At 38.0% G+C, this 72,089-nt stretch overlaps 1 long non-coding RNA gene across 1 annotated transcript; it reads right to left on the reverse strand.

Moving 5' to 3' along the window:
* Positions 1–18,074: 18,074 nt before the first annotated feature.
* LOC102403249 lies at positions 18,075–41,504 on the reverse strand. Its single transcript, XR_327770.4, has 3 exons — positions 41,303–41,504; positions 22,694–22,787; positions 18,075–18,272 (listed from the first exon to the last, which is right to left on the reverse strand). It is a non-coding gene; the product is annotated as an SEM1 26S proteasome subunit (long non-coding RNA).
* Positions 41,505–72,089: the final 30,585 nt, after the last annotated feature.

Consider the following 72,089-nt stretch of genomic DNA (forward strand, 5'->3'; position numbering starts at 1 on the left):
ATATTTATAAATATATGCATATTCTCATATGCATGTTCTCAGTTTATTCTAAGTACTATTATTCCCATTCTACAGATGAGGTGGCTCAGTGGTACGGAATCCATCTGTCAATGCAGGAGACACAGGAGATGCAGGAGACCCATGTTTGATCTCTGGGTCGGGAAGATCCCCTGGAGGAGGAAATGACAACCCAATCCAGTATTCTTGCCTGGAGAATTCCATGGACAGAGGAGCCTGTAAGGTTGCAGCCCATGGAGTTGCAAAGAGTTGGACACAATTGAGCACATATTTATCACAAACAGTATAATATTAGTAATCATTAGTAGTTATCTCTTTCCCATCTAGGACTCTAAGATTTTGAAGCCATATTTTTATATGAAAGACATGATTTTGCATTAACTCTGGTAACTGAGAGTGGAGGGTGTCACACCTCAACTGTGCATCTTCTACGTAACTACAGGAAGTGGCATGATCTCTTACAACCCAACAGTACTGCAGTGTACTGAGCAAAATCTTACGTCAGAACTTTCCTCCAGGCTGCCCTCTCTGCCTGGAATGTTCTAGCTCCTGTCTCACTCCCACAGACTCTGAGATGGAAATGACTCATGCTCAACAATTTACAGCTCTCTACTCCCTCCTGAGCATTCCAGCTCTTTGTGCTTAGGTAGGGCTGTGAACACAGTGGAGAAAAGTACCATATAACCTTCCCCCCTTTTGGTGGAGAATGTGGCAGCTGTGTGTGGAGATGGGATTCCATGTGATGGACCTGACTCACCAAGAAAACAGCTGTGTCACACAACATACTTTATGGAAGCAAGAGATAAACTCTTACGTGTTCAGCTATGATGATCTGGGGGCTACCTGTCACTACAGCTTAAGCCTGGCCCCTCTTGAATAATATATACCACTTACATCCCACCCCCACACCAACCTTACTTCCCCCACCCTTGACTCCTACCTCCCCATCCACCTGTATAAAGGTTCCTTGTCAATTTTCAGATCATGATTTACCTTCCTCAAACTCATCGTTTCTTAAGCAGGTCCCAGCATCACTTACTCAATGGATATGAATTTGAGCAAATTCCGGGAGATAGTGGAGGACAGAGGAACCTGGTGTGCTTCAGTCCGTGGTGTTAAAAAGAGTCAGACACGACTTAGCAACTGAACAACAACAACAATACTATTTTTATTATTGAGCCCGTTTTTCTTTAAAATTATTTCCCTCATAATTTGTAATTACATATTTACACAGTTGTCCACTTGTTTTTTCCTGGTCTCTACCACTAGACTATAAGATATGCAAGGAATCTATAAGAACATATAAGTTTTACTTTCCAATAAAACAGAAAAGTAAACTAGGGCTTAGAACATCACTAGGTCTTAGGACAGTGTTTTATTCTTTTTAAATAAATGAACATCAACCCATCAAAAGAAGTATATACAAAGGAGCAGGAATTTTGTTGTTTCATAATATGGACAACGGTATTATTGGAAGAAAGACAAAACCACTGGATTACGTGCCAGGCCAGGAACCTGTACAGAGTCTTGACTACAAAAAGGTTTTGTATACAGAAGAAACTCAAGGGCATGAAAAATTCACACTTTAAGAGAAAAATCAGCAGAGAGTCACGGGTAACAACTGAAAAACAGAATCACTGTCAGCCTCTCTCCGGTTCTGGTCACCTCATCTAAAAGCAGCAGCCGTCCTTTACAGCAGGAAGAAGCAGAGAAGGGTCGCATAGAAGGCTTGGAATCCTACAGAAGCCTAGGGTCACAGCATCTCGCCCCACTCCCAGCAGATCGCTTTGTTGATTATAACAGGCATTTCTTTGCTATTCATGGGTATGGCAGAAAGAAGAAAGAAAAGGTAAAAAGGGAAGAAAAAAGAAAGAACACAAAGAAAAGGAGAAAGTAAGGAGGGAGGGAGGAAGGGATGGAGAAAGGAAGGGAAAAAAAACAAAAACAGAAAGAAAGGTAGAAAAAAAAAAAGAAAGCATTTCTATCTATAAGAGAGGAGATAATAGAAATTCAGGATCTTTCTTAAAGAAAATTGTCTTCTGGCCTCTGAGGCAGACAACAAAGGCCTAAGAGGAATCATGAATTTACAAGATTACTTCTTGAGTATTTCACTACACATTTTCACCTGAGATTCTTCTCTTCTGGGTCACCCATTTCTGCCATCACTTCTATACATAGAGAAATGGACATGCACTCCAACACTGGGTCAGGAAAACTAGTGACCTATGTGCCTCTAGTTAGCACACTTTTTATGTGGCTGTCCTTATAGCAGTTTTGTAACTGCTTGGTCTAGATAATACTTCATCAGGTAACAAAAAAGGCAGATACTATTACTAAGCCCTATACCAGATATTTACTATTTTGTAGTTATACAGCACCCAGCTCTCTCCATATGTAACATACCTTCCTAATAGCCTCCAGGCCTCCCCTTGGGGATAGTTTGAACGGTATGTAATCTCAGTGGGAGGTCACTAAGTGCCACCTCTCATTGCCAATTCCCACTTCAGAAGTAGGGAGCTTGTTCCTTCCTCCACCAGCTTCCTGGTATACCCAGGGTCCAGGCAATCAAACATCACTCCTGGGGTTGTAAATCCTGAGTGAGCAATACAAAAGAAGAGCGCACAGGCCAAGGTCAAATTCATTGCAGCACTTGGGACCCAAGGACCAGGAAGCTACTGAGGTGAAGTGAAGTGAAGTGAAGTCGCTCAGTCGTGTCTGACTCTTTGCGACCCCATGGACTGTAGCCTATCAGGCTCCTCTATCCATGGAATGTTCCAGGCAGGAATACTGGAGTGGGTTGCTATTTCCTTCTCCAGGGATCTTCCCCACCCAGGGATTGAACCCAGGTCTCCCGCATTGAATTGAAGCCTTGGTTAACTCCTGATGCCAGAGAAGCCCTAACTCTTGTCACTTTCTCAGATTCCTGGTATCCTGCCCAGTAAATTTCCCTTTGGCTTAAGATATTTAGGGTTAATCTCTGTTGCACACAACCAAGAACTCAAATCAGGGCTGTTATATATAGCTATATAGGCTGTAACTTTGTATAAAAGAACCTAGCGAAAGAAACCAGGAGAGCTGAAATCCAGCCTGTGTTCTACTTGCCAAGGGGCTGCATTCTACTGGAGGAAAGGGTAGCGTTTTCCAATTTCCACTGAGGTATTGTAGAGACAGGCAGTGGCCTTGATACACCCAAACTTATTGGCCTGACTGATACATACAAACTTATTTCAGCTATAAAAGAGGCCTGGAGACTAAGTCATTGACGTGTAAACTGTGATTACAATAATGCAATGATATTTCACTGGGCTATTCTGCTGCCCTTTTCTCTGTCTATAACTACCTATTTACTGCTGCAAGGAAAATTTGAAATGAGGAGTGTTCTTGTAATGGTGCATCTTTCTATGACAAGGCCTAACACAGTCATGGGTACCTGTAACTTGCCTATAAATATTAAGGATTAGAATTTTAATTTTAAAAATATGTACATATATCTAACATTCTGTGCTACGATATAGTTTTTAATACTTAACCCTTCATATTCATCACCACTGGCGGGGCGGGGGGAAGACTCAGAGAACTTGAGAACTTTATACATATCTCAATTTCCTACAAGCTAATTTTCCCAATTTTACAGAGATTATGGAGAGGGAAAGATCAAATTACGCTGACAAAAGCTCCATTCTAATCTCTTCGATTTTTCCACCATTGTTCTATGTCTCCCACATGTCTTTTTTCTCCCAATTTAGATCACAAATTTATCTGGAGGGTTTGTGAGCTAGTAGATACACCATGCCTAGCCTGTGAATGGCATTTACTGTTGAAAAGGAAACTAGACCACCACCACTCCTTCCATTAGGAATCTAACAGTCACGTTTCCTTTCCTCTACAAAGTTTCCTTTTACCATGTGAAGTCCGCCAGTCTTCCTTTCATGTTACTTTAAGACGCTGATCAAAATCTTTGTTCCTATTTCCCCTCCCCATAAAAGAAAATTAGATTTGTTTCCAGGCTTTAATCCTGCTAGGATAAAGTGAATCAGCTCTGTTTTCATTACTGTCCAGTCATCTCATCAATCACTGAAGGGAATCACTAAAAGCAATCAGCGAACAAGGTCAACAGCACTCAGCAGAGGGCCAGTGAGATGGTACTTTAACAGATCAAAATGAAAAAAAGGACGGCAGTGCTTCACAGCCCTAAGACGCCCCGTGCCACTCCTTAGGAAGCAGCCTTTAAATGAGAAGGCAGAAGATGAGTGAGAGAAGGGAATAATCTTTATTGCATAACAGTTCTCCTGATATCAAGCTTGTTAATGTAACAAAGAGCTAAATGGTTCATTCAGGCAGTTAGAATTGTCACTTCTTCCTACAATGACTCAGGTTTTGGACTTTGAGACAAAGAACCTAACCATCTGTAGCTCCTGTTCTTCTCTACCCATTTGTGTTGTCCTGTCCAAAGACATCAGTTGGGGTTAGACAATTATAAGCGCTAGAAACCAACTTTAATTAACATAGGTTTGGCTTCCCTGGTGGCTCAGTGGTAACGAGTCCACCTGCAATGCAGGAGCCACAGGAGCCACAGATTCGATCCCTGGGTTGGGAAGATCCCCTGGGGCAGGAAATGGCAACCTACTCCAGTAATCTTGCCCAGAGAATCCCAGGGGCAGAGGAGCCTGGTGGGCTACAGTCCATGAGATTGCAAAGAATCTGACACAACTGAAGTGACTTAGCATGCAAGGGAATTTAGTGAAAGGACATTAAAGTTATGAGAATCAAAGATAAGCCTGAAACGCCAGGCTTCAGAAGGATACAATGTGGATGCTCCTTCAAGGAGAGGATCTCAGAAACAGGAACTATTCTGTGGTCAGGACAGAATGAATTCTGACATCTTTGTATCTCTCTGAGATAGAAGGTCCTAGGATAAAGAGTTTAACTGGCCTAGAACCGGCTGCATGTTTTCACCCATTTGCTTAGAACTGGACAGATGAATTTGATTTTTAGCCCTCTGAAGGTGGAGGAGTTGGGAGGAGAGATGGAGTAAAGAGGTGGTGGTGTTAATTACCTATAAAAAATCTGGATGTTATCAATACAAAGGGCAAGGTATCCTAGGTGGTCAAGATGAAATCAATGTGCAATACAGTGTTAACACAGAAATTATTTTAACCCTCAAGGCCAGGAGTCATCTACTTAACTTACATGAACACTACACACCTCATAGAGCACATGTAGAGTTTTTATATGTACGTTAACAGCCTCATTTCAATAAGTAACATGCTACCTGATGCCTCTTGAGAAATCTGTATGCAGGTCAGGAAGCAACAGTTAGAACTGGACATGGAACAACAGACTGGTTCCAAACAGGGAAAGGAGTACATCAAGGCTATATATTGTCACCCTGCTTATTTAACTTATATGCAGAATACATCATGAGAAACGCTGGGCTGGATGAAGCACAAGCTGGAATCAAGATTGCTGGGAGAAATATCAATAACCTCAGATATGCAGATGATACCACCCAATGCAGAAAGTGAAGAACTAAAGAGCCTCTTGATGAAAGTGAAAGAGGAGAGTGAAAAAGTTGGCTTAAAGCTCAACATTCAGAAAACTGAGATCATGGCATCTGGTCCCATCACTTCATGGCAAATAGATGGGAAAACAGTGGAAACAGTGGCAGACTTTATTTTGGGGGGCTCCAAAATCACTACAGATGGTGACTACAGCCATGAAATTAAAAGATACTCCTTGGAAGGAAAGTTATGACCAACCTACACAGCATATTAAAAAGCAGAGACATTACTTTGTCAACAAAGGTCCATCTAGTCAAGATTATGGTTTTTCCAATAGTCATGTATGGATGTGAGAGTTGGACTATAAAGAAAGCTGAGCACCGAAGAATTGATGCTTTTGAACTGTGGTGTTGAAGACTCTTGAGAGTCTCTTAGACTGAAAGGAGATCCAGTCAGTCCATCCTAAAGGAAATCAGTCCTGAATATTCATTGGAAGGACTGATATTGAAGCTGAAACTCCAATACTTTGGCCACCTGATGTGAAGAACTGACTCATTGGAAAAACCCTGATGCTGGGAAAGATTGAAGGTGGGAAAAGAAGGGGATGACAGAGGATGAGATGGTTGGATGGCATCACCAACTCAATGGACATAAGTTTAAGTAAATTTAGGGGGTTGGTCATGGACAGGGAGGCCTGGTGTGCTGCAATCCATGGGATGTCAAAGCATTGGACACTTCTGAACAACTGAACTGAACCTGATGCATGGTAGCTCTTCAATATTTTTTGAATGGATGAATTTCTTCTGCAATATTATTTGCTCTCATCCTTCCCTGTAAGCCATTAATATTTCCTAATATTTAACAAGGGACTTATCAGGTGATTCAGTGGTAAAGTATCAGCCTGCCAATGCAGGAGATGCTGGAGACATGGGTTTGATCCCTGGGTTGGGAAGATCCCCTGGAGGAGGACATGGCAACCCACTCCAGTATTCTTGCCTAGAAAATCCCATGGACAGAGGAGTCTGGTGGGCTACCGTCCATGGGATTACAAAAGTCAGATACAACTTAGCAACTAAACAACACACACACACACACACAGACACACACACACACACACAGAGGAATTCACTGGCAGTCCAATGGTTAAGACTCTGCACTTCCAGTGCAAGGGGCACGGTTTGCATCCCACATCAGGGAACTAAGATTCCACATGCCCTGTGATATGACCAAGAAAATACATATATTGGGGGAAAAAAAAAGTCTTGATGAAATAAAACCTCTAAAAGAGAAAGTTCAATGCAGTGGAAAGAATATTGGAACAGAATCTTTTCTTGCTTCTGTCCAACGTGACCTTGAGGACAGGTCACAATTGCTTAGGGTTTATATCTTCATCTATTGTAGAGGCAGATGCTCTTTAAGAATCTGTCCAATTCTACAGACCTAAAATCATAGTCACAAATATATAGATAACAGAGACTCAGCAAACTTAGAAAAAATGTTCATAATTTTCACAGTATGAAGTGGCTCTACCCTGAATCCAGACAGAAAGTAAAATCTAACTTACTTGGTAGTATTTAGGAGAAATTGCCAATATTGTAGAAAATCTAGATCACTGTTATCAAACGTTAGAAGAAAGGCAGCAGAATCAATTTTGCCAAGTAAAATCTTACACTGAATCCCAATGGCTAAAGCAAAAAAGGTCAAAAAACTTGTGACTGAAACAAAGAGGGATGTGTGGATCCCCATCCTCACACCACGCAGGCTCCCAGGACCTGTACCCTGTGACAATTCTAAAAACAAGACTACTAATTTCATTCAAGCAGGAAAAATTAGGGGAAAAAATTTCCCAAGGAAAAGTATATATGCCATCTTCTAGTGACTTTAAAAATACTTGGATTATTTATTAGTCTATCAATAATCAAATTTAATTTGAAAAACAATAAAATCAAACAGAAATCAATCCCTCACACTACTGACAACTACTAACTATATATAGACAAAGACTACTGGGTCAAAGAGTGGAAATATAGCTTCCAAAACATTTTACTATTTTAACAAGCTAAATTGCAAAATATGAAGAAACTCTCCAATATATAAATCAATAGCATTTAACATTTTGCTTATAATTGATAAATTTCAGCAAGGCATTCTTCTCCTGTATAATTTTTTCTATAGAATTGCTTCAGAGGAAAGATAAATATGTCTCCAAAGCTAAAATAATTTAGCATCTATCCATTTTTTAATTACCAAAGGGGAAATTACTGACAAATATTAAATGACATAAACAAATAATCATCTTTGTAGTTAGTGATAGTGACCTTAGCAAAGAAAAATTGCTCTTCTCATAAAATCAGTGTTCTGTCCATTCCTCTACTTAGAAATATCATCAAAATCATGAAGATACTTTCAATTACCTTGGACCACAGGTTTCTACACATAAAATGCCAACCATAAAATTCAAACATTCTTAGTAAAATCATCTTTATTTACTTATTAACACTAATGTAGATAAAAGCATATCATTTACCTTAAATAAGAGACTAATCTTGAAAATATAAACACGGTTCAATCTATTGAATCTTACTGGGTTTCAATGATGCCATATTTTAGTCAAAGTAAAATGTGATGAAAATTTTTCTGCAACATATTTTCCTGAAGGTAGCAATTAAATGTCTATTTACTTATTATAAAGATTTGTGCCTGATAACCAGAAGGCTGGCAAAAGTTTCTCTCTTATTGTTAAAAGATACAGTATCTCTACTCTACTTCCTGGTCTATGCTGATTCTGCCAATCCTTCCTCCGATCTCCGAATCAATGGTTTCAAGATGTTTAGTAAGAATGTGTCTTAAGACACATTAGGTATAGTTGAGGGATGTGCAGTTGTTGTCAGTGTCCCACCCTATTCCTTCATCACTTACCATTTCCAGGGACAACAGCCCCATTTCTAACTGTCAGCAGCTATGATTCTGCCTGAAATCTTTCCCTGGCAGCCAGAAATCTACTCAACATGCACATGGGCTACACCATGATTCACTGGGAAATTAACAATTTCCCTCCCTCAGACTAACCCTCAACCAATGATGGACTGGAGCTGGTAGATAAATAGCCTGCCTGCAATCTCTTGGTTCAAGTAACTGAGGTATGTTGTAAACAGCCTCCCAGAATTCCCAGGTAGAATTAAGGTCTATTTGGTCACTGTGCTAATTTGCTTGATATATACTCTTTATTACCTTCCCTCCATTTCTTTCCTTACTCCCCCAGTTTTTCATGACTTCTGAAATAAACTACTCACATTCAAATCCTTATCTCTAGGTCTGCTTCTGAGAGAACCCAAACTAAGACAAGGAAGTATAAGACGAATACAAAAGGGGTTCTACCTTTAAAGAATTCACAACATAGAATAGGAGATCAATAATAAACAAAGGACAAAAACAATAAGAAAAATACACAATATTACATTATAAATAAAGGTGTGCTGGCCCAGTAAGACGGTAGGTGTTGCAAGAGGGCATTAGAGGGCAGACACACTAAAACCATATTCACAGAAAACTACTCAATCTAATCACACTAGGGCCACAGCCTTGTCTAACTCAAGGTAACTAAGCCATGCCTATGGGGCCATTCAAGACAGGCGGGTCATGGTGGAGAGGTCTGACAGAATGTGGTCCACTGGAGAAGGGAATGGCAAACCACTTCAGTATTCTTGCCTTGAAAACCCCATGAACAGTATGAAAAGGCAAAATGATAGGATACTGAAAGAGGAACTCCCCAGGTCAGTAGGTGCCCAATATGCTACTGGAGATAAGTAGAGAAATAACTCCAGAAAGAATGAAGGGATGGAGCCAAAGCAAAAACAATACCCACTTGTGGATATGACTGGTGATAGAAGCAAGGTCTGATGCTGTAAAGAGCAATATTGCATAGGAACCTGGAATGTCAGGTCCATGAATCAAGGCAAATTGGAAGTGGTCAAACAAAAGACGGCAAGAGTGAATGTCAACATTCTAGGAATCAGTGAACTAAAATGGACTGGAATGGGGGAATTTAACTCAGATGACCATTATATCTACTATTGCAGGCAGGAATCCCTTAGAAGAAATAGAGTAGCCATCATGGTCAACAAAGAGTCTGAAATGCAGTACTTGGATGCAATCTCAAAAATGACAGAATGATCTGTTCATTTCCAAGGCAAAACATTCAATATCACAGTAATCCAAGTCTATGCCCCAACCAGTAATGCTGAAGAAGCTGAAGTTGAACGGTTCTATGAAGACTTACAAGACCTTTTAGAACTAACACCCAAAAAAGATGTCCTTTTCATTATAGGGGACTGGAATGCAAAACTAGGAAGTCAAGAAACACCTGGAGTAACAGGCAAATTTGGCCTTGGAGTACAAAATGTAGCAGGGCAAAGGCTAATACAGTTTTGCCAAGAAAATGCACTGGTCATAGCAAACACCCTCTTCCAACAACACAAGAGAAGATTCTACACATGGACATTACCAGATGGTCAACACCAGAATCAGATTGATTATATTCTTTACAGCCAAAGATGGAGAAGCTCTATACAGTCAACAAAAACAAGACCAGGAGCTGACTGTGGCTCAGACCATGAACTCCTTATTGCCAAATTCAGACTGAAATTGAAGAAAGTAGGGAAAACCACTAGACCATTCAGGTATGACCTAAATTAAATCCCTTATGATTATACAGTGGAAGTGAGAAATAGATTTAAGGGACTAGATCTGATAGATAGAGTGCCTGATTATTATGGAATGAGGTTCGTGACACTGTACAGGAGACAGGGATCAAGACCATCCCCATGGAAAAGAAATGCAAAAAAGCAAAATGGCTGTCTGCGGAGGCCTTACAAATAGCTGTGAAAAAAGAGAAGCGAAAAGCAAAGGAGAAAAGGAAAGATATAAGCATCTGAATGCAGAGTTCCAAAGAACAGCAAGAAGAGATAAGAAAGCCTTCCTCAGTGATTAATGCAAAGAAACAGAGGAAAACAACAGAATGGGAAAGACTAGAGATCTCTTCAAGAAAATTAGAGATACCAAGAGAACATTTCATGCAAAGATGGGCTCGATAAAGGACAGAAATGGTATGGACCTAAAAGAAGCAGAAGATATTAAGAAGAGGTGGAAAGAATACACAGAAGAACTGTACAAAAAAGATCTTTGTGACCAAGATAATCACGATGGTGTGATCACTCACCTAGAGCCAGACATCCTGGAATGTGAAGTCAAGTGGGCCTTAGGAAGCATCACTACGAACAAAGCTAGTGGAGGTAATGGAATTCCAGTTGAGCTATTTCAAATCCTGAAAGATGATGCTGTGAAAGTGCTGCACTCAATATGCCAGCAAATTTGGAAAACTCAGCAGTGGCCACAGGACTGGAAAAGGTCAGTTTTCATTCCAATCCTAAAGAAAGGCAATGCCAAAGAATGCTCAAACTACCCCACAACTGCACTCATCTCACATGCTAGTAAAGGAATGCTCAAAATTCTCCAAGCCAGGCTTCAGCAATACGTGAACTGTGAACTTCCAGATGTTCAAGCTGGTTTTAGAAAAGGCAGAGGAACCAGAGATCAAATTGCCAACATCTGCTGGATCATCGAAAAAGCAAGGGAGTTCCAGAAAAACATCTATTTCTGCTTTTTTGACTATGCCAAAGCCTTTGACTTTGTGGATCACCATAAACTGTGGAAAATTCTGAAAGAGATGGGAATACCAGACCACCTGATCTGCCTCTGAGAAACCTGTATGCAGGTCAGGAAGCAACAGTTAGAACTGGACATGGAACAACAGACTGGAAAATAGGAAAAGGAGTACGTCAAGGCTGTATATTGTCACCCTGTTTATTTAACTTCTATGCAGAGTACATCATGAGAAATGCTGGGCTGGAAGAAGTACAAGCTGGAATCAAGATTGCTGGAGAAATATCAATAACCTCAGATATGCAGATGACACCACCCTTATGGCAGAAAGTGAAGAGGAACTAAAAAGCCTCTTGATGAAAGTGAGAGAGGAGAGTGAAAAAGTTGGCTTAAAGCTCAACATTCAGAAAATGAAGATCATGGCATCTGGTCCCGTCACTTCATGGCAAATAAATGGGGAAACAGTGGAAACAGTGTCAAACTTTATTTTTTGGGGCTCCAAAATCACTGCAGATGGTGACTGCAACCATGAAATTAAAAGACGCTTACTCCTTGGAAGAAAAGTTATGACCAACCTAGACAGCATATTAAAAAGCAGAGGCATTACTTTGCCAACTAAGGTCTGTCTAGTCAAGGCTATGGTTTTTCCAGTAGTCATGTAGTGATGTGAGAGTTGGACTGTGAAGGCTGAACGCTGAAGAATTGATGCTTTTGAACTGTGGTGTTGGAGAAGACTCTTGAGAGTCCCTTGGACTACAAGGAGATCCAACCAGTCCATTCTAAAGATCACCCTGGGATTTCTTTGGAAGGAATGATGCTAAAGCTGAAACTCCAGTACTTTGGCCACTTTATGCAAAGAGTTGACTCATTGGAAAAGACTCTGATGCTGGGAGGGATTGGGGGCAGGAGGAGAAGGGGATGACAGAGGATGAGATGGGTGGATGGCATCACTGACTCAGAGTCTGAGTGAACTCCGGGAGTTGGTGATGGACAGGGAGGCCTGGCGTGCTGCGATTCATGGGGTTGCAAAGAGTCGGACATGACTGAGCGACTGAACTGAATTGTGCTTGCCCAGGTGAAGATATCAATTTAGAGTTTTCAATTTCCCATGTACCACTGCAATATTAGCTCATGGTCCTGCCTACAACTATAACTATTATCTCCATTGAGGGGGAAAAATTACAAGACTATCTCTAATAGTCACCTTACTCTAAGATGTCATCCTACCTTATTGCCATCACTGATACTGTTCTAATACTTCCTGAATAATAAACAGTAGTCGAAGGATAACAAGGAGGGAAGAAATATTAACTTCATTTAATTCCATGACATCTGTGGAACAAAGAGTAATAATACAGTGATTCCACCTGACAAGTGGATTCAAACTATAGCTACTATAAAATGAAGCCCACCCAAGGCAACTACATAAGAGAGCAAAGCCAAATCAATATTCTGGTCATTGTTCACCATTACTTATTCTGAAAACATACATTTCTAATCATTTTCATTGCAACATTAATGGAAAAATCATTATTGAAGAGCATTTTTTTTTTTAAAGCACGTAACCTCTTTTGGATCAACTACTTTAGATTGGATTTAGACTGGAGGTCTTTCTAGTCAAGGTTACGGTTTTTCCAGTGGTCATGTACGGTTGTGAGAGTTGGACTATAAAGAAAACTGAGCACAAAAGAATTGATGCTTTTGAACTGTGGTGTTGGAGAAGAGTCTCGAGAGTCCCTTGGACTGCAAGGAGATCCAACCAGTCCATCCTAAAGGAGATCAGTCCTGGGTGTTCATTGGAAGGACTGATGTTGAAGCTGAAACTCCAATACTTTGGCCACCTGATGCGAAGAACTGACTCATCTGAAAAGACCTGATGCTGGGAAGATTGAGGGCAGGAAGAGAAGGGGACGAGAGAGGATGAGATGGTTGGATGGCATCATCAACTCAATGGAGATGAGTTTGGGTAACTCTGGGAGTTGGTGATGGACAGGGAGGCCTGGTGTGCTGTGGTTCACGGGGTCGCAAAGTCAGACACAACCGAGCGACTGAACTAGAAAAGGCAGAGGAACCAGAGATCAAATTGCCAACATCAGTTGGATCACAAAAAAAGCAATTCAGAAAAACATCTACTGCTTCACTGACTATGCTAAAGCCTTTGACTGTGTGGGTCACAACAAACTATGGAAAATTCTTAAAGAGATGGGAATACCAGACCACCTGACCTGCCTCCTGAGAAATCTGTATGCAGGTCAAGAAGCAACAATTAGAACCAGACATGGAACAATGGACTGGTTCCTAATTGGGAAAGGAGTACATCAAGGCTGTATATTGTTGTCACCTTGCTTATTTAACTTATATGCAGAGTACATGATGTGAAATGCCAGGCTGGATGAAACACAGCTGGAATCAAGATTGCTGGGATATGCAGAGAAATATCAATAACCTCAGATATGCAGATGACACCACCCTTATGGCAGAAAGTGAAGAACTAAAAAGCCTCTTGATGAAAGTGAAAAGAGGAAACCGAAAAAACTGGTTTAAAACTCAACATTCAAAAAATGAAGATTATGGCATCAGGTCCCATCATTCATGGCAAAATAGATGGGGAAACAATGCAAACAGTGACAGACTTTTTCTTGTGCTCCAAAATCACTGCAGATGGTGACTACAGTCATGAAATTAAGATGCTTGTTCCTTGGAAGAAAAGCTATGACAACCTAGACAGCATATTAAAAAACAGAGACATTACTTTGCCAACAAAGGTCTGTCTAGTCAAGGCTATGGTTATTCCAGTAGACATGTATGCATGTGAGAGCTGGACCATAAAGAAAGCTGAGCACTGAAGAACTGATGCTTTTGAACTGTGATGTTTGACAAGATTATTGAGAGTCCCTTGGACAGCAAGGAGATGCAACCAGTCCATCCTAAAGGAAATCAGTCCTGAATATTCATTAGAAGGACTGATGCTGAAGCTCCAATACTTTGGCCACCTAATGCGAAGAACTGACTCATCAGAAAAGACCCTGATGCTGGAAAGATTGAAGACAGCAAGAGAAGGGGACTATAGAGGATGAGATGGTTGGATGGCATCGCTGACTCAGTGGACATGAGTTTGAGCAAGATCTGGGAGTTGGTGATAGACAGGGAAGCCTGGCCTGCTGCCATCTACGGGGTTGCAGAGTGAACACTACTGAGTGGCTTAGTGGCTAGGAAAGGCCTGACTTACAGATGAAGGCAAGCATTCCAGGTGACAGCTCATAGGCCCCTCCCATGTTCAGGCCAACTATGTGTAGTATAATCATTTTCTGCTTAGGTGAGCTTTTTTAAAATTCTTCATTAAGTGACCAAAATATGACATTACTGAAAATTAAGTAAGTTGAGAAAAGGAGAAGCCAAATTATGTTGGCTTTATAAGCTTTAGATTTTATGCTGCTTTAAGAAGCCCCTGATGGCATTTAAGGGGTAGCATGATCTAAATTTTAACAAGACCACTATGTTTTTCCCACAAGACTGTCGGGCAGAGAAAGCAGAAGCAGAGACCAGTTAGGTGATCATTGCAGTAAGTCCTGGTGAACAATGGTGGTAGATTAGACTAGTAAGTGGAAGTAGACAAGATTCTGGACATACGTTAGAAACCATATCTCCAACCTAAGATGTCTTAAATGTCCAGGAAATTTGTAGGCTTTTTACAGGAAGCCTAGCACTAGAGCAGTTCAATGACATCAAAGAACCGTTTTCTCCAGGCTTTCTAATCATTTTAACCCTCAAACTGGTATGGTTGCTAGATGACTGCCACTTCCAACTGAGATTAGATGCTCCCCTATTCATATGCAGAGGAAGAGCCTCCCTTTATGTGCTATTTCAAGAGCCAGAATTTTTCTTTGCAATTTTGTCTCTGGCCCATTGTTTCACTAGCTCACACTTGGAAAGTCAGTCCATCCCTCATTCATTCATTTATACAGAAGATGAACCGGGGTTGGGGTTGGCTTGTCTTGAGTCAAATGGTCCATGTGAATGAAGGATGGATATCTGAGAGGGGGAAATGTGTATCTGTTAGAAAAGAGGAAGAGGGAAATGGACGCTGCTGGTAGGCAAGCAATGATAACAACTATACAGGATATTCTTTGGAGACAGTTGACAACTGTTTTTCAACGGACTGAATACTGGGAGAAAAAAGGATTCAAGAAAAGTTCTAACAGGGCTGGCTTCAGCATGGGGATTAAGGGGTCACCCACTGAGATGCAGAAGAGTAGAGGAAAGATCAGGTTTGAGAAAGATTATCAAGGCTTCTCTCTTCACCAAGTTATCTTTAAGATACCCATTAGACACTGGAGAGGTGATGCAGCTGTCAGCTGAATAAATGAGTTTGAGTTTGAATATATGTCAGCTGAATATATGAGTTTGGGGCTTAAGGGAGAGGCCAATACTGAGAATAGAGAATCAAATCATAGAGCTATTTTTGTTGTTGTTTTAAGCACCTGAGACAGGATGAGATTATTAATGTATGGATAAAGCAAGAAGTGGACCTAGGGCAGGGTCTGGACTCATACCAAGATTTAAAAGTGGAGTACAACAGAAGCCACTAAGGTAGCTAGAGAACTCTAGTCCAACTCTTTAATGTCATATATGTGAGTGGATTGCATGCATATTCAGTCCTGTCTGACTCTTAGCAACCCTATGGACTGTAGCCTGCCAGGCTCCTCTGTCCATGGGATTTTCCCTCCCAGCAAGAATACTGGAGTAAACTGCCATTTCCTCCTCCAGGGGAATCTTCCTGACCCAGGGATGGAACCCGAGTCTCCTGCATCTCCTGCAGTGGGAAGCGGATTCTTTACCGCTGAGCCACTGGGGTGGACTGTAAGTAGTGCAAATTGTCAACTCACTGCCAAAGGGTGAATAATGTTCCATCATTTAACTTAAGGTTAAGCATGAGAGAGATACGATACAAGTACCTTGAAAAAATGAGGCAGATCTTGAAACACAAAAAAAGCGTTATTAACACACTATATTTTTCAAAAAAAGAGGGCTCATTATCATAGTCCTCTAAGTTAAATATTCAGTGGGAGTAGTATGGCATCCAATGGCAACAATTTTAATCCAAGGCCTGATGAAAATTACTGACCATCAGGGATTTCCCTGGTGGCCTAGTGGTTAAGATTTCAACACTTCCACTATAGGGAGCAGGGATTTGCAGTGTGGCCAAAAAACAGATAAAATTTAGAAAAAATAAGAGGAAAACTCTTTTTTTTTTTTTTTAGGAAAACTCTTAAAAAAAAAAAACAAAAAACAACAAAACCTGACCACTATTACACCTACAATTTTAATTTAAAATGATTCAACTAGAATTAAGTGATTATGAAAAATTATAAGGTTAAAAACCTGGGTTCAAGTCTATATCTGACAATTCAAAAGCAACCTTGGACCCTTTCATCTCTTATTTTTCTCTGAGATCTAGTTTTCTATTTGATAAAATGTCTACAACAAACAGGCCCTTCTTGCTTGTTTCACAGACTCATTGTGAAGATCCAAAGTTAAAGAATATCAACTAACCGTAAAATCCATAAACAGAACTTTCTTCAGCTGTCTGGCTGGTCTAACCTTCTACCACTGATGTGCTTCATCATCCAGATGCCAAATACCAATTATCAGGTACTCAGAGAAAGCCACCTAAACTGAATATTGAAAACTTATTAAGAACAAAACATTGAGAAACTAGAGGTAACCCATTTAAAATCTCTGCCCAAATCCTATGGAATTTCAAAATTGTACCTCACCAATTTAAATTCAAGGCATAGGAGATGGCCATCCCTCTGTGTACTAATCTGACACTGTCAGGGTGACAAGGAGTCTAAAGATGCCCTTGTAATCACTGATCAAAATACTGAGAAAACGTACATCATATTTCTTCACAAGCTACATTAGTATGGCTACCTGTGCTTCATTATATGATTAAAAAAATCTTAAAAAAAAAAAAGTTTCCAAATTCTGTCTTATTCTTTATTCCATCTGTTCATCTAGTAGTTCCATCTAGTAGACAAAGCAGAGGCATGCTTGTCTTAGAAGAATAAAATTATCTATGTCCAAAATAATTTCAAGGCACACCTCAAATGATATTTCAAGTGCCCAACCCTCTTTTTCATGTCAATATTATCTCATGATACATAATTTTAGATTTTAAATTACTCAAGAGTACCAATGATTCTACTTGTAAACAAATAACACATTAAAATTTGAAAATATTCCTAATAAAAGCTATATATATTATCTCCATTCTGAATGTTATAAGAATCCTTTACCAAATTAAATCTCATTCACAAAAGTAGATGTGGCAATAGTAACCACTGTGCAGAACTTTAATTGTACTAACTGAATCTGTTACGTAGTATATGAGAATGTATATATGTTAACAAAATATCTGAGTCCACTTCCTCAGTTTTGACAGAGACATCATTCTTAGAACTGTGGTCAAACCACTCTGGATGTTAAGTACTAATAATATTTTATCAACTATTAATATTATTAATGGCTCAGAAACTAATATTTTAAAAACACAGGTTATGAAGAGTCACCTTAGAAATGTCAGTAAATGCCTAAGCTTTCAAAATATAGATGAAATAAAGGTTAAATGTAACTTAAAAGAAGTACCTTATAAATAAGACCAACATTTAATCTATGTGGTTTAAGAGAAGTACTGAATTGACAATCAGATGAATTCTGGCCTCAAAATCACTTAACCTCTTAGAGCCTCAGTTAACATTAAAAAAAAAAAAATTCATTAAAAAAAATTCATTACAAGAAAATTTTGCTGTCTCTAATAAAGTTCTGAAAAAAGCACAATCAGAAAATTAATGATTAGAGTCAAAAGATGAAGACTTCTGAACCAAACCAAAATTAGATCAAAACATTTATTTTTTTGCATTACAAAAACAAAAATAAATCAAAGCAGGTAATGAAATAAACATTTTTAGGTATCCCATCCTGGGTTCTCTGTTCTAGAATTTAGTAAACAGTTCAGGTTTAGGTTGCTTCAACACTTCTTCTGGATGCTATGAAGTCTCCATCTTATAACCATGTTTCTCTAGTTCAGCTCTGTAAAGAAAGACAAAAGAACATCATCACTAGGCATTCTTTATGATAAAGAAAAAAGATAATTTTTTAAAATTACACAATTAATAAATAAATGAGCTAATAGCCTGAACATCAATTTAAAATACTACCAAATAGTTTTACTTTAGTCCCTAAGAAGGAAACTGGATGTGTATCAACATAATGACAATAAAACTTTGCTTTCCCATTAATAAACCTTTGTTTTATATTCCTTATTTCTCTGATAAATGTATTTATGGAAGAAATGTGAGGGAATTAGTGATATTCTCCAAATACTGTATCATTATTCTGTTCATAATAAATATTTAAGCATAAATTTTAAGTATCATTAACCATATGGCTAAGAACACTAGATACTGCTACCAAACTTTCAGGGATTTTTATAATCATACTGTTATTTATACATAAAGAATAAAGAGATTACTTTTCATACTGACATAGGTATCATCGTAACCAAAAGTTATTAATCAAATTTAAGGGTGTGTGAGAATTATTCTGTTAACTATATGTAGGCAAAATAAATACAGTAATATAAAGTATTAAATAAGACTTCATTTTTAACTTATTTATTATTAACTGAAGGATAACTGCTTTACAATATTGTGTTAGTCCCTGCCATACGTCAATATAAATCGGCCACAGGTATATATATGTCCCCTTCCTCTTGAACCTCCCTCCCATCTTCCACCCCTCTAGGATGTCACAGAGCCTGGTTTGCGCTGCCCAAGTCATACAGCATTTTCCCACTGGCTATCTATTTTACATCTGGTATATGCTTCCATGCTACTCACTCCATTTGTCCCACCATCTCCTTTCCCTTTCCTAACTTTAAATATGGATAAAAATTTCAAAAACGTGTACTGGCACAAACACTGTTAAAAGATACTTTTTACAATTTTAAGTAATTTTTTCAACCTGAAATTTCAGTCCTGCTGATCTGCACTGTATAAACATTTGCAAAAAAAGGTTTCTAGTCGTATAATCAATTTCAGTTATTTATTTAAACTACCAGTCCAAGTATCACCAGGAACTGATCTGCCACAATTTAGATTTTATAAAAGTTCACAACAAAATTACATGAGGGCCAATTTATAAAACACTGTACAAATGTTAAGTATGATTAATGTGCCCAACTATATCATTATATCTAAGATAAAAAGACATTAGTTCTCAAGCATAATTTAGCTTAGACACTATCACACAATCTAATGTAAATGCAATGCAAAAATTACATGTTAGGAAAAAAAATACATGGTAGGAATGATATATATTATTCATTTCCCCAAACTCTTTCATTTCCTTAAAATTTTTAGGTATTTATAATATAAATACTGACCTAAAGTCCATGAATAATATTAAAGCTAGAGCTTATTCATATGAATCATCTTTGTCTTCTGCTCAGGTATAGAGGATGGTATGGGCTGGTGCTAAAACACTGGATTAGGAGTCAAGAGATCAGCACAAGTTTCTGATTCTATCCCTTCCTTTGATAAATTTAACTAAAATGTTTCAGTTTTCCCCCACCCCAGGAAATTGAATATTGTATTACCTGTCCTTCACATGTTTCCTATTTAAAATGAATGTAATATCTTCAACAATAGCTTCTGCTGCCTTTAAACAAAATCAATGTAGATTATTCATTCTCCCTTATTTTACAACGAAGACAACAACAACAACAAAAAACACCCAAGATTCAATCTAAGATTTAGGTAGTAAGTCACCAAATTCATTCAGCTTTGTGTGTCTCTTTTCCCTCATGACAGGAGGTGGAGACCAATTATATTTATAAACTCTCTACACATGGACATCACCAGACAGCCAACATCGAAATCAGACTGATTATATTCTTTGCAGCCAAAGACGGAGAAGCTCTATACAGTCAGCAAAAACAAGACCAGGAGCTGACTGTGGCTCAGATCATGAACTCCTTATTGCCAAATTCAGACTGAAATTGAAGAAAGTGGAGAAAACCACTAGACCATTCAGGTATGACCTAAATCAAATACCTTATGACTATACAGTGGAAGTGAGAAATAGATTTAAGGGACTAGATCTGATAGACAGAGTGCCTGATGAACTATGGATGGAGGTTCGTGACACTGTACAGGAGACAGGGATCAAGACCATCCCCCAGAAAAAGAAATGCAAAAAAGCAAAATGGCTGTCTCAGGAGGCCTTACAAATAGCTGTGAAGAGAAGTGAAGTGAAAAGCAAAGGAGAAAAGGGAAGATATACCCATTTAAATGCAGAGTTCCAAAGAACAGCAAGGAGAGATAAGAAAGACTTCCTCAGCGATCAGTGCAAAGAAACAGAGGAAAACAGTGGAATGGGAAGGACTAGAGGTCTCTTCAAGACAATTAGAGATACCAAGGGAACATTTCAAACAAAGATGGGCTCAATAAAAGACAGAAATGGCATGGACCTGACAGAAGCAGAAGATATCAAGAGGTGACAAGAGTACACAGAAGAACTATACAAAAAAGATCTTCATGACCCAGATAATCACGATGGTGTGATCACTCATCTAGAGCCAGACATTCTGGACTGTGAAGTCAAGTGGGCCTTAGGAAGCATCACTACGAACAAAGCTAGTGAAGGTGATGGAATTCCAGTTGAGCTACTTCAAATCCTAAAAGATGATGCTGTGAAAGTGCTGCACTCAATATGCCAGCAAATTTGGAAAACTCAGCAGTAGCCACAGGACAGGAAAAGGTCAGTTTTCATTCCAATCCCAAAGAAAGGCAATGCCAAAGAATGCTCAAACTACCACACAATTGTAAAGTAATGTTCAAAATTCTCCAAGCCAGGTTTCAGCAATACGTGAACCTGAAAACTTCCAGACATTCAAGTAGGTTTTAGAAAGGGCAGAAAAACCAGAGATCAAATTGCCAACATCTGCTGGATCATCGAATAAGCAAGAGAATTCCAGAAAAACATCTATTTCTGCTTTATTGACTATGCCAAAGCCTTTGACTGTGTGGATCACCATAAACTGTGGAAAATTCTGAAAGAGATGGGAATACCAGACCACCTGACCTGCCTCTTGAGAAATCTGTATGCAAGTCAGGAAGCAACAGTTAGAACTGGACATGGAACAACAGACTGGTTCCAAATAGGAAAAGGAGTACATCAAGACTGTACATTGTCACCCTGCTTATTTAACTTATATGCAGAGTACACCATGAGAAATGCTGGGCTGGAGGAAGCAAAAGCTGGAATCAAGATTGCCGGGAGAAATATCAATAACCTCAGATATGCAGATGACACTACCCTTATGGCAGAAAGTAAAGAAGAACTAAAGAGCCTCTTGATGAAAGTAAAAAGAGAGTGAAAAAGTTGGCTTAAAGCTCAACATTCAGAAAACTAAGATCATGGCATCTGGTCCCATCACTTCATGGCAAATACATGGGTAAACAGCAGCTGACTTTATTTTTTTGGGGATCCAAAATCACTGCAGATGGTGACTGCAGCTATGAAATTAAAAGACGCTTGTTCCTTGGAAGGAAAGTTATGACCAACCTACACAGCATATTAAAAAGCAGAGACATTACTTTGCCAACAAAGGTCCATCTTGTCAAGGCTATGGTTTTTCCTGTGGTCATGTATGCATCTGAGAGCTGGACTATAAAGAAAGCTGAGTGCAGAAGAATTGATGCTTTTGAATGGTGGTGTTGGAGAAGACTCTTGAGAGTCCCTTGGACTGCAAGGAGATCCAACCAGTCCATCCTAAAGGAGATCAGTCCTGGGTGTTCACTGGAAGGACTGATGTTGAAGCTGAAACTCCAATACTTTGCCTACCTGATGCGAAGAGCTGACTCATTTGAAAAGACCCTGATGCTGGGAAAGATTGAGGGCGGGAGGAGAAGGGGACGACAGAGGATGAGATGGCTGGATGGCATTACTGACTCGATGGACTTGAGTCTGAGTGAACTCCGGCAGTTGGTGATGGACAGGGAGGCCTGGCGTGCTGCAATTCATGGGGTTGCAAAGAGTCGGACACAACTGAGCAACTGAACTGAACTGCACATGAATATGAAAAAGTACATTCCCAACACCTCAATCTCCATCCCCATTTGAGAATCACTAATACATTGGGTCTGAGTACTTCAAGATTCTAATTTCTGCTGAGTTGTTCAGTATTGGTAGAAAATTAACAGTGACAGAATTAAACCCACAAGGATAAAAAAGACACATATGCTTCTATTTAACTACTTTTATAAAGAGACCAGAAAGAACAAAAGTTCTATGCAATTACCCAAAGCGTTCATGTTTAGAAACACAAGAGATGAAGGCAATGTACCTTACTTTTCATAATTCAAAAATATTTCAAAGGCCAATTGTCATATATTTTACAAATTGCATACTTACAATACTAAGCTATATAAATTTTGAGTTAAACTTACCTTAACTGATTGGAGAAGTCATCCTCTACATTGTCATCATCCCAATTATCCTCCCAGACATGTGCATCTTCATCTTCATCTAAACCAGCCCAGTCTAAAAAACAGAAACAGATGCTAAGCATTTCTCATACATTATTTCCATAAAGAGAAAAGCTTCAGAAAGCTTGCTACTTAAGAATCTCTCAATTCAAAACATCTAAAACCATATTTATGAGAAATAGAAATCTTCCTCTTTACATCTCAATTGATGCCATCTTGTCTTCTCAATTTTTGAATTTGCAGATAATCTAAAATAGTAGTTAATACAAAAATTTCTATTTGCCATGAAAATTTATTATAACTTCAGGAGGATATTTTACTGTTGATTTTTCCTTGGGCTTATTTTTATAAGGTCTATTACACAGTCGTTCAAAACACAGCACCAATAACACTAAAGTAAGTTGAGCAGCAGGAAGATATCAGCCTGGAATTCAAAACTGCTAAATTAAAAAAAAAAAAAAAAAGCTAACTCAGGGCTTCCCTGGTGGCTCAGTGGTGAGCCAGTGCCAATGAAGGAGACATGAGTTCAATCCCTGGTCTGGGCAGATCCCATATACCACAGAGCAGCTAAACCAGTGTGCTCCAACTGTTGAGCCCGTGTTCTGGAGCCCAGGAGCTGCATCTACTGAAGCCTGCACACCCTAGCATGTTCCACAAAAGAAAATCCACTGCTATGAGGAGCCTGTTCACCACAGCTAGAGAAAAGGGCATGCAATATAGAAGAACTAGCAAAGCCAAAAATAAATAAATAGTAAAAAGCAGAATATTTTCTTAAATATGGTTGTAAAATTGTCTTAGAGAATGTCCTTATTAAGATATGCATGCTGAAATATTTAAGTACCAAGTGTCATTTTGTTGTGTTTACCTGCAAATGCTTCTCAAATATATATATATACACATACACACAAATATATATATTACATCATACTTTGATAGAAACAAAGTAAATATGAGAAAATGCTAACTAATGAAATGTGGGTGTTTGCTGACCTTTTTTTGAGGTATAATTGACATATAACAGTAGGTGTTAGCATACATTATTTGATATTTGTATACACTGAGAAATGATCACCACAATGAGTTGAATTAAAATCCATCACCAGCATACACAACATTTTTTCCCTTGTGATGAGGACTTTTAAGATCTACTCTCCTAGCAACTTTCAAACATGCCCCAGAGTATTAGTAACTACGGTCACCATGCTATACATGACATTCTCATGACTTAAATAACTGCAAATGTGTACCTTTTGATCCCTTCACCCATTATACAACCCCTTTTTGTGCCCTCAAAAACTTCTACAGGGTTCAAAGTTTCAAAATCTGAGAAAAACAGCTTTTAAAAAACCAGTCTGGATATCACCTCTGGAAGCCTTCCTAATTCCCTCTCTTCTCTTCCTTCAGAGACAAGGTCCCCTCTTTCATGTATATCTCTATCACAACACCTACACAGTGTACAATCCTAATTCTCAGTTTATATGTCTATATGCATTCCGAGTATCTGAGCTCCTTAAGAGTAAAAATTTTTATTTATCTCTATACTCTTAAGCTACACAATACCTGTTATGCATATGCACAACTGGTTGTGAAAGATTCAAAAGAACTAAATCAGATCTTGCATATTTTTGTTTGATCCCATCCCCTCCAAAAACAGTAAGCATGTGTCACACTCACTCTTAAATGTGTCCTACTAGGGCTTCCCTGGTGACTCAGATGGTAAAGAATCTGCCTGCATGTGGGAGACCTGGGTTCAATCTCTGGTTAGGAAGATCTCCTGGAGAAGGAAAGGGCAATGAACTCCAGTATTCTTGCCTGGAGAATCCCAGGGACAGAGGAGCCTGGTGGGCTACAGTCCATGGGGCCATAGAGAATCGGACTTAGTAACACTTCAATAGTTCATGACGGGAATAATCTCTTTTAATTTAACATAATGGCAGCAACAATAGGGAGGGGGAGAGTAAGTAGATTTTTGAGTTGAAATGAAAAGGACTTAATGAATAATTGTGAGAGTTGAAGGAGAAATGATAGCTAAGATGTCTCCCAAGTTTCTGGTTTGGAAAACCAGGTAAATGGAAGTATTTTCTTCTGTATGTTGACAAATGGCATTTAAAATTTTTTGTTAGGTACATAATATGATAAATATAATACCAATATGAACCATTGCTGAATAGCTTAAAATCTGTATGTGCTTTATAAGAAAAGCCTAACTCATTCCTTTTCTTATTGTTTTTTTTTAAGATTAAAATGTTCTTAGCTATGTTTCTAATAAGTAACTACTATCATGAATTATTAGTGGTCTTTTTCTGTCCTCCTTACTCTATACTTACCTTCCACTGATGCCCAAAACCACTATTTACATAAGCAACTATTCAAACATTCAGGTAGGAAGCATATTTTATTAAATTTGGAACTCTAATATCTAGAGCTGAGTACTGGGCACATAGTGTGTTAGCTGCTCAGTCATGTCGGACTCTTTGCGACCGCATGGACTCTAGCCCGCCAGGCTCCTCTGTTGATGGGATTCTGCAGGCAAGAATACTAGAGTGGGTTGCCAATCCCTTCTCCAGGGGACCTTCCTGACCCAGGGATTGAACCCAAGTTTCCTGCATTGCAGACAGATTCTTTATCATCTGAGCCACCAGGAAAGCTCAGAGTATGCACTCAAAAAAATGCTGGATAACTGGAACTACGTTTCTCAAATTCTCTTCCTCTGAGTGGTCAATCTCAGGGCAGTGGGTGGTTCCAGTGGAATCAAGAGTATAAATTTCAAGACAGAAGAGATCAATAATATCATGTATTGTGAATGAGTCAAGTAAAATTCTCAACTGTATTTTACTGTAAGAATACATGATCATCTTTTTGAGTGCTCCCTGAAGAGAGATCATATGGGAAATTTCTTTAAGATATTAGTGCCTGAAAAGATGGAAGTTTCTCTCAAGCATTTCATTTCAGGTTCCTAGGAAGCTTAGGCAAATGTATTGGCAATGGCAATGTGTGTGCTCACTTGTGTTTCAATCATCTATATAGCATAGTGAATAAGGCATTCATTAGTAAACTTTCAATAATCGAAAATACTGATTTTTATCTGCATAAATATTTTTGCATATTCCAGTAATATTATTATTCTCAAAGAGGAAATATTTTTAATGATCTAAATTCAAATCCTATTACTATTCTCTGAGGTCCTTAACAACAGTAATATTTAACAGTACTAAATATTAACTACATCTCAAAATTAAGTTGACTGGGCTAGAGATACCCTTACATGTTCTCCTTTCTTACAGAAGTACCTTTCAAATTGAAGTTTTTTATTCTGTTTATGAATCCACCTATAGTTTATAGTGAGTACAGATTAAGAAGTTAGAGAAAAGAAAATCACATTCAGGATTTCCTTCAGTCTATGGGAAGAGCGCTCAGAAAGCTAATGCAACCAAATTTGAAAAAAAATAGTGTATTGAGGGACTTCCTGGGAGGTCCAGTGGTTACGACCCTGTGCTTCCACTGTAGAGGGCACAGATTCCATCCTTCGTCAGAGAATGAAGTCCTGCGGCCACACAGTTTGGCCAAAAAAGAAAAGGATATCTATTTCCAAGGTTAAAGATTAAAAAATAACATTTCTGAACATTCATAAACAAGCAAACTGACTTAGTTAAGAGTTAATCGTTAGGTACAGGGATAAAAGAGTACTGTTATTCTCATATTGCCATTGCAATCAGTAACTGTTTACTCTCTAAATTCTTATACACAAATTTTCTTTTTGTTCTTCTAAGAGCAAAGAAATCCCAGAAAGAAGGGAGCTGTTTTAAGGCAAAAATAAAGGGGACAGAAATTGCAGCATTACGTATACAACAGGAACATTAAGATGGTATGGGTTGCAGCCTGAATCAAATTTTAAATTAAAAAGGAGCTCAAAGACTAGATATATTTCTCTAGAACTAAATCACCAAAAGTCAACCTCATGATTTTATCTTTTAATTAAAATTCAATAAGGGACTTCAAATCACAGAAATTCAAATTCTTGAATGTTGAACTTATAATGGAAAAATGCAATCCATTATCTCTTTTATGACAAACTTAGACAAGTGTGTTAAAAAGCAAAGACATCACTTTACCAACAAAGGTCCATCTAGTCAAGGCTATGGTTTTTCCAGGAGTCATGTATGGATATGAGAGCTGGACCATAAAGAAGGCAGACCGCCAAAGTATTGATGCTTTTGAACTGTGGTGCTGGAGAAGACTCTTGAGAGTCCCTTGGACTGCAAGGAGTTCAAACCAGTCATTCCTGAAGAAATCAACCCTGAATATTCATTGGAAGGACTGATGCTGAAGCTCCAATAATTTGGCCACCTGATGTGAAGAACTGACTCACTGGAAAAGACCCTGATGCTGGGAAAGATTAAAGGCAGGAGGAGAAGGGGACGACAGAGGATGAGATGGTTGGATGGAATCACTGACTCGATGGACATCAGGTTGAGCCACCTCCAGGAGTTGGTGATGGACAGGGAAGCCATGCTGCAATCCATGGGGTCATGAAGAGTCATACATGACTTGGCAACTAAAAAACACCAAAATCCCTTTTATAGCAAGTGAATAATAACTATAAAATGTTATTCACACTCATCCCCTCCAGTCTTCCTATAACCTATAGCTCTGAGCTATCTAATAGTACTAATGGACAGCTTAGGATTTTTTGTTTCTTGATTTAATTACACTAACACCTTCCAGTATAAAAAATCCATACAAAATCATTTTATTAAATCAATGTAGCAAAATTCAGCTTTATACCTCAAGTTTTTATAAAATGACTGAAGATTATTTAAAATTTCATAATTTTGGAAAGAGAGAAAGCCTTAGAGAGCACTATATAGCACACCCCTCTTTGGAAACCACCACCATTACTACCACCAAAAAAAAGAGAGAGAGAGAGAAAGAGACTATTTTACAAGAATATATTTACTAACTTTTTTTCTAACATTATTTCATGACCTCAAATTCCAGATTTTAAACATATTTGAGTTAAGCCTAGAAACAGGAATTGTCAAAAGAAGCATCTATTTTACCAATATTTTAAAGAATCTTTATAAAGATATCTAATAGAGTTTAATGTTCCAAAAAATAAGTTGAGTATATTATGATTTGATTAATTTGATACATAAATACATTAATTAGAATATAATACATGATCTTGAGTAAAAGAGATGACATAGGCTCAAGTCACAACTGATCTTTAAGGTTCTAAGACACCAAACCTCACATCTGCCTGAACCACTTCTAACTAACCAGTTTCCTAAAATTTTAAGGAAATGATTATATATCAAAAGATTCAGGTCAGAAATATAATAAGAACATTTATTTCACATTTCTCTCTTAATCTTGTAAGTTTACCCTTTTGAGAACAATTAAAATACAGGGCCCACAGGAACTTTTAATCTAATTATGACTTGATTTAAAGTGTTGATTTCAGGGAATTCCCTGAAAGTCCAGTGGTTAGGACTCCATGCTTTCATTGCCAAAGGCTGGGTTCAATCCCTGGTTGGGGAACTAGGATTCCACAAGCTGTGAGGTGTGGCCAAAAAAAAATAAAAAATAAAACACTGATTTTAATATTGTTATTACTTGTGTCACTAAATTATCTTCAAGATGGCTTTAATTCTTTTAACCTTAAGAGATTAAAAAAAACTGTTAATTTGTACTTTATTGCTTCACATAAGAAGCAATCTAGAATAAGAAACATAAAAGATTCAATAACTTACTTTGTAGGAGGTCCAATTCTTAACTTTCACATATTAATAATATGGGAAATACTAGTTTGAACACTATCTTTTTTGGGGGGAGGGCGTCACTGCAGCATGCAGGAATCTGTTTCCTGATCAGGGATCAAATCAACACTCTCTGCAGGGGAAGCGTGGAGTCTAAAATACTGGACTGCCAGGGAAGTCCCTGAAACAGTGTCTTTTTAAAAATTTTAAGACTAGCACAATTTTCACTTTATCAAGCTGAATTCTGATGATCATTTAGCATAAGAGTCACACATCTCTTTCTCTGTTAACAACCCTTTCATGTAACTTTAATGGCAAGAAAAGGAAAAGAAAGTAGAAATAAAGTCCCAAGAAAAAGAAACTGGTTCACAAATGGAGAAAAAACAGTATTGCGAGCAAGATTTTAGGTAGAACACACACACACACACACACACACACACACACTCATGACAATAGCTCTATATTTCTTAGGTATTATTATATAGTACTTTATAATTATGACACTAGGGAGCATACAAAGACAAACCAGAATCTATAAACTATTTTAAACAAAAACTGTAAATAAAGATTTTCTTTATTATCTAGGAATGTACTGAATGAACTATATTACATAATAAGTTTAAATAGGGTATAATATCCCCAAATTTATTTCCAACTCTTTTAAGTCCTCCATACTATACATGTTACAATATATATAAACTACAATATATGTAAATGCAACTAAATGAGTATGCAACATAAAAATGTGATTGATTAATTTCCGAATTTGGCAGACTTCTCTTGCAAAAAATCTCTGAACTGTGTTTACTTTTCCATTATAACACTGCATTGATAACCACGCAATCTTAATTACTTTTAAAGCATTAAACTCACAAATACTTTTTTTTAAAAAAAGGGCAAAATAATAAAAATCAAACAAGGATATCTGATTTATGTCTAATGCCCTCCTTCAATACACAGATGACTATAAAGTACACACTGTATCTTCAACACTAAATGCACTGCCAAGGTTGTGATTAATCATTTAAATAACCACAGCTGTGTTTACTTCAGTGTGCAGACCTCCAGATGTGTACTGGTAAAAAAATTACCATATTTTAAGAAGTCAGAATTGGAAATAACCAATAACAGATGCCTAATACATAAGTTTCTAGCAATCCTTAATTATTTGAGACTTTGCCCCAAATTTGGCTTTGTTGACAGTTGCCAGTGAGAATTATATCTTTGACTAGCTTTAAATTTCAAAAATCAGAGTTATCAAAGATCCTAATACTTCATCTAAGTATCACTTTGACATTTAAGTATGAAAAAGTTTTTCTCTCAATGTTTTTAAAAGTATTTCCTCTCCCCACTCTCCAACATACATTCTGAAATTTCTTGAAAGTATGAAGTATACCATTTGGGAGAAAAGTATAGAGGAAATTCTATTTATACCAAATAGGGTTGCAAATGTTCTATTTTACAGCGATTTTCAGGAGCATCAAACTCTCATTCATTCCTTAACAGTAAAACTACTCTGAATATAAACAAACTAATCTCCAACAAAGTTCCTTCAAATAAAAAATGTGCATGTATATACAGAACATTACAAGAAGAAAAATATAAAAGAAACAAAGGAAAGTTCAAAAAAGTTTTAAATTGTACATTCACCACCATAGGTGAGACAGCAATAGTTGCAAATAGCACCATTACAGTCATAAATATGATAATAAAGCCACACTATATCTAGTCATTCTGAGATAAATTTACACATGTTCCTGCTTAAGTTGCATTAAAACATATCAAACTTTTTTTTTATAAAATTTCATTTCTGTAGGTTATCATGGTACAAAAACATCTACATACCCAGTAGCTAGGAAATCACCGCCAGCATAGCACCATTGTACTATACCTAAAGTTTCTCCAACAAGGATCAAAAATGTCAGTGGAGAACCTCAGAGCAAACAACCAAGTCTTAAACGATGTTGCTACCAGACTACTGGTGAACCTTCAGTTGTTTGTGGTTCAGAATCTGAAACAGAGGCCCAAGATAACTTACATAATCATCTGTAATTTTTCTTACATTTTTTTAAAAAGGAAGTTCAAACATAATTCCTTTCATCAATAATTAAACATACCTGGCTTAAAACTCAACATTCAAAAACCTAAGATCATGGCATCTAGTCCCATCACTTCATGGCAAATACATGGGGAAAAAATGAAAACAGTGAGACTACTTTCTTGGGCTCTAAAATGATTGTGGACTGTGACTGCAGTCATGAAATTAAAAGACACTTGCTCCTTGGAAGAAAAGCTGTAACAAACCTAGACAGTATATTAAAAAGCAGAGACATCACTTTGCCAAGAATGGTACATATAGTCAAAGCTATGGTTTTTCCAGTAGTCATGTACGGATGTGCGAGTTAGACCATAAAGAAGGCTAAGTACCAAAGAACTGATGCTTTTGAATTATGGAGCTCCAGAAGACTCTTGAGGGTCCCTCTGATAGCAAGGAGTTCAAGTCAGTCAATCCTAAAATAAATCAACCCTGAATATTCATTGGAAGGACTGTTGCTGAAGCTCCAATACTTTGGCCACCTGATGCGAAGAGCCAACTCAATGGAAAAAGATCCTGATGCTGGGCAAGATTGAGGGCAGGAAGAGAAGCGGGCAACAGAGGATGAGAGGGTTGGATGGCATCACCAACTCAATGGATGTGAGTTTGAGCAAACACTGGGACGGGGAAGCCTGGTGTGCTGCAGTTCACAAGATCACAAAGAGTCAGACATAACTTAGCAACTGAACAACAACAATATATGTTGTGTGTGTGTGTGTGTGTATATCAGATTCCACTACAAACACACTGACTTTGATCCTCTTTGTTGATTAGTGCTTTAGTTCTCTTGAATTCTATAAAATTCCCCAAAGCCATTAACTATTCTTATCTTTTCCACCATCGGTCTTTCCACTAGTCATGGAAGTGCAAAATCACAATCCCTGATTTTTCCTATTCCCACACTCTGTATCAAACTAGTTGCCAAAGCTTCCTTGCTATTTCTGAATCATTCTTTCCTAATAACAACCTACTACAGGCCCTTAGTCCTAACTAAGCTATTTGAACAATTTGCTAATTAGCTTCCCTGACTCTTTCTTTCTATCCTTTCAAATTAATTCTGCTGGGTTAATTTTTCCTAAACTGCCTATTGCCTAAGGAAACTTACACATATCAAACAAACAATCCTCCCCCCTTCTCATCTACCTAAGGATCAGGTCCAAACTGGTCATGTGGCTTAAAGCTTTCCATGATTAGGCCCCAAACTACCTGCGTGTGCAACTACTTCACAGTCAAATAAAACACACGTACACACTGATTTTCTACCTCCAAGTATGTACTCCTCTTTTTTTTCTGGAAATCCCTTTCCTACATTTCTACATTTTGAAAGCTCTGTTCAAATGTTACTGCCTCACGTGGTACACAACTGGAAATAATTTCCCCTTCTTTTAAACTGCTGCTGCACTTTACTATCAATGGCTTAATTCCACACCACCAGTAATTCCCCTTCCACTGGAAGGAAACCAAGCAAAATCTTACCCAGAAACCCAACAGATAAACACAGTCAAAAGCAAAGGTGTTCTGGTTTAATTGGGGGTGGGGAGAGAAAGGCTTGGAGCCCTCCCCATAGGATAAGCACCTGCAAAATACTAAAAAGCACAAGCCTGGCATGAAAACTTACTGATCTGTATCTCCACTGACATTTATATCACTAAATTCAAAGGCAAATATCTACCTGAAGAGTCAAATTTGACTCAATGCAGCTTCTAGTTAACTTTGTCCTTGGTTAAGTTATTTTGCTGAACCCCAATTATAAAACTGTCATTAGGCTGCTATGAGGATTACACAAGACTATTTAAAGCACTTTGTACTGATAAATGGCAGCTAGAATCATTCTCATTCTGCACCTTTCAGTGCCAGATTTATAGGAAGCACTCTACAAACATATATCCAATTAGTAAGTTATTTATTACATGCTAACCACTGCAAGGAAACTTAAGGGGTGACTGAGGTAAAAGAGAGAAAATGGGTCCAGAATAAAGATAATACTATTTCTACCAAGCATTACATCAATAATAGAACAGAAAATTGGAAAAAAAAGTATTTGGTGAATTTTTAATACTTCAGAAGAGTACAAGTATAGTTTTTGAAACTTCTATTTTTCCCTCATTTTCACTGTTCATCACATCTTTCAATGGATTATGCTTAAAAACATTACTACGTAATGCTGAACACTATTTAAATCACAACTGCTTAATATTTCTTCATTCTACTAAGTTAAATAAATAAGCAAATAGTTTTTCCATGTAGTTTTACTGTTTAATATCCTGAGTCACACCTCTCACAAAGCTCTGGCAAGCACCAGTATCTTGACTTGGGGTTTTTTCATTTCACTGTCTTTATATCTCCTGTACACATTCTTAAAACAATGTGTGCCAGTATATATCTTCATATTTTATGTAAATAACCAACTATTTTTTAAAGTACTTTTGGAAAAACTTTTGACAATTTTTTAATTTGTAAGTTTTTAATACTAAAAAATAATCAAATAACCCACAAACTCAACAAGCTTAATTTTGGATACATCTAAAATTACAAAATATTTATCAAAAATGGTTCAAATTAAATAAATACCAAACATGCAAAAATCCAAATCCTTAAGATTAGGAGGGAGAAAAAAAGGGGGGACTAATGTTCACTGAATACCAACTTTGTGCCAAACTCTATGCTGTACATAAAATATATCATTCTTATGGACTGAATGCTTGTGTCAAACCCTGAAATTTATAAGTTGAAGCCCCAATCATTCTCATTGTGATGGTATTTGGAGATGGGGACTTTAGAAGGTAATGAGGGTAGTATGAAATCATGCAAGTAGAGTCCTCATAATGAAATTAGTGTTGTTAGAAGAGAATCCAGAGAGCTCTCTCTCTCTATCCTGTAAGGATATGGTGGGAAGGCAACAATCTGCAAGCCAGGAGGAGAACCCTCGTCAGGTACTGAACAGGTATTGAACTTAATCTTGGACTTCCCACAATCCAAATTGCAAGAAAATAAATTATTAAGTCACTCAATCTACAGTATTTTGTTATGGCAGCTCAAACAGACTAACACAATCATATAATCCTTACATGTCTCTAATTATTATCCACAAATTACATGAAGGAACTGAGGATTAAGAAGGTAACAATTCAAGAAAAAATGCAATGGTTAATGTCACTCAAAGAAATAAATCCAAATCAAAATGATGCAATTCCATTTTCATCCCTCAGGTTTGTAAAGACTAAAATGTTTAATATGGAGTGTAGGTAACCTTCTGAGGGAAAAGGTGAACTATAGCTGGAGAAGGAAATGGCAATCCACTCCAGTCTTCTTGCCTGGAGAATCCCATGGACAGATGAACCTGGTGGGCTACAGTCATGAGGGTTTGCAAAGAGTCAGAAACAACTGAGCAACTAACACTTGTAAGTGGAAATTTGAGACTATGTCAAAATTCAAAAGGTACCTGGTTCTGAATAAGGTGTCAGAGCCCAAGCAGAGCCAGGAGTGCATTCCTGTGGAGGGGCAGTGTTGTGTGGTTGCTGTGTCATAGCCAAGACAGAGTGAAGAAACCATCTAAGACTAGAGGAAGGAGAGATGACAGTGGCCTGGCATACAATGTTGAAGCCCAAGTGAGATAGCAAGGGGATTTGTGGGGTGGAGAGGGCAACAAACATTGGTTAGGAAGGATAATCACCCAACAGACAATTATTTATGATAACAGGAGCCAGGTTTTTCACTATTGGGGAAGAAAGTTACAAATGTGGTAAGGGAATAAACTAGAATGAGCTCTATGGTGTTGAATTAGAGATATCTATCTGAACTCCTGGTTTAATATAAGCACATACATAAATAGATGTAAAAGAGTATATATACACACACACACACACACACACACTCTTGTGTATTTCCTAGCTCCCTCCATTGAGAGCGTCTCAAAAGTCACTAGCACAACTGGAGGTTAAGACCTTGCCATCCAAGTATTCTCCACCAAAACGAATGCAGCTTAAAGGAATGGCTGATTCCAGGACTGGAACAGGAAAAGATAAGATTAGCTTGAAATACTTTGTTGTATCAGAATGTTATGAAATGCACAAAGAATGATGATGACATCAAAAGGTCACAGAAGACAGCTTGATGGGATTTCTGATGTTCAAATTTGGGACAACCTAAAGATCAAAATAAATAACAGCCACAAATTATAACCCACTGAATGAGAATCCAGGAATCTCTACTGATACAAATACACAAACGAATAAACTCAAAGTCTGATAATGAGTGGAAAACTGTATTTACATAGGTTCAAAGTCCCTCTCGGTAAAATACCTATTAATTACAAAGGGAAAATGTGTAATCTAACAATGGAAAAGAATCACAGACACTAACTTAATAAAGAGATTATCAACAATGGAATAAATGAGTGTTAATTTATTCCATTGTTAATAGTTGGAATGATAGTTGGAATAACTATCCAACTATCCTAAGAATTTATCTTACAAATAAGAACAAAAGCAAAGATATAAGAATATTCACCTCAATATATTCTGTAACAGAAAAAGCATAAAAACAAGCAAACAAAAAACCTAAAACCACCTAGGTATCAATAAATACTTATAGACTATTTAATCTGCATACAATGAACTAGTAGAACACAACTGATAACCATCATGTTGGATAGTTATTCCAACTATTCTGTGTTAGTTGGAATAACTATCATGTTCCACCTGACAGGATCCAGTGGAAACACAACATCACTACTATGATACTCCCACCAAGGTATAGAACCTAAATCTACTCATATAGAAATATGAGCCCAATCTAAGTTGAGAAATATACTATAACTTGCCTGTAATCTTCAAAAGCATCAAAATCATAAAAGTCAAACAGAGACACCTGCTGTAGACTGAAGAGGACAAGAGGTACACAGAAGAGACAACTGAATGTAATCCATGATTTTAATCAAAATATTACTGTAACAACTGAAGAAATCTGAAAGGTACCTGTGGATTAGATGATAGTTATACATCTGTGTATTAATTTCCAATTTTGTATATTGTATTGAGGTTATGTCTTTGTAGGACATACACATTAAAATATGTAGAGGTGATGAACAACAACTTACTCTCAAGTAGCTGGGGCGGAGGGAGTTGTTTGTATTATACTTTCAATTATTCTGTAAGTTTGTAATTTTTTAAAATAAAAATTATATTTCAAAATTTAAAATGAATTTTGAGTTGATCTGACAACTTCTAAGAATTTATCTTACAAGAACAAAAGCAAAAATATAAGACTATTTACCTCAATATATTCTGTAACAGAAAAAAACAAAGCATAAAAACAAGCAAACAAAAAAACCTAAAACCACTAGGTATCAATATTTATAGATTATTTAATGTGCATACAATGGACTAGTAGAACACAACTATTAAAAAGCATGAGATAGATGTTTATATTAATGTGATACATGTCCAAGATATAAATGTAAAAGCAAGTAGAAAAACAGTATATAAAATACTGTCCTTTGTGAGGAAATATACAAACACACACACATATCTCATATATAAACTCTAGAAGGATATTAAAAGAACAGTTTAACTGGTTATACTGAAGCATGGGAATTGTTTTTGGGGAAAGCAGGAGAAACAGTGCTTTCACTTTTAAATTTATACCTTTTTATAGCTTTAACTTTTAAATAAACAGCTACTTATACAATAATCCTATATATTCTGCTGCAAAAATATTTTAAAGAATTTAAATAACTACTACAAGTTGACAAGTTAAAAGTTGATGAATGGTGGATTCTGAACCTAAGTCTGATCCTAGATTCCATCCTGGGGCTCAAAAACTTTCTTATTGCATATGGCTACCATGAACAGACATCACATATGTTCTTTAGCGTGTATTATATTTATCTTTTTAAAAATATATATATATAAGACTGAGGCATGGCCCACTCTTTTTATTATTATTATTTGGCTGCAGCGGATCTTGGTTGTGGCATGCGGGATCTTTAGTTGCAGCATGGGAACTCGGTTGCGGCATGCAGGATCTAGTTTCTTGACCAGCGATGGAACCAGCACCCCCTGCCCTGGGAGCTCAGTTTTAGCCACTAGACCACCAGGGAAGTCCCTCACTATTATTTATCTTTTTTCTTAAAAGATTTTAGTTAACATAATTCTATGTTTCTTGCTACTACCGTGCAATTAATTTAAACGTGATTTAATTTATGTGTCCATTACACCAAAGCCCTTCTGGTTCTAAGTAAACTGACTGGTATAGTATCTGGCATGAGATTAGCTGTATCTACTTGCAACATTTAAGATTTTAAGGAACCTTCTTGTTGAGACTTTAGCTCAGTTGGTATCCAATGTTCACATTAATATTTCTCAGTGACATTTTTCATAGGACAACTCCTGCTTGTGCAGGACTGGTCTATGCACAGCAGGTGTTTAAAATCCTTGATCTTTACCCACTATATGCTAACAGTTATTTTACTTTCTCACTAGACAAGTGAATGTGATATCCAAAAATACTCCCCTGGTTAAGAACCACACTATAAGATATCCTTCTTTGTTAGGCACAGGCCAAAGTGCCTCAGTTATTCCACAATGCTAATACTAGCATTAGGGAACCATCAGACACATGTTCAATCCCTGGGTTGGGAAGACCCCCTGAAGGAGGAAATGGCAATCCACTCCAGTATTCTTGCCTGGCAAATCCCATGGACAGAGGAGCCTGGCGGGCTACAGTCCACAGGGTCGCACAGAGGCAGACACTACTGAATCGACTAGCACACAGTCTGCTTCAGCTAGCACAGCAGTTCCACTGACTTATAGAACAGTCACAGACTACTAAGTTTAACAGTATTTTCTTGTAAACATCATTGCTTCTGAAGGCAAAATCAGGTTCATTTTAAATATTCTTTTCCCTCAAAAAAAGGGGGGGGGGAACCTCTCAATTCTGGTACAGGAAGAAGCAAATAAAAGAACTTAAAGGCCCACTTGCTCTTCCCATTTTTATTCACACCCACTTCTCACTGTTAGAGAAATGAGATTAATGAAAATATTTTAATAGCTTTTATGTCTGATATGCAATGTTTAAAATTTCAAATATATTACAGAGTAGTTCGATTTTAGGTGCCACCCTGCTACTACTAACCTAGCTATAAGATCTTGACAAATGCTAGCTTCTCTTGACTTTAAGTTGCTTTCCAGTTCTAAAATTCTAACCATTCCAAGCCTCCAAAACTATTAAGATCATTCTCAAAATGTGGAAAGTCTTCCAATAAAGCCTATACTCAAGCAGTTTAAATAGTCAAGAAGCTGCAGAACTCACAAAGATTCTAAACATGATTTTTAACAGTTCCTGTTTATGACCAGATTACATATCCACCATTAGAATCAATCGTGAGGACTAACAATGTACTACAGATCCACAGTTTTAAAGTTTAAAATAGTCCGGAGAGTAAACCCTTGTGTGTCCCTTCATTTGTAGATATTTTCTCATCTGTAATCTTTTTGTTTAGTTTATGGTTTCCTTTGCTGCAGAAGCTTTTCAGTTTAATTAGATCTCATTTGATTATTTTTATTTTCATTCTAAATTATAAAAAGGAGCATTTGTTCCCTTGCACCTTCAGAAAATCACCCTACATGTTACACCTCACCCTGAAGAACACCTATTCAGAAGAAACAAAGAAGTCTCCATGAAAACACCTTATTTTAGTTTCCTTTCTAAAACAGAAATTCCCTTTCCTTATGATTGAATTGACACCCTACTAAACACATTCTTATCCAGAATGAGATGAAGCAACACCACCCTCAAAAAGACCTACAATCCTTTAGTCAAACCAAAGATACACAATTTCAGTAATGGCTTTCATGAAATGGGCTCTTAACTGAAAGCTACCCTAGATAATGGACATCATCCACTTTCTGGAGCATAGAACCCAACAGGCCATTGAAAGTAAGACCTCCTATAAACCAAACAGATGATTATAGGCAATTTTAAGCATTATCTGCTAGCAAGTTTATCAATGGCATATTTACCATAAAAACAATCACAAGGAAAAGAATCTCCAAAGAAGGGAAAAGACTTGAAAAGTAATTCAGGACACTAGTAGCTGATCTGAAAACTGAAATACTGAAAGATTCAAAATGGGCCAGTTTCAAAGTACTGCTTTGAACAGTACATCTCTGACTTTACCTGTTTGAAATATAAGCTGGAGAACAAACAAAAATCTGAACGTGCAAAGGCATTTCAAATGTTATTTCTCAATCTCAACAGAAAGTTTCCTGAATGAATTAAGTTCTACATATTCAAACCTGAAGATGATAAATTTTCTGTTAGGTGACCAATAAAGGGTGAGTTACTAATGCTAACAAACCAGTCTATTGTGAGAGAGAAAACCAGTCTGTTTAGAGGGAAAAAAATTCTTTGCTTTTCCTTTTAACTTTAATAAGATTTTTTTTTAACATATGTAACTACCAATATTTTGGATACATTGATGCTCACAACATAAACTTAGTACAAGAATAACATATTCTGTAAAAACTGATCAAAGTTGCTAAAACATCATATGAATCATCAGGTACACAATTACCTTTGAAAAAGTGAAAGTGAAGTCGTGCCTGACTCTCTGCAACCCCATGGACTGTAGCCTACCAGGCTCCTTTGTCCATGGAATTTTCCAGGCAAGAGTACTGGAGTGGGTTGCCATTTCCTTCTCCGGGGATCTTCCCCACCCAGGCATCAAACCCAGGTCTCCCGCATTGTAGGCAGATGCTTTACCATCTGAGCCACCATACTTTTTAAGCAGTCAATTCTCAAGTACTTATCTTAAACACAGGTTCATTCATTCAACAAGCATTTACTGACCATATACCATGTCCCAGGCACTTTGCTAAACGTTAGGGATTTAGGCTGAACTTTGCTTGGGTTGGGGACGCAAAGACCTTTCAGATCCCGACGACCACTTAATGACACACTTTTACAATCTCTGAGCCTCAGTTTCCTTAGAGTTGTGAAAATTAGAGTATAAAATGTAGATAAAGTGCCTAATATTGTATCTTGTATCTGATAAACAATGAATAAATGCTGCTGCTGCTGCTGCTAAGTCGCTTCAGTCGTGTCCGACTCTGTGAGACCCCACAGACGGCAGCCCACCAGGCTCCGCCGTCCCTGGGATTCTCCAGGCAAGAACACTGGAGTGGGTTGCCATTTTCTTCTCTAACGCATGAAAGTGAAAAGTGAAAGTGAAGTCGCTCAGTCGCGTCGGACTCTTAGCGACCCCATGGACTGCAGGCTCCTCCGTCCATGGGATTTTCCAGGCAAGAGTACTGGAGTGGGACGCCATTGCCTTCTCTGGAATAAATGCTAACTATATCAAATATTAAGTTTGAGTTATAAGTAGATGCTAATCTCAATAAGCCAATTTTCTACTAGGCAGCTCACAGTTAAGGATTATGAACCAACTTGAAAGTGAGATCAAGAAAATATGTCTGGACAGATAAATCCACTACCAAAACAAAACACAATACAAAATGAATCCCAGAACTGAAAATAAATGTACTTTTGAGTTAGTTTATGAGTTTGTGTAGTATGTGCTCTAATGTCTTCCACTAAACAGAATACACTATAAATTAAACTAACAAATGTTACAGCTATGTGGTTTTATGCACAGTAGGAGTACAACTTAGGAAGATTTTGGTGACGCAGTAACTGTTGAACCGATTTGTTCACCATCAACCCCAATTCTCTACCACTTTCAGAAAAACCACTCCTTTCATTAGGAGACAAATATTTACCCTATGCATAACAATCAGTCCATAAAACCCAATTAATTTTGGAAATCTAACTGGCAACAACGATCTAACAAACAGAAGCAATACAGCTGAAGAGTTAAAAGACTGCTAGTGTCAACTGAACCACCTGTCCATTTTTCCGAGCCAGTTATGCAACACTGGGCACGTTTCTTAACTTTTCTAAGCTTCTGTTTATCTGAAAAATGTTAATGCCAGTTACTACTTACTAGACTTGTGAAAACGAATTAAGTTAATACAAACAAAACACTCAAGACAAGCAACCACTCAATCACTGTTACCTATTTGCTATTACCTACAATGAGATAACTAAAGTTCCTCTTGGCAACCAAGAAGCTAACAAAAATGCAGACGTCTTAGGATTTTATAAATTCTAAAACTTTAAGTGATCAAAAATGAATGAGGACAAGAGAAAGGCAATAACGGGTATTAAGCATCAACACCTGATCCTCCCATTCTAGTCAACAGGCTTCATGTGTGAAATCCTGAAAGTAAGCAGCACTGGTCTAACTAGGAACAATTTAACTCTGGAAGGGTTCAAGGCAAAGGAAGACTGCTAAAACAAATAACAACAGTAACGACAACAATAAATACAGGGAAAAGAGATTATGTAGATACGAACTAGGTGGCGGGTAACCGAGCTGAAGCGTAATAGGACACACCACCCCGGATTTGGGCTGGGGAACCACCGTGGCTCCTCCCAGTGAGGAAACAGAACATTCAGCCTCACTGCTGAGGTGAATCCCACCGTGACACTCAGCCCCGAAGCCAGCCGTGAAGGGTCGAGCGAGCAGACAGCCTCGAGTCCCAACAGCACGGTCCTCACTTCCCACCGGCGCCCCCCGGCCGGGCCCTTCTACTCGCACCGCCTCCACTCGGAGGCCTGAGTCACGGTCCACGAGGCCCAGGGGCCGCGGCCTACCTTCCGCAGGGAACTCCTCGAACTCGTCGTCCTCCTCCAGGAGACCCAAGTCTACCGGCTGTTTTTTCTCTGACATCGTGACCCCAGGAGCCCTAAAGCTCTCAGGCCAGTAAGAAAGTTCGAGCCCTCGTTCTTCCTCCCCGCAGCCGCCTCCGCCGTTGCCGCCTCTACGCTGACTCTACCATAGAGATACGGGAGAGGAGCAACCGGGTAGCGCAAGGAATGCTGGGATACTGGAGGTCCGCCCAGCGCTTCCTGCGGGTTTAGCAGTTATTCAGAGTTAGAAAGATGGATTGTTTTGTGCCTTTACCATTTTACCCGGACTCCCTGACTTGACAAATTGAGAAACAGGGTAGGTTTCCCTGACTGGAAAAGACTCATAATATGTGGAAAAATAAACACCGTTACTTGGTTTAGGCTGAGGGATGAAGTATCGGCTAAAGTTCGTCAAAGGTCGGCCAGCCAAGTGCAGGTTCTTAAATTAGATTAACTCCACCCTTAAACCAGTTCCCTAACCATGAAATTAAATGTCTCCACATCACAGAAAATTCAGGTTCAGAAAGAACAGCCTGCACACTCAGGTAATGCTAAACAATCCAAAGGCAAGTTTGTTTGCCTGACTTTAATCGCCAAGCTTTTTCATTGTTCAGTTTTCTTCTGTCTTGTGCTTAAGCTATGGTAAATACCCTGCTAAACAGTGTGCTGTGTATATGTGTATATAATAACTAATTTACAAGGTATTAGAATACTGTGTAAAACTCTATACATGTGACATTTTATGCTGTTCTAAATATGTCGTTTTTAATTTGTCAAATATGGAGTATTATTTTAAATATAGTAGTGAACTACATAAAACTTTAGATGATATGTGTATATGTAGTAGACAATGTTGGGCTCCTCTGGTGGCTCAGACGGTAAAGAATCTGCCTGCAATGCATTAGACCTGGGTTCTATCCCTGGGTTGGGAAGATCCCCTGGAGAAGGGAGTAACTACCCACTGCAGTATTCTTGCCTGGAGAATTCCATGGACGGAGGAGCCTGGTGGGCTACAGTCCATGGGGTTGCAAAGAGTGAATGTAACTAAGCAACTAACACAGGTAGTAATATAGAGGAGTTGTTTTATAATACCCTATTAATAATTGGGTATTGTTGTAGGTTTTGATGTATTTTTTATGTATTTAAATCACATTCCTTCATTCAACATTATTTTATATGAGGTACCAGGCAGTGTGCTGAAAATCAAACATAGAGGCCTTCCTTCAAGGAGTTCATATTCCACTCAGAGACACATAAACAGGTAAATCATAGTGAAATGTAATACATTTGAATCTTTATTTTAAAATAAAATTGAGAAATGAACAGAATGCGTGCACATACAGACAATGGAGCAGTGAAATAAGAGCACAAATTTGGACCAGAATTTGGGGACTTAGATGTAAATTTTTTTAATAGGTTCTTATAATACTGTTTTTATTTGTATTGATTACTGAAAACATTAGCTGTCTTCAAATTAAGTTCAAAGTGTATGTAATTTGGCATGTTATATAACTAAATACCAAATTAATGAAAGAAAAGATGAGGAAAATTTAAAAGTGGAAGTAAATGTAGACAGTGAGGTCTCTTAGAATTTCATACTCTCTATTGTACCCTCGGTTATACATATTACACATGCCCCTGGTAACCCACACACCAAGGTGAAGTTTTGGGCAGGCAGTTTCATTTAAGCAGCAAAGAATGAAAACCAGATCACATATCTGAGACAGCCATTTTGTGCATAGATAAAAGATATTCCAAAGGACGTATCTGAAGAGATAGAAACATTAATGACTACTAAGAGATGGATAAGGGAGGTTGGGGACTAATTGCTGATAGGAGGAAGGTTTCTTTGTGGAGTGATAAAAGTCCACACTGGATAGTAATGATGGTAGCAGCATAGTGAATGTACTGAAATCCACTGAAGTGTACACTTCAAAACGGTGACCTTTGTTTTATAGGATGTATATCTATCTACATTTTTGAAGTGCTATAAAATTTTTGACCAAGAAGTCAAGAGTTTCTAGTTCCTGGACCTATTATTTAATCTGATATATCATGACATTTATATCAGTTTTTAACCAGAGAAAAACTAATGAGTGACATATGATGATTCTCTCCTAAAATAGAATATATTCAATTTAAAGGAATTAATTTTTAAAAAACAACCCTATGTTAAATCTCCAATTAAAAAAATGTACTGATTCATTAAATCCAGAATGCTGGAACCACTGAAATAACTTTTCATTTTAGTCATCATGGCATGTGGCACAATGAACAACTTCTTATTTTAATGGTCATGGCATATGGAAAAACTTTGGAAAATGGTAGCTATTAATAAAGTGTAAGCAGCATTATTACTTAGTTAAATTGAACACATGAGAATATGTATTTGATGGACCAATTCCTACTAAACAGGAGTTTAGGCAAATCACTTGGTTTCTTTGAAGTACATTTTAAGTACCTCAGATTCTCCATACCAACCCTAAAAGTCTCAGAATGTGGGTTTTGTTTCTTAGATGATATCTTGGTGATATTTGCAAGTTAGTCAGGTCCTTCACAAGTCAATTATAATGATAATAATAAAATAATAATAGCTAACAAGTATTCCCTGGTGGCTCAGATGGTAAAGAATCTGCCTGCAATACAGGAGACCTGGGTTCGATTCCTGGGTCAGGAAGATCCCCTGGTGAAAGAAATGGCAACCCACTCCAGTATTCTTGCCTGAGAAATGCTGTGGACAGAGGGGCTTGGTGGCCTATAGTCCATAGGGTTGCAAAGAGTTACACAAGACTGAGCGACTGACACTTTCAGATTTCAACAAATATCAAGTACTGTGCAAAGTCTTATCTGTGTATTTACTTACTGAATTGTCCTCACAACTGCCCTATGAAGTAAGTAGAAAAAAATCCCTTTTATGCTTATAGGAATTGAGGCACAGAGAGGTTGTGATGTGGCCAAACTCACAGTGCTAAGAAGTGGTGAAGTGCTAAAGAGTTTTCAAAAGGATAGGAAACAAACTATCTCAATGTGTGAAGAGGTCGACAGTTGACACAAGAACCCCTGGAATCATTTCTTTCTACCACTACTAAGCATACACACATGTAGGAAAATGGCAGAAACATAAAATGCAGGTAGACTTGCAGAGGGCAAGCAGTAGAATGAAGAAGAAAACAACCCTTAGCATTGACTCAGCTCTCTGGAGGGGAAACCCTTCACAACTCTAATGAGAAGCATCGTATTAACAGTTAAAACTATGCCTTTACCTACACATCAGGTGATGTTATCATAGAGGAGGGCCAGGTGCCGCTACCCGCGCTGGCTGTTACTGTGTCCGCTGCAGTTACCTGGCAACAGTTACCCACACGACTGTTAGCAGTCGCTCAGCCATTGGTCAGGCACCACAGTGGGTGTCTCCCCCAAACGAGCAACTGTCACTGAGCGACCATTAGTGGGGCCGTTCCACTTGGCTGGTGGAGTGGTGGATTGGAAGTATGAGGTAAGAGGTGGCTCCTGGCCGTCTCCCAGGGACTCTCCAGCTCACATGGCTTATGGCTGGCAGCCGACCTGGGGGGCCCAGGGAACAGACTGAAGCTGTGTCCTGCAGGTCTCCAGAGCCCTCACCAAGGCCACCCACTGGCCAGGCCCAGGCCTTGAGGCAGTGGTGAACCTCTTCCCTGTTCCTGCCTCTGTAACCGAATGGTGGGAGCTGTCTGCCTGGGATCTGGTTTATGGGCCCAGCCCCTGCCCTCTGGGCAGCCTGAGGAGGCCAAGGACCAGTTGGGTCCTGGGTACCTGGCTCTCTCAGCAATGATGGCTGGGTGGGTCCTGGGGACTTGGCCCTGAGGGAGCTGCCAGCTGCCTCCTCTCAGCCAGGCGTGGACTTTGGAGGGTGAACGTTGTGTCTGGGGACCTGACCCTTGTTGTCAGAACAGAAAATAACATTTGTTTGGTGGAGATTGGCAGGAACATGTTACCTGACCAGATGCTGGTTCGATCCTTGTATTGGGAATATCTGCTAGAGAAGGAAATGGCAACCCAGTCCAATATTCTTGCCTGGGAAATCCCATGGACAGAGGAGCCTGGTGGGTTACAGTTCACGGGGTCACAAAGACTCAGACATGACTGAGCGGCTGAGCAAACATGCAAAAGACCTGACCATTACCTGGCCTCAAGTACCCAGGTTCTGACACCAGGAAGTTTGCAGCAACTCATCACACCCTCCCTAACCTTTCCTAAGTTTGGGGTTTTTAAGGCATGGGCCACCCATCTACTTCCAGGGCCCTCAGTATACCTTTCTCTGTTCCGGGTGGGCACTACTGTGGGCTGTTATTACCTATGTTTTTCCAGGCAAATGTTACTGCAAGACCATTAATATTATTAAAGGTATTGTTTGGCCTCACTGTGTGTCAAGCACATGGACTTGTGTTTTGGTAACAATATCTGTGGAGAAGGCAATGACAGCCCACTCCAGTACTCTTGCCCGGAAAATCCCATGGATGGAGGAGCCTGGTGGGCTGCAGTCCATGGGGTCGCTAAGAGTCAGACACCACTGAGTGACTTCACTTTCACTTTTCACTTTCATGCATTGGAGAAGGAAATGGCAACCCACTCCAGTGTTCTTGCCTGGAGAATCCCAGGGACAGGGGAGCCTAGTGGGCTGCTGTCTATGGAGTCGCACAGAGTCGGACACGACTGAAGCAATTTAGCAGCAGCAGCAGCAACAATATCTGTAATTAGTTGATTACAGTTAACTTCACAGAAAGTCAAGTCAGAAGCAGGTTTTACAGTAGATGATTCCCTTTATCTCAAGCAAATGAAACCTAAAGTTCCTGCCCATTCAGTTCAGTTAGTTCAGTTCAGTTGCTCAGTCATGTCTCACTCTTTGCGATCCCATGGACTGCAGCATGCCAGGCCTTCCTGTCCATCACCAACTCCCAGAGCCTACTCAAACTCAAGTCCATCGCGTTGGTGATGCTATCCAACCATCTCATCCTCTGTCGTCCCCTTCTCCTCCCGCCTTCAATCTTTCCCAGGCATCAAGGTCTTTTCCAGTGAGTCCATTCTTCGCATCTGGTGGCCAAAGTATTGGAGTTTCAGCTTCAACATCAGTCCTTCCAATGAATATTCAGGACTGATTTCCTTTGGGATGGACTGGTTGGATTTCTCAAGAGTCTTCTCCAACACCACAGTTCAAAAGCATCAGTTCTTCAGCACTCAGCTTACTTTATAGTCCAACTCTCACATCCATACATGACTACCAAAAAAATCACAGCCTTGACTAGATGGACTTTTGTTGGCAAAGTAATGTCTCTGCCTTTTAATATGCCATCTAGGCTGGTCATAACTTTTCTTCCAAGGAGTAAGCATCTTTTAATTTCATGGCTGCAGTCACCATCTGCAGTGACTTTGGAGCCCCAAAAAACAAAGTCTGTTACTGTTTCCACTGTTTCCCCATGTATTTGCCATGAAGTGACAGGACCAGATGCCATGATCTTAGTTTTCTGAATGTTGAGCTTTAAGCCAACTTTTTCACTCTCTTTTCACTTTCATCAAGAGGCTCTTTAGTTCTTCGCTTTCTGCCATAAGGTTGGTGTCATCTGCATATCTGAGGTTGTTGATATTTCTCCTGGCAATCTTGATTCTAGCTTGTGCTTCATCCAGCCCAGCCTTTCTCATGATGTGCTCTGCATATAAGTTAAATAAGCAAGGTGACAATATACAGCCTTGACGTACTTCTTTCCCTATTTGGAGCCAGTCTCTTGTTCCATGTCCAGTTCCAACTGTTGCTTCCTGACCTGCATACAGATTTCTCAAGAGGCAGGTCAGGTAATCTGGTATTCCCATCTCTTTCAGAATTTTCCAGTTTCCACACAGTGGATCACACACTATGCTTTGGCATAGTCAATAAAGCAGAAATAGATGTTTTTCTGGAACTCTCTTGCTTTTTCAATAATCCAAAGGATGTTGGCAATTTGATCTTTGGTTTTTCTGCCTTTTCTAAAACCAACTTGAACATCTGGAATTTCATGGTTCATGTACTGTTGAAGCCTGGCTTGGAGAATTTTGAGCATTATTAATGTGTGAGATGAGTGCAGTTGTGTGGTAGTTTGAGCATTCTTTGACATGGCCTTTATTTGGGATTGGAATGAAAAATGACCTTTTCCAGTCCTGTGGCCACTGCTGAGTTTTCCAAATTTGCTGGCATATTGAGTGCAGCCCTTTCACAGCATCATCTTTCAGGATTTGAAGTAGCTCAACCGGAATTCCATCACCTCCACTAGATTTGCTCTTAGTGATGCTTCCTAAGGCCCACTTGACTTTGCACTCCAAGGTGTCTGGCTCTAGGTGAGTGATCACACCATTGTGATTATCTGGATCATGAAGATCTTTTTTGTATAGTTCTATGTATTCTCGCCACCTCTTCTTAATATCTTCTGTTTCTGTTAGGTCCATACCATTTCTGTCCTTTATTGAGCCCATCTTTGCATGGAATGTTCGCTTGGTAGCTCTAATTTTCTTGAAGAGATCTCTAGTCTTTCACCTTCTATTGTTTTCCTCTATTTCTTTGCATAGATCACTGAGGAAGGCTTTCTTATCTCTCCTTGCTATTCTTTGGAACTCTGCATTCAAATAGGTATATCTTTCCTTTTCCTTTGCTTTTCGCTTCTCTTCTTTTCACAGCTATTTTTAAGGCCTCCTCAGACAGCCATTTTGCTTTTTTGCATTTCTTTTTCTTGGGGATGATCTTGATCCCTTTCTCCTGTACAATGTCACGAACCTCTGTCCATACTTCTTCAGGCACTCTGTGTATCAGATCTAATCCCTTGAACCTATTTCTTACTTCCACTGTATAATCCACAGCAGCTCAGCTGAGGAGGACTGCTGGTTGGCATATCACAAGCTGAAAGAGTTAATAATGGCAAAACAATTACAGAAGACCCTCCTCCTGCAAAGAAAATTTGAAAATGTCACAGAGTGAAAAAGGAGCCTGTGGCTGAAGGAAAGGCAGGTAATGACAGGACTTGAGACAGGCAAGAGTCTGTGAAGAGCTTGCTGTTAAAGGGCAAAGCTCTGTGGAGCCAGAGTGCACAGCCAGCATGGGAAAGGCCCATGTATACTGTGAAGGAAATGGTGTCTATGATGTCATGCTAAATCAGACCTATCTCCAGTTCTACAGCAAGTATTAATCTGATTCAGCTGTTAGAAGATGATGCCCAGATAAGCTTCAGTGTTTGGATGAGATGGGGCCGAATTGGGAAGACAGGGCAACACACTTGGTGGCTTGTTCTGGGGACCTCAACAAGGCCAAGGAAATCTTTCAGAAGAAGTGAGTGCTGAGAAATGAGTACAAAATAATATCTTTCATCTTCTTGGATATGTCATCTTTAGGAATTTCATAATAAGTGTGAGTTGGCTTAAGTGATAGTGTCTTTCCACCATGACATTATATGACTGGAACACCAAAGTGATCCTTAGATAGTGATTAAATCACTTGGAACCAGAAATTGACTAATAGCAGAAGAAGCTAACATATTCAGCACATGACCAACAATTTAGGAAATTTGGGGAGAATGAGATGAGACTCATGGTTTCATTGAGTTAGACAAGGCTGTGGTCCATGTGATCTGATTGGTTAGTTTTCTGTGATTGTGGTTTTCAATCTGCCTCACCCAAGATGGACAGGTCATGGTGGAGAGTTCTGACAAAATGTGGTCCACTGGAGAAGCGAATGGGATGCACATAAAAGTTAAATCACAAATACATGAATGCTTAAGCTGTGGAGTTGACCAGTAATGAGACAGAATGGATCATCAAGATTGTCCTTTCTGTATTTCTTTCCAGGTGAGGGATCATCAAATGGCTGATATCTAAAGGAAAGACTGATTTCAAAGGCACTTTCTTTTTGATTTTAGGAAATAACAGCTAATTGACCAGCCATGAAGAACTGAAGACCCCGACATACACCTCAAGTCTATGATGTCCGTTCAAAGTATGCAAAAAGCTTTGGCTCCAGGGTCACCCTACCTTAGTTCTGCTACTAAGTTAGGTCACCCAAACTCAAATTCTGCTACTTATCAGTTGAGAGGTCCTAGAAAATTATTTTCCTTCTTGAGTCTCAGTTTACCCATCTTGGAAGTGGGAGTAATATATTACCTTCCCCATAAGGTTGTTGTAAGGATTAAATGATCTATTTCATATAGAATACTCAGAAGAGTGCCTGCTGCTGCTGCTAAGTCGCTTCAGTAGTGTCTGACTCTGTGCGACCCCATAGACAGCAGCCCGCCAGGCTCCCCCATCCCTGGGATTCTCCAGGCAAGAACACTGGAGTGGGTTGCCATTTCCTTCTCCAATGCATGAAAGTGAAAAGTGAAAGTGAAGTCGCTCAGTCGTGTCCGACTCTTCGCTACCCCATGGACTGCAGCCTACCAGGCTCCTCCATCCATGGGATTTTCCAGGCAAGAGTACTGGAGTGGGGTGCCATCACCTTCTCTGGAAGAGTGCCTGGCATATGGTAAATAGGCAATAAATAGTAATAGTTTGAAGTAGAAAGGAGAATAATGCTGATTCCCACCTTATATCAATGCGTAAAACTCCTCAAGGTTAGAAGAAAAGTTTATTTCCAACAGCATCCATGTTTGACATCAAAGTTCAGTAATGAACTTTTTGCCTTGTTGTAGCATCTTTTTACCTGCCTTTTCCAACCACCAGAACACAACCATTTTCTGCAGCTTCTCCCTGTCTTCAGAAGGCAGGTTCTAGATGAGATAAATCCATGAAGCACACCTTTAGGACCCTCCTCTCCCCACCAAATTCATAATATACGAAATTTTACATACATTGGTAATAAATGCAAATATAACTCTATGAGAAAACAAAAATATGAAAGGAGGTGGGTCAAACCAAACCACTTGCAGCCGTGGAAATAAAGCAGGGGAAGTGTAGAAAGGATGAGATATTAGAAAATAAAGATGAGGAGATCTCTGGGTTACAAAACTGGACACTTGCAGCTAGCTCTGAACCCTGCTGTGATCTATGTTGGTTGTTTTTGTTTAATTTGCTGTGGTAGGAACACTTAACACAATTTTAAATGCACAATATAGTATTGTTAACTATTGCCACAGTGTTATTCAGCAGACCTCTAGAACTTACTTATTTTGTATAACTGAAATTTTGTGATTGAAAAGCAATTCCTCATTTCCCTCTCCTCCCAGCTCCTGGCAACCACCTTCTATTCTCTGTTTTCATGAATGTGACTATTTTAGGTACCTCATATAAGCGGAATCATTCAGTGTCTGTCCTTCTAAGACTACTTTATTTTACTTAGCATGAATATCTTCCTGATTCATCCATGTTGTCAAATATGGCAGAACTTCTTTTTTAAGGCTGAATAATATTCCATTGTGCATATATGCTACACTTTCTTTATTCTTGCATTCATCAATAGACATCTAGGTTGTTTCCATATCTTGGCTATTGTGGTTAATGCAGTAAACGTGGAAGTGCAGCTATCTTTTCCAGATCCTGATTTTTTATTCTTTCAGGTAAATGTCCACAGGTGGGATTGCTGGATCATATAGTAGTTCTATTTGTAATTTTTTAAAGAAATCTCCATTCTGTTTTTCAGAGTGGCTGCAACTTTTACATTCCCACCAGCATTATATAAAGGTTACGATTTCTTCACACCTTTGTCAATACAAGTTACTTTTTGAGGGTTTTTCAATAACAGCCATCTTGACAGATATGAGAGAATATTTTGTTGTGGTTTTGATTTTAATTTCCTTGATAATTTATTATGTTGATAACCTTTTCACACACCTGTCACTCTTTTGTATGTCTTCTTTGGAGAAATATCTTCTCAAGTCATTTGCCCATTTTTAAATTGGGTTATTTGGTTTTTTTTTTTTTTTTTTTTTGCTGTTGAGTTGTAGGAGTTCCTTGTATGCTTTGGAGAGTCACTCCTTTTTAGTTATATATAGTTTGCACATATTTCCTCCCATTCTGTAGGTTGCCATTTCACTCTACTGTTTATTTTGCTGTACAGAATTTTTTAGTTCAATGTAGCACCACTTGTCTATTTTTGCTTTTGTTGGCTGTGTTTTTTGATGTGATATCCAAGAAACTATCTAGACCAATGTCATGATGCTCTTCCCTATGTTTTCTTCTAGGAGTTTTTTATAGCTTCAGGTCTTACATTTAAATCTTTAATCCATTTTGAATTGATTTTTATGCATAATATATTTTAATGGCTTGGCTTATGGGGAGTGGGTGAAAATAAGAGAATGTTTTCTTTTAAAAACAAAACTTGAAAATTTTTTTGAAATTTTCGATATTAAGGAGTTTCGCCAGTTTCAAAATTAAAGAGATAATTTCCATTCTCTTTTCTCAAACTTATTTAATTTTGTTTATGGATTCTGCTCTGAGCTACATGCTATGCAGATGCCACTTGCAGACATGGTCTTTCTCCTTTTAGATTTACATCCTGGACAGTAGCTTCCATCAGTCCACTAGAATAAAACTAAATTTTTCTGGAGCAAATACTTGGGACTGGCTGTGTTTCTAAACTCTAATGTGTGTTCAGACCTGTATTAACCTTGTCTACCTAGGGCCTGAGATTCTACATTTTTAACAAGCTCACAGGCAATGTTAGTGTTGCTGGTTTGGGGACCACCTTTTAAGAATCAAGGGTTTCAATGAAATGTAAGGTAAAATATCTGAGTTTCTGAAAATTGATCCAGCTATCAATACTGTGTGACTAGTCCATAACTTGTTGTGGTGTCTTTAACTTTGTAGGAGAGAAAAAAAAAACGTTCCCTCTACTCTCCTAGGTTCAATAGCTGGGTCTATAAAATAAATTGATGACAGGCAGCTTAATAGTATTAAAGATAAACAAATTTATTATTTTTTATTATAACACACGCAGGGCATCACAGGAAAAAAAAGGAACACCTCGAAAAGCACTGAGATTTGAGAGCTTATATACTGTCTTATTATAATAGGGGAAAGTGGGGGACATGGGCAACCAAGGAGAGAGTAAATGATTTTTAAGAATGATAAATGGGCTCTTGAAGAATAGATGGGAGATAGAGTTTGTGACAATTTGTCTGGATTTGAATTGGACATCTAGTCTCTTCTCAGGTGATGAGAGTCAATCCTAGGGAGAAGATTTATGACAGTTGAGTTCCTTCTGGAGGATTTATCTTTAGGCAGGTAAAGTTCAAAGAAAGCTTCTCCATTGTCTTGTCATTTTTCATGTGCCTTCAAGCTTAAAATCAACATACCAAAGCAGCATATTTTAGGGTGTTATGTCCAGAACTCCTTCAACAGCCACACTAAATTCAAGTGTTTGCTTCTCATTGTTGGGACTTTTCCTCTGAAATTTTCTTGCTCCTTAAACACAAGGAGGCTTAGCTCTTCTTAGAGGGATGTATATCTCGGTGAACAGCTCACATTCGCATCTTCATTAATATTATGAGTAGGCTATACTCAAGGATTGGTTCTGGACTTTGAGAAGAATTACAATCCCAATAAAAGATTTCTTGGATCTTTTATCATGACAAAATTCTTGGACAAATAAAAACGTGAAAAACTGTAGTTGTAAAATAACTTTCTAAAATCTTTAGATCTCATTGTCGAGCAATTAATAATGAATAGAGAAATGGTTACGTAAAATTCAAGTGCTGCTAATGATAAGTACTTAATCTGCCATAAAGAAAAAGGCCTAGCCAATGAAAGATCCATCCTGCACCAAAATACATGTTAAAAAATTGATATTTGCATGCCCAAGACTTGTTTGAAAAGGCAATTATGGTCTCACAAGTAAATCATAAGAATTTTTAAAATTTTGTAAATGCTGTATTTATATGACAGACAAGAACCACTCTGAAGGAATCATTATGGTTTGGGAAATGATATGCAATTTCAAAATCATCTAAATCATTTCAATTGCCTGTATTTACATTTATATAATGGGTATTTATAATGGTGATTATTTTAGAACTTACCTTGTTTTCCTGGATCTCACATTGGTTTCTATGGGAACAAGAATGGCTGTGAAGAGGAGCATTTTAAGAACTCTTTTCACATTCAGTGACTGCTAACTGAACTGCAAATTCTGTTTGTCTGTTAAATGGTTTTTAACTCTTAAATTTTAACACAGAAATAAAAGTTGGGCATCTAGCTTCATAAATCATTTTAAATAATGAAAACTATTTTTATGAAACATCTGGCACATTGGAACATTTGAAAACAAAATAACTAGCTTTAAGAGCTAATAATCTGTTCACTTTATTAAATTCATTAGTAATTAATCCACATTAGCCATATGCTTGCTCTTGGAAAATTGTATAAAGAAAACTTCATCTGATACATTGTTTTAATACACTTTTCTGATATTGATACATATTATGTGTGTGTATGTGTACTTTTTCCTTACCTTTGTAAAAATCCCTGTAAAAAGAAGTGTAAAATGTCCTGTATTTAAAGTTTTCCACTGCCAATGCCTCACTCATCCTCTGCTATTATTTACCCTGGTGCTGTATTGTACCTTTCCTATGTTCTCAGACCAGCTGGAACTTATTTTTTACTGTTTTTCAAACAAGCTCATAAGTCTTCAAATTTCAGTTTTATTTTTCTTGGAATAGATTCTTAGATCCTAAAAAGCTCAGTGTCTAACTTATGCATTACATTTGTGCAGTTCACTGTATTTAATATTTCCCCACATTTCATGTTTTCTCATAAATTTTATTTTTTTAATTCCCTGGAGAAATGATAGTTTAGTATATTTTTATTTAATTCCCTCTAAAAGTAATTAAAACCCACTAAAAGTAAGAGAAGTTTATTTCAGAAAAGAGTGCTAAAACAAAATTTTTGTTATACCCAAACTGTAAAAGATGCCAGTTGAAAGCACATCACATCCCATAACCAGCTTATGTAATAGCCACTCTGGTTATTGCTGACATATAATCTGTGTCTTAAATCCAAAAGGTACAGATTGATGGCAGAGTGCCAGACAGGGTGAAATAAGTGAGAGTATTTTTTAATCTTTCCTGGATTGATGGATTTCTGCCCACTATCAGTGTGGCCTTGGTCAGGACTGCTAGAGACTAGTGAGAGTTCCAGAAAATGAAGCTACTTGCATTTGTGACCAAGAGACCATCCTATAACTCAATGACCTGGTATAAACGCCAAGAAATTGCTTTTTTCTTTCTTAAAAGTATTTTTCACTCATATTTGATTTTATGAAATAAATTCAGGATTACTACATGTTGAAAAAGTGAACACAAATAAATGGAAAACACATAACTGGATGTTTGGGGGAAATAATTAATTGACTCTTCTATTTTTTAAAAGTTGACTTTGAAGGGAAGCAACAGACAAGCTGAATAGTAAAAGCAAGTATTATGTTAACCATCAGAAGAGACATATTTATGTTGAAAAGTATCAGAATCTAAACGTTAAGGACTTTAGCCTTGATTGTTCATTAAGGCTACTCAAAATGAGGTCCAGGGACCAGTGCCCATCTGAGACAAGATAAAAACAGAAAGTGTAAATTTGAAAATTTTAGAGCAGTTGACATTACTACTTCACCTAACCTGTGATTTTGTATTTTACAAAACTCAGTCCATGGCATTTGCGATTTAAAAAATTTTCACTTTAGTATAATTAGTTACAGATACATTGATCTAGCATAAATTACTGTAAACAAATGAAAAAAAAAAAGTGCCATTTGAACTTCATAGTATTGAAAATAATTTAACCTGTGTGATTATGTCTGAAAGCTGGGAAATGAAAGCTTTTTTATCTCTGAAAGATCTCTTTCTAGTCCTATAGTTATATATTTACTATTATAAGATTATAGCAAAGGAGGCTAAAGCAGATATTCTCTCCTTTTGCAGATATAAAAACAAAAGTTCAAAGGGCTTCAATGAGATATCTGATATTACACAATTACAATCAAAATTTTAAAGTCAAGTGAATAGCATCACACAGAAATTATTTAATATTCTAGTGAATAAATATACCCTAGTTGATTACGGCAATGAATTGTATATATTTGCAATTTCACATGGTAGATGGTAGTGCTTTGTCTTCAGGTTTCAGAAGGAGAAGCATTATGTTACAGTAGTTCAATGGATGACTAGTGAAAGTACACATACTAATAATTAAGATGAAGAGTTTGAAGGAATTCAATAAGCAAAAATACAATTAAAGAGAATATAAAAAGATTAAGGGAGGGACACATGTATTCAATTGGCTAAGGAACAGAGCAGAAATGTAAGTCTACACTTCTCTGAAAGGTATAAAATCCCCAAAGAGAAAGGGCTTGCTACCTAGGACTACCAATAGGAAAAATAAAATGAAAATATGAAAGGGAAAGTTTAGACAAACATTGAGAATTTTTGTTAATTGTTAGGAGTATTAGGTTGGTTGAGTGGGCGCCCAAAGGAATCTCTGAGGACATTTAAAACCTCATTCAACAAAGCCGTGGACATTGTATTGTGGTAAGCAAGACTTCAATGGCAAGGGGGATAGACTGGATCAACTGTGAGTTCTTTTCCATCTCTAATTTCTACTATTCCATAGCTCTGAGAAGAATAGTTGCTAAATTGCTTGATCAACACAGAAAAATAAAACTCAATAAAAGAATAAAGCCCCAGACAAAACAGTAAAGTCAGTCAAAATTGAAACAGGCCCATCCAAAAAGAAAAAGAAAAAAAAAAAGAACCTAAATCTTGTATCATATCCCAAGGTGGACAAATTCAGGCTCTGGCAATTTGCCCAACAGAAAAAATTCCAGAGACAGGACCCTTCAGTGAGCAAGCCCAGCCAACAGATTGGAAGAGTTCAACTTTTCAGACAGGCTCACAAAACCTCCCAGCTGATCTTAATACTAGAGAAGTCTCAAAAATTGAAAAGGAAATCTATTAGAGAACCTGGTCTATGAGTGAACTAATTCATTTACTCATTCTATAAGGATATGAGCCCCTACTATAGGCTAGCCACTGCTCTAGGATAGGGTACATCAGTGAACAACAACAAAAAAACCGAGATCTCTGCTCCTGTGGCTTTTATTAAACATAGTAGTGTGCGGAACAATGAACAACATACTGATAATCAGTTCAAGGTTGGTAGGTTGATGAAATGTAAGGAGGATGAAATGTAAGGAATCTAACGGGGATGAAATGTAAGGAAAATGAGCTGCAGAGGTGGAATCCAGGTGCTTACTGTATTCAATGTGTACATTCGGGTAATACTTGTAAAGGAAATACATCGGAACAAGACTTGAAGGAAGAAAAGGAGGTAGCCCAATGTATACTGGGGGAAGAGCAATACAGTCAAAGGGAACCTAAAGCACAGGAGGAAGGTTGAAGCAAACTTGGTGTGTCTGAGTAGCAGGAAGGAAGCCAGTGTGGCTGGAGGGGAGTGAGCTTAAGGAATATTACTACAGAGAGGTCTGGGAGGCCTTATAGGTTGTTTTTAGGACCTCATCTTTTACTCTGAGTAAACTTCACATACCATCTTGCTTCAGGACTCCTAGGAACTCAGAGAAGAAACTAATTCAAAGCAGATATCGGTCTCTCTGGGAAACCACTCCATCCCAACATCAACAGTGTTTCTTCATGCTCCTTCAGTCTATACGTTTTAATAACGTCAGCATTATCCAGTGGTGTGGGCCCGTAATGTGTAAATATGTCCTCACTTGCTCGCTCGCTTAGTCGCTTCAGTCGTGTCCGACTCTGTGCGACCCCATAGACGGCAGCCCACCAGGCTCCCCCGTCCCTGGGATTCTCCAGGCAAGAATACTGGAGTGGGTTGCCATTTCCTTCTCCAATAAATATGTCCTAGATTATACTAAGAATAAGGAATGCTCATCAATATTGAAACTCTAAGACATTTGCTTCCTTGCTTCCATTTATTCTTAGGCCAGCAATAGAAAAATCCAAACAAAATTTTGTTTGTAATTTTTGTATGATGTCTGTACATATATGAAATATATATTCTGTCATGGAAAATAAACTCCTAATATCAGCAATTCTGTTATGGGCTCATACTCTAAGAAACCTGATCTTTACTAGGGGCTTGATAAATATTTAAAAATAAGAGCTTAAAAATCAATTTAGAAGACAAAAATGGATCTGCTTTGTGAGAAGTAAGGGCAATATTAAAGGAATTATTAGATGTTTTCAGATATTTGAAAAAATGGTAATAAAATTAAGAGGTTAAGTTAGAAAAGCATTGTTCGCTTTTTCGTTAAAAAAAAAAAATCTGTTGAGTGCCTGCTCTGTGCCAGGCAAGTTTTCTAGACCCTGTGAATACCACAGCAAATAACATGCAAAAAGCTGTAATCTGCCACTGTATTAAGATTTTCCTCAGGCAGTTTACATGCTCATTCTTGTATAATAATATGTAGTTGAGAACTTGTTGTCACTGTTGTTGAGTCACCCAGTTGTGTCCAACTCTTTGGGACCCCATGGACTGCAGCATGGCAGGCCTCCCTGTCCCTCACCATCTCCTGAAGTTTTCCCAAGTTCAAATCCATTGCATCGGTGATGCCATCCAGCCATCTCATCCTCTGACACCCTCTTCTCCTTCTGCCCTCAATCTTTCCCAGCTTCAGGGACTTTTCCAATGAGTCAGCTGTTTGCATCAGGTGGCCAAAATCCTGGAGCTTCAGCTTCACATCAGTCCTTCCAATGAGTATTCAGGGTTGATTTCCTTTAAGATTGACTGGTTTGATCTCCTTGCTGTCCAAGGGACTCTTAGGAGTCTTCTCCAGCACCACAGTTTGCAAGCATCAATTCTTTGGCTTTCTGTCTTTTTTATGGTCCAGTTCTCACAACTGTACATGACCACTGGGAAGACCATGGTCTTGACTCTACAGACCTTTGTAGGCAGAGTAATGTCTGTGCTTTTCAACACACTGTCTAGGTTTGTCATAGCTTGCCAAGAAGGAATCGTCTTCTGATTTTACGGCTGCAGTCACCACCCACAGTGATTTTAGAGTTCAAGAGGAGGAAAGCTGTCACTACTTCCACTTTTTCCCCTTCTATTTGCCATGAAGTAACGGGGCTGGGTGCCATGATCCTAGTTTTTTTAATATTTGGTTTTAAGCCCACTTTTTCACTCTGCTCTTTCACCCTTATCAGGAGGTTCTTTAGTTCCTCTTTGCTTTCTGCCATTAGAGTGGTATCTTCCACATATCTGAATTGTTGATTTCTCCTACCTATCTTGATTCCAGCTTGTAATTCATCCAGCCCAGCATTTCTCATGATGTGCTCAGCATATAGGTTAAATAAACAGAGTGGCAACAGACAACCCTGTCATGATCCTTTTCAATCCTGAGCCAATCAATTGTTCCATACAGGGTTCTAACTGTTGCTTCTTGACCCACATACAGGTTTCTCAGGAGACAGGTAAGATGGTCTGGTATTCCATCTCTTTAAGAGCTTTCCACAGTTTGTGATGATCCACGTAGTCAAAGGCTTTAGTGTGGTCTATGAAACAGGCAGATGTTTTTCTGTAATTCTCTTGCTTTCTTTAAGTTAAGTCAAGTTAAATCACTCACTCAGTCGTGTCCAACTCTTTGTGACCCCGTGGACTGTAGCCCACCAGGCTTCTCTGTCCATGGGATTCTCCAGGCAAGAATACTGGAGTGGGTTGCCATTTCCTTCTCCAGGGGTCTTCCCGACCCAGGGATCAATCCCAGGTCTCCCACATTGCAGGCAGACGCTTTAACCTCTGAGCCACCAGGGAAGCCCATGATTCAACACATGTTGGCAATTTGATCTCTGGTTCCTCTGCCTTTTCTAAACCCAGCTTGGACATCTGGAAGTTCTTGGTTCACATAATGCTGACGCCTAGTCTGGAATCTTTAAGCATGATCTTCTTAGCATGGGAGATGAGTGCAACTGTCTGATGTATTGAACATTCTTTAGTATCACTCTTCTTGGGAATTAGGATGAGGATTTACCTTTTCCAGTCAAGTGTAAAAGACCCACTGCTGGGTCTTCCAGATTTGCTGACGTATTGAGCGCAACACTGTGATAATGCCATTTTCTAGGGTTTTGAATAGCTCTCCTGGAATTCCAACACATCCACTAGCTTTGTTGACAGCAGTGCTTTTAAGGCCCGCTTGACTTCACTCTCCAGAATGTCTGGCTCTGGGTGACTGACCACACCATCACAGTTATCCGGTTCATTAAGATCTTTTTTGAACAGTTCTTCTGTGTATTCTTCCCCTCTCTTCTTGATCTCTTCTACATTTACGAGGTCTCTACCATTTCTGTCCTTTATTGTGCCCACCTTTGGGCAAAAAGCATGTATTGAAGGCTTGTCTGCAACCAGCATCACCTGTTAAGATGAGACACGGTTAGGAAAAGATACTTCTTGACCTGTCCCCATCTGGCCATCCATTCCTTGAAAATCCTCAGGCAGAGACTATGTGCTGAAGGAACAGGAACTTTAGAGAGGGTAAACAGCTCAGCATTTGTGACAGCGTGGTATTGTCCAGTATGATAGTCGCCAGCCACAGGTGACTATTGAGCAATTGAAATGTGGCTGGTCTGTATCGAAAAGTGCTCTGAGTATAAAATACACTGGATTTCATTGACTCTGTTTGGAAAAGAGAATGTAAACTATCTTAAACATTTTTTACATTGATTGCTTGTCAAAACGCTAATATTTTTAATACGTTGGGTGAAATAAATTATTATTATTTTGTTTTTACCTTTTTATGTGGCTGCTAGAAAATTAAAACATATATGTGGCTCAATTCCACCAAATTAAGGGATCTGCATTTGATTGATAGAATAATAGCTGATTCTTACTGAGTATTCAACTCATTAAGTGGCAAGCTGTCTTCCAAGCACATTACTTGTATTTAAATATTTTATCCTCATAATAACTTTGTTAGGAACCATTTCTCCAGATGAATAATTTGAGGCACAGAAAGGTCAAGAACCTTGCCAAAGTTTACGAATCTGGTGAGTGGAAGAGCAATGAGGCCTTAAAATTGTAACTAACCCAGTGGCTTTCAAACCGGAGTATTCATCAGAATCACCTGCAGGGCTCGTTAAAACACAGAGTCCTGAACCCAGCCTCCAGGGGTTCTGACTCATTTGACCTGCATGTAACCTAAGAACATGCATCGCTAACAAGTTGCCAGGTGATGTTGACGCTGGTGGCTTGCAGACTACATTTTGAGACCTATGGGTTTAATCAGTCTTAAAGTTCTCAACCTTTTTAAACCATAATTTCTTTACCTTAAAGTGTGGGGACTTCATATACCTATCTCATACCATAAAGGTTACTGTTTTAAAGTGTACAGTTCCCAAGTTTTTAGTATAGTCACAGTTTTGCAACTATCATCATTAATTTCAGAACATTTGCATCACTCCAAAAAGAAACCCAATACCCGTTAGCAGTCACTCCCATTTCCCCTTCCACCAGGCCCTGGCAACCACTAATCTACTTTCTCTCTAAGATTTACCTATTTTAGGCTTTTCATACAAACGGAGTCATATAGCGTATGGTTTTTGGTCTGACTTCTTTCCCTTAGCATAACATGTTCAAGGTTCATCCATATTATAACATGTATCAATACTTTCTACTGTTTTATGGTCAAAAATATAACATTGCTTGAGCACAATACATTGTGTCTATCCATTCATCAGTTGATTGCTCATTTGGGTTGTTTTTCACTTTTGGGGTGTTATACATTTATGTGGATTTATGTCTCCATTTCTCTTGGGATATAACTAGGAGTGTATTCTGTAGGGATGGATTTGTTGACTCAAGTAGTAACTCTTTATTTAACTTTTTGAGGAACTATCAAGCTGTTTCTAAAGTGTAGTACCATTTTACATTCCCATCAGCAATGTTTGAGGGTTCCAGTTTATTCACAATCTTGGCAGCACTCGTCATTGTCATTTTGATTATAGTCATTCTCGTGATTTTGATGTAGTATCTCATTATGGTTTTGATTTGCATTTCCCTAATGATTAATAATGTTCACTTGTTCAAATGCTTATTGGACATTTGGATATCTTCTTTGGAGAAATATCTATTCAAATCCTTTCTCCATTTTAAAATTGATTTATCTTTATTTTTAGCTTTTCAGATTAGACATTTATTGGTCAGTAAGATTCTTTTTTAATTTTATATTGGAGCATAGTTGATTAAGAATATTATGTTAGTTTGAATTACATTACCATATGTAAAATAGATAGCCATCGGGAATTTGCTATATGGCTCAGGAAACTCAAACAGAGGCTCTGTATCAACCTAGAGGGGTGGGATGGGGAGGGAGATGGGAGGGAGGTTCAAAAGAGAGGGGATATATATATACCTGTGGCTGATTCATTTTGAGGTTTGACAGAAAACAACAAAATTCTGTAACACAATTATCCTTCAAAAAAAATAAATAATAAAAAATATTATGTTAGTTTCAGGTATACAGCAGAGTGATTCAGTTATACATATCTATTCTTTTTCAATGCTTTTCCCATTTAGGTTTTTATAGAATATTGAGCAGATTTTCCTGTGCTATAAAGTCAGTTCTTTGGTTTTCTATCTTAAATATAATAGTGTGTACATGTCAATCCCGAACTCCCAATCTATCCCCCACCATTCTTCTCCACTGGTAACCATAAGATTATTCTCTAAATTTGTGAGTCTGTTTCTGTTTTGTAAATATGTTCATTTGTATCATTTTTTAAGATTCTTCATATAAGCATTATCATATGATATTTGTTTTTTCTTTCTGACGTACTTCACTTATGATAATCTCCAGGTTCATCCATGTTGCTGCAAATGGCATTGTTTCATGCTTTTTAATGGCTGAGTAATATTCCATTGTATATATGTACCACATCTTCTTTATCCATTCATCTGTTGATGGACATTCAGGTTGCTTTCATGTCTTGGTTTTTGTAAACAGTGCTACAATGAACATTGAGGTGCATGTATTTTTTCAAACCTCATTTTTCTCTGGATATATGCCCAGGAGTGGAATTAGTGGATCATATGGTAGGTCTATTTTCAGTTTTTTAAGGAATCTCCATACTATTCTCCATAGTGGTTGTACCAATTTATCTTCTCAACAACAGTGTAGGAGGGTTCTCTTTTCTCCACACTCTCGCCAGCATTTTGTTTGCAGATTTTTTGATGATGGTCATTCTGACTGGTATGAGGTAATATCTCATTGTAGTTTTGATTTACATTTCTCTAATAATTAGCAATGTTAAGCATCTTTTCATGTGTTCTCTTGGCTATCTGTATGTCTTTTTTGGATAGATGTCTATTTAGGTCTTCTGCCCATTTTTTGATTGGGTTGTTTGATTTTTGTATTGAGCCTCATGAACTGTAAATTTTGGAGACTAATCCCTTATTGGTCACATCATTTGCAAATATTTCTCCTATTCTGTGGGTTGTCTTTTTGTTTTGTCTATGGTTTCCTTGCAGCCATGAAATTAAAAGACCCTTACTCCTTGGAAGGGAAGTTATGACCTACCTAGATAGCATATTCAAAAGCAGAGACATTACTTTGCCAACAAAGGTTCGTCTAGTCAAGGCTATGGTTTTTCCTGTGGTCATGTATGGATGTGAGAGTTGGACTGTGAAGAAGGCTGAGCACCGAAGAATTGATGCTTTTGAACTGTGGTGTTGGAGAAGACTCTTGAGAGTCCCTTGGACTGCAAGGAGATCCAACCAGTCCATTCTGAAGGAGATCAGCCCTGGGATTTCTTTGGAAGGAAGGATGCTAAAGCTGAAACTCCAGTACTTTGGCCACCTCATGTGAAGAGTTGACTCATTGGAAAAGACTCTGATGCTGGGAGGGATTGGGGGCAAGAGGAGAAGGGGACAACAGAGGATAGGATGGTTGGATGGCATCACTGACTTGATGGACGTGAGTCTGAGTTAACTCTGGGAGTTGGTGATGGACAGGGAGGCCTGGCATGCTGTGATTCATGGGGTCGCAAAGAGTCGGACACGATTAGCGACTGATCTGATCTGATCTGATGGTTTCCTTGGCTGTTCAAGAGCTTTTGAGTTTAGTTAGGTCCCATTTGTTTATTTTTGTTTTTATTTCCCTTACTCTAGGAGACTGCTTGAAAAAGGTCTTGCTGTGATTTATGTCAAACAGTGTCCAGCCTTACATAGGTCTTTAATCCATTTTGAGTTTATTTTTGTGCTCCGTATTAGAGAGTGTTGTAATTTCATCTTTTTACATGTAGTTGTCTCATTTTCCCAGCACCACTTTTTTTTTTTTTCCGGCTGCACTGCAGTATGTGGGATCTAAGTTCCCTGACCAGAGATTAAACCCATACCCCCTGCATTGGAAAAAGAGAGTCGTAACCACTGGACTTCCAAGGAAATCCCCAGCACCACTTTTTTTTTAACATTTTATTTCATATTGAAGTATAGCCAATTAACAATGCTGTGACAATTTCAGATACACGACAAAAGGACTCAGCCATACATATACATGTATCTATTCTTCCCCTAAAATTCCCCTTCCATCTAGCCTGCCACATAATATTGAGTAGAGTTCCCTCCCCAGGACCACTTATTGAAGAGACTCTCTTTTCTGCATTGTACATACTTGCCTCCTTTGTCATAGATTAGATGACCATAGGTGGGTGGTTTTATCTCTGGGCTTTCTATTCTGTTCCATTGATCTATATTTCTCTTTTTATGATGGCATCATACAGTTTTGATGACTGTAGCTTTGTAGTATAGTCTGAAGTCAGGGAATCTGATTCCTCCAACTTCTTTTTTCTTTCTCAAGATTGCTTTGACTATTTGGGGTCTTTTGTGTCTCCATACAAATTTTAAGATCTTTTTTCTTCTAGTTCTATCAAAAATGTCAATTGGTGATTTGATAGGAATTGCATTGAACCTATAGATTGCCTTGGGCTGTATAGTCATTTTGACAATATTCATTCTTCCAGTCTAAGAACATGGTATATCTTTCCATCTCTTTGTGTCATCTTTGATTTCTTTCAGCAGCATCTTATAGTTTTCAGAATACAGGTCTTTTGTCTCCTTAGGTAGGTTTATTCCTAGATAATTTATTCTTTTTGATGTGATGGTAAATGAGATTGTTTATTTAATTTATTTTTCTGATCTTTTGTTGTTAATGTATAGTAGTGCAACAGATTTCTGTGTATTAATTTTGTATCCTGCAACTTAACCAAATGCATGGATGAGCTCTAGCAGTTTCCTTTTAGTCTCATTAGGATTGTCTATAATATTGTATCATCTGCAAACACTGACAGTTTTACTTCTTAACATTGACAGTTTTACTTCTTTTCCAATTTGGACTCCATTTATTTCTTTTTCTTCTCTGATTGCCATGGCTAGAACTTTCAAAACTATGTTGAATAAAAATGGCAAGAGTGGATCTTGGAGGAAATGTTTCTCCAATACCCTGAGTATAATGTTAGCTGTAGATTTGTCATATATAGCCTTTATTATATTGAGGTATATTTCCTCTATGCCCACTTTCTGGAGATTTTTTTTTTATCATAAATGGGTGTTGAACTTTGCCAAAAGCTTTTCAAGTTTTTTTTTTTTTATTGTTATGAGTTCTTTCTATATTCTGAGAAAAGTCACTTATCAGATATATGATCTGCAATTTCTCCCATTCTGTGGATTGTCTTTTCATTTTCTTGATGATTCCACTGAAGCCAAAAGTTTTAAATCTTCCTTATTTGTAAATTTTAATATAAAAGCTGTATATGTTTAAGGTGCACAAAGTGATGATTTTATATATATATATACATTGTGATATGATTACCAAAGTTAAATTTATTAGCATATCATCTCATATAGTTACCATTAAAAAGTTTTTAATCTTAATGAAATCCAATTTATCTTTTTCTTTCCTTTTATCTCTCGAGCTTTTGAGTCCCATCTAGAAACCATTGTTTAATCCAAGGTCATGAAAATTTAGGTCTATGATCCATTTTGAGTTAATTTTTGTGTCTGGTATAAAATAAGTATCTAACTTCATTCTCTTTTAAAAACATGCATATGCAGTTATCCCAGCACCATTTCTTGATTCTAGGAGCACTTTAAAATTTAGGTAAAAATACTCCAGAGGCTATGTTTATTCCAACATATTTATTAATATTATAATACAATTTTTCCTCTGTGGTTGCTTTCCTGCCAATCTATCAAAGCTTTGTAAACACTGTATTTAGAACAAAACAAATGTCTTCTGAATTAAAACCTCAAGTCAATAATGACTGACCACAAGATAGGTTTGTTCAACAATACACCCTCACTTATTGTTGTATATTAAAGTACTAAGGATAATATAATTATCCTGTATTGATTTTCCCATTCACACATATAGGATGAGGACCAAAGCAATGCTTATCCTAGATGCTGGTTCTTTGTGATTTTATAACACCATTTTCCTCATTTGTGCTTCTCACACCCATTCAACTGATGATATAAACACAAATTTGAAATGTGGTGAGTTACTCTTGGATGCTATTAAAATAACAGGATCTACAAAACAGACCAAAATAAGCTAGAAAGTAATTGGGAAAAAAAGGTGAGTCCTATTGTGGACTAACAGTAATGAATATACATAGATACTTCCTTCCCTTCCCATAGGAAGTCAGGTAAATGGAATGTAAAACACATTATCCAAATGTTATAAAGAGAGTTGCAGTGGGATTGAAAATGTAGAATTCAAAAGATGTGGGTTCATAAGGCATCTGGAAAAACGAAAATTGTAAAGTAAGAATTTTTTGGTATATCCTTAAACCAAGAACTCCTGGATCACTGATGGTATTGTTTAGGCTCCTGGGCAGATGTAACTCTGTCATGTTGCAATTGTAAGAGGAAGTTTCAGCTAGCTGTCTCAGCTTCAAAACATTCTCTTTGTTTTGTTCCCTGATTCCGTAGTCATTAAACCCAAGGTTGTCCTTAGTTCATGAGTTCCATATCTAGAAGAAAAAAATAAACTTTCTTAGTATAAATATTTTGCATTATCTGGTGACTTTATGGAACATAAGCCTCTGTTAAATGACGTTCTGAATCTAAGGACTAAGTGAAGAAGAAAATTCTAGACCAACTTTGAGTCCATATAACATTGCTGAGCAGAGATATGGTAATGAAATTGGAAACCAAGCCATGCAGTCTTGTGCATTTGTTTCAGAATCACATTTATATTTAATAAAATTCTGGTTAATTGCTCTTATGAGTCAAATGATAAAAATAAAATTTGAAGTCAAATTCTTCTTTGTTCTGTATATTGATTGAATAACTCCTTAGCATTCAGAAAATTCTGGGAAGGGATGTGAGCATCCCAGTATGTTCATAGGAGTTGATTCCTGTGTTGTGAAAATGCCCACTGAGTTTGGTAACATACATATGAGATTACCTGAAAAATAACTATTACCCATAAATAGGAGCTCAGTCAGCACTTTTCCTTATTTCTTCTGAACTTGATTCTTATAAATAAGAACTGAAAGCCAAATAGTGTCATCATAGCCAAAGGGACTTTGACTGGAAGAATTTGATATAATTTATTAGCTTTTACAACTTTCTCCATGCTTATTACATTCTTTTCTGGTGTCATCATTCCTGTAGTACTTAGTCTAAACTTTTAAAGCAGAAATGGTGTTCATTGTCTATACAGTTCAAAAAAAATTACAAAAGAGTCCATGATTCACTCACAGACTTGGAGTCTTGGAGATGAGAAGAGAGAGGAGTCTCTAGGGAAAGATGGGTAAGAACAGTATTAAAGAGAAAAGAAACGCAGGCTACAGAATTCAGTATTATAACTTTCAAGTCATGTAATACTAAAACTCAGGCCACAAAACTGGGTGAATTTATTTTCCATAAAATTCTTGTCAGTAGCTACTATGAGTCTATCAGCATGAGTTCCACAGGCCTACACGAGGGACAAAAAGGTGCACTTGCAAATTACCTTGGGCCAGAGACTGGAGGTAATTTGTTGGTTGGTCCCACCAGGTGATATTCTCTTGAATCAGGCAGTGATAGCAGAAACCCTAAGAACAACAGACAGCATAGAATTGATGACCATACCCTACCCCAGAAGCTAGGCTGCCTAGTTTCTGGCATAGATCCAATCAGGTCTCCTTTCAGAACCTGCAGTTGCCCTTACTGTCTTGTGACTTCTGATTACACATGGGGTTGTTTCCACACTCATACCTGTGACTGAATTGAACAGCTGATTGCCTCACTCTTCCTCATATTACCTGATGAGATCAAGCAATGGTGTATTAACTTCAAGGGCACAGGGCTGGTGAGCAGAGGCAAAGCAAGCACAAATACGAAAGCTAGCGCCTAGGGTCTTATGAAAAGCATGCATTTTTAGGATATTAGAAAAGTAAGTTGTAGTTAGCTTAATTCTGAATTCTAGGGCTGATTCTAAGCAAAGCAAAATTCCCCATTTCCTGGGCAGAGTAAGCCTGTACATGGGGTGGCCTTGATATCTTCTCCCTAGGCAATCACTTCTCGTACCTTAGAACAGCACAGCCAGGTTGCCAAGGACTTTTTCCTCGCATCAAGGGGCTGATTCATGAAACAGTGCCTTGCTGGGTTACACTGTGTCCTGGATTTTAAAAACTGAGCAGGAACCAGGGTGTGGATTGTCTATGCAATTCTTGTGTCAGCATGTCCTGGTATTTAAGCAGTGTAAGTGCATGCTCATTTGTGTGAAGAAAATCCAACAAAGGAATAAAATCATTACAGGCTTCTTTGCTGACGGCAAAGTAAAATCTTCTGGTCAGCTGTAGAAATGGATGAAAACTGATTATATTTGAAGGCTCTGATATTAGAATGCGCTAAAGTAATTATTTTTTTTTAATTGGAAGATAATTGCTTTACAGTGTTGTGTTGGTTTCTGCTGTACAACTATGTGAATCAGCCATAAGTATACACATGTCCCCTCCTTCTTGAGCTTCCCTCCCACCTCTCACCCATCCCACCCCTCTAGACTGTCGCAGAGCACTGGGTTGAGATCCCTGCATTATGTGGCAACTTCCCATTAGCTATTTATGTTACATATGGTAATGTGTATGTTTCAGTGCTTAAAGTAATTCTTTTCATGCACTATCTGTTTATCTCATTAAAATTTATAAGCCTCCCACATGGCAGAACTTTATCTGTTTTACAAATGGAAAAATGACTTTTTTTAGAATCATAATTAATTAACAATAAAGTTAAAGAAAAATAGCCCTGAATTTCTTAACGTCTGTTCATGATAGAAGGATGGGACTAGTCTAATTTATTACACTTCCATGATAAACTTATTTCCTATGAATTAAAAAAATGCTATTCTTTCTGTGTTCTTAGAATTTTTTAAAAAACATGAGAACAAGAGACGGAGAATATACATTTTAAGGAATTTGTTCAAAGCAAGAACCTACATACATGCTCTTTTGTTTTAGTTTTAAGTAAACTTTTTTTAGAACAATTTTAAATTTATAGAAAAATTATGAGGATACTATGGAGAGTCTCATATACTCCATACCTAGTTTCCCCTATCATTAACATCTTACCTTAGTATGGTATAGTTGTAATAATTAATGAACCGTTATCAATACATTATTGATATTGTAATACATTTATTGCTAATTGAAGTCCATACTTTATTGAGATTTCCTTAGTTCTTACCTACTATCCTTCTGTTCCAGGATCCCGTCCAGGATATGAGGTTGTATTTAGTCATCACGTCTCCTTAGACTCCTCTTTGGCAGGGACAATTACTTAGACTTTCTAAGTTTTTGATGACCTTGATAATTTTGAGGAGTGCTTAGTTTTTTGGTTTTGGCTATATCTATATTTACGTTAATATTTTAAGAATGTCCCTCTTTTGAGATTTTTTTTTAATGTTTTTCTCATAATTAGGCTAGGATTAGCATCTTTGAGAGCAAGACCACAGCAATAAGGTGTGATTTTCATCCCATGACATCAAACGTGCTATCAACATAATTTATCACCATTAACGTTGACCTTGATCTCCCTGGCTGAGGTAGTGTTTGTCAGGTTATATGCTCTTTTGAAATATTATTTGATTATACAGAGTGATCTCTTCATTAAAAATTATTGGCTTCAATTTTAAACATAATTTATCTGAGTAGCAATAGAATTAGAACTAGCTGTACAGATTACAATACGTAAGAGATGACATTGCATATTTAAGACAGTGACAGGAGGAGGATTTACACAACAGAAAAACTGGTTTAGTGAATCTTAAAGTTCATCATGTGCACTATTCCTAGGAATAGGTCGATACTCTTGGTTCTTTACTGGTCTATTTTACTTTGTAAAATAAGTTGCAATCATTCTTTGTTTTTTTTTCCCCACAACACTCCTAATAAGAAAGCAAAATAGGGCCTCCTTCATTCACTTCCAACAAATAAATAAAGGAAGAGCTCTGGAGTCAGAGAGACTTGTGTTTGATTTTGAACTTAGCCACTTTCTACACTCTGATCTTTGGGAAAACTTTTTGGAGCACCTGGGCTATAAAAGGGGTCAGTGACTATACATACAAGAATACAAAATGAGCAATGCGAAGTAGGCTGAGCAAGGAGGCAAGGGTTACTACAAGGTGGAAACTATTAATTACATGGCTCTTATACATCCATAAAAATGTTTGTTCTTAATGTCCATATACTTTATGGCACAACAGAAAATACAAAGCAGATATTTTGCTGAGGCCTTGTGTGTGGGGGAAAGACTCAAGCCCACTATGTAATCGTCTTATCATCCCGCAGTTAGGTGAATGACACTTTAGGAGCTCAGGATTTAGAGTCGAAAGACCTGAGTCTATACCTCGAATCTGTCACTTCCAACTGTGTGGCATTGGGCACATTTCTTAACATCTCTTCGCCTTGTAGTCTATAAAATGAGTGTAATGTGGGGATTAAACAAAAGCATCTATCACATCAATGAATATTAATTACATATGAATTTTAATCAGCTTTGGAAAAGCTCAGTCAACTTGCCTCTGGAATAACTAGCAGAAAGCTGCAGAGCGTTCTTAGCTGTACTTTCAGTGAAGGAACTGGGCTCGTACTCTCCTAGAAGGCCATCACTTTGACATTTTGTTAAAGGCTCATTCTTATTTTGACTCAGTTATTTTAGGCAAGAATGTTTTCAAAAGACCTAAGTGATGTTATTAACAAATGGGTTACATCTTCTCTTCACAGAGTTAAGCCTCTAATTATACCTTGAGCTGATTTATTAGTACTACAGGCTTAAACATTTCCTAACTATTAAAGCTGACTACAGACTCGGGATAACTGTCCACATGCAAGGGATCTGAATGGTAAAAACTCTGCAGAGGAAGAGATGATACCTGCTGAATGAGTCACAAGGAAAGGCTCAGAGAAAGGTATTAATTAGGGTAATAGGAAATTATAACAAGTAAAATATGGGTTAAGTATCAGTGAATTTCCCTTAAGGACATACTTCCTATGATAGGAGGGAAGAGTCTTTTAAAAGAGATGATTAAAACCTCTAAGCTTAAGACCTTTAAAACGAGACTGAACAGAGTCCTTATGAACATACCAGAGAAAAGAATCCTGCCCTGGTTGGGGGAGTTGGGAGGCGGTGGGTGATCTAATACCCCTTTGCACTGCTAAGGACTTCGAGTTGCCGATCTACCCAGGAACTGAACACACTGCAAACCATCAAGTACACGTTGCTTTTCTTGAGCTAATCAATTGTCATTCCCGTGGGCACTATTTTCTTTCAGGGCAACCTTCCAATATCGCTGATATTAACATAAAAATTCTGTAAGTCTGTCTCTGTTTTTAGTTGTTATGAAGAAAAAATATGAAGAACATATTTTCATTGTTCTTCCAGCAAAGGAAATTTTATTTCTCAAGATATACAGATTAAATATCAATTTCAGTTTCTTCAAAAAGAAGATCATTTTTTAGAGGGTGTTTAAAACAACAGAAGTTTATATTTTTGGTTTGGGGGTCTGGAAGTCTAAAATCCAGGTGTTGGCAAGGTTGATTTTCTTTGGGGGCTTCTGAGGGAGAATCTGCTTCATGCTTCTCTCTAGCTTCTTGTAGTAGCCAGAAATGCTTGTGTTCCTTGGCTTGTAGCTGCATCACTGCAGTCTCTGCATCCTTTATCATCACTCTGTGTTCAGGAAGATAATTTTTTAATGCTAAACTGACTTAAACTTTCTCAGACTTAATTCTTGCATTTTTTTAATGAAGTATTGGAAGTTTGGCAACATCAAATAAGTAGGGATGAGCTGCATCTCTCAGGAACCCCACCAGTTGGTGTGTATTTAAGGAATAAGGAGTTGTTAACAACTATCACTATACTAAGACCAATTAGGAGAGAATGCACAGAGACCCATAGTCTTATCTTTAGCAGCTTTGTGTCCCGCCTGTAGTAGCCACAGCTGGGTTGATCTGCGTCTCAAGCAACACTGAGCCATAGCACTCCTCCTAGGCCCATTCCAGCTTGAATTTAGCCCCCACACCCATCACATCACATGAACAGGCCAGATGGCCACCATGGTAGAGTGATTTCAGGGTCCTGGGAAGGTCCTCCTTACATGCCTGATTGGTGATATGTACAAGCATTTTTGTTTAATTAGCATCAAGGTGTGGCATCCTTTCCCGACCACTGTTCATCATCCACCTCTTCATCCAGCTTCTATCCTACTCTTCTCTTCTCCATCTCTCCTCTTTTTCCTCCCAGGTTCCCCAAACTAGTGACACCAATATTTGCTTTGTAC

This window comes from Bubalus bubalis, chromosome 8, assembly GCF_019923935.1.
Source record: "Bubalus bubalis isolate 160015118507 breed Murrah chromosome 8, NDDB_SH_1, whole genome shotgun sequence".
NCBI classification, from domain to species: domain Eukaryota; kingdom Metazoa; phylum Chordata; class Mammalia; order Artiodactyla; family Bovidae; genus Bubalus; species Bubalus bubalis.